Source organism: Syngnathus scovelli, chromosome 7 (genome assembly GCF_024217435.2).
Source record: "Syngnathus scovelli strain Florida chromosome 7, RoL_Ssco_1.2, whole genome shotgun sequence".
Classification (NCBI taxonomy): domain Eukaryota; kingdom Metazoa; phylum Chordata; class Actinopteri; order Syngnathiformes; family Syngnathidae; genus Syngnathus; species Syngnathus scovelli.
The window spans coordinates 1,153,821-1,214,768 of NC_090853.1; the positions used below are offsets into that span (position 1 = coordinate 1,153,821).

At 44.1% G+C, this 60,948-nt stretch overlaps 6 protein-coding genes across 11 annotated transcripts; 2 read left to right on the forward strand and 4 right to left on the reverse strand.

Annotated features, from left to right (window-relative positions):
• Positions 1 to 1,376: 1,376 nt before the first annotated feature.
• prkd2 (protein kinase D2) lies at positions 1,377 to 17,925 on the reverse strand. Of its 2 annotated transcripts, XM_049726992.2 has the most exons (19): positions 17,067 to 17,925; positions 8,046 to 8,184; positions 7,834 to 7,965; positions 7,554 to 7,750; positions 7,297 to 7,480; positions 7,124 to 7,195; positions 6,972 to 6,989; positions 6,704 to 6,863; positions 6,522 to 6,633; positions 6,180 to 6,257; positions 5,790 to 6,102; positions 5,657 to 5,709; positions 5,464 to 5,536; positions 5,243 to 5,349; positions 4,892 to 5,053; positions 4,677 to 4,775; positions 3,279 to 3,546; positions 3,116 to 3,201; positions 1,377 to 2,764 (listed from the first exon to the last, which is right to left on the reverse strand). In XM_049726992.2, the coding sequence occupies exons 1-19, from the start codon at positions 17,385 to 17,387 to the stop codon at positions 2,540 to 2,542; spliced, it is 2,799 nt and encodes a 932-aa protein (XP_049582949.1). In that variant the 5' UTR covers positions 17,388 to 17,925; the 3' UTR covers positions 1,377 to 2,539. The 2 variants fall into 2 exon arrangements, with proteins under 2 accessions (XP_049582949.1, XP_049582951.1); XM_049726994.2 differs by lacking the exon at positions 6,972 to 6,989 and having other exon boundaries at positions 17,067 to 17,924.
• Positions 17,926 to 18,490: 565 nt separating this feature from the next.
• On the reverse strand, positions 18,491 to 31,070 carry strn4 (striatin, calmodulin binding protein 4). Of its 2 annotated transcripts, XM_068651252.1 has the most exons (19): positions 30,585 to 31,070; positions 26,504 to 26,607; positions 26,240 to 26,316; positions 26,034 to 26,112; positions 25,381 to 25,566; positions 25,138 to 25,315; positions 24,795 to 24,951; positions 24,193 to 24,288; positions 23,826 to 23,944; positions 23,552 to 23,727; positions 23,427 to 23,474; positions 23,208 to 23,329; positions 22,973 to 23,140; positions 22,747 to 22,887; positions 22,577 to 22,675; positions 22,403 to 22,489; positions 21,805 to 21,994; positions 21,622 to 21,644; positions 18,491 to 21,543 (listed from the first exon to the last, which is right to left on the reverse strand). In XM_068651252.1, exons 1-17 carry the CDS (start codon positions 30,900 to 30,902, stop codon positions 21,825 to 21,827), a joined length of 2,325 nt encoding a protein of 774 aa, XP_068507353.1. In that variant the 5' UTR covers positions 30,903 to 31,070; the 3' UTR covers positions 18,491 to 21,543; positions 21,622 to 21,644; positions 21,805 to 21,824. The 2 variants fall into 2 exon arrangements, with proteins under 2 accessions (XP_068507353.1, XP_049582952.1); XM_049726995.1 differs by lacking the exon at positions 21,622 to 21,644.
• Positions 31,071 to 31,404: 334 nt separating this feature from the next.
• fkrp (fukutin related protein) lies at positions 31,405 to 35,776 on the forward strand. Its single transcript, XM_049726078.2, has 2 exons — positions 31,405 to 32,008; positions 32,380 to 35,776. The coding sequence occupies exon 2, from the start codon at positions 32,479 to 32,481 to the stop codon at positions 34,066 to 34,068; it is 1,590 nt and encodes a 529-aa protein (XP_049582035.1). The 5' UTR covers positions 31,405 to 32,008; positions 32,380 to 32,478; the 3' UTR covers positions 34,069 to 35,776.
• Positions 34,831 to 39,694, reverse strand: slc1a5 (solute carrier family 1 member 5). Its single transcript, XM_049726080.2, has 8 exons — positions 39,180 to 39,694; positions 37,331 to 37,373; positions 37,188 to 37,247; positions 36,945 to 37,111; positions 36,620 to 36,853; positions 36,102 to 36,296; positions 35,887 to 36,021; positions 34,831 to 35,738 (listed from the first exon to the last, which is right to left on the reverse strand). The coding sequence occupies exons 1-8, from the start codon at positions 39,692 to 39,694 to the stop codon at positions 35,516 to 35,518; spliced, it is 1,572 nt and encodes a 523-aa protein (XP_049582037.1). The 3' UTR covers positions 34,831 to 35,515.
• A 7,315-nt stretch (positions 39,695 to 47,009) lies between these two features.
• On the reverse strand, positions 47,010 to 55,956 carry egln2 (egl-9 family hypoxia-inducible factor 2). Of its 4 annotated transcripts, none has more exons than XM_049726083.1 (6): positions 55,807 to 55,956; positions 51,881 to 53,220; positions 49,554 to 49,673; positions 49,002 to 49,138; positions 48,651 to 48,718; positions 47,010 to 48,557 (listed from the first exon to the last, which is right to left on the reverse strand). In XM_049726083.1, the coding sequence occupies exons 2-6, from the start codon at positions 52,985 to 52,987 to the stop codon at positions 48,505 to 48,507; spliced, it is 1,485 nt and encodes a 494-aa protein (XP_049582040.1). In that variant the 5' UTR covers positions 52,988 to 53,220; positions 55,807 to 55,956; the 3' UTR covers positions 47,010 to 48,504. The 4 variants fall into 4 exon arrangements, with proteins under 4 accessions (XP_049582040.1, XP_049582038.1, XP_049582039.1 ...); XM_049726081.2 differs by lacking the exon at positions 55,807 to 55,956 and adding an exon at positions 53,635 to 53,977; XM_049726082.2 differs by lacking the exon at positions 55,807 to 55,956 and adding an exon at positions 53,552 to 53,977.
• tmem160 (transmembrane protein 160) lies at positions 55,264 to 57,742 on the forward strand. The gene is made up of 4 exons (XM_049726085.2): positions 55,264 to 56,158; positions 56,230 to 56,254; positions 56,600 to 56,692; positions 56,880 to 57,742. Exons 1-4 carry the CDS (start codon positions 55,322 to 55,324, stop codon positions 57,212 to 57,214), a joined length of 1,290 nt encoding a protein of 429 aa, XP_049582042.2. The 5' UTR covers positions 55,264 to 55,321; the 3' UTR covers positions 57,215 to 57,742.
• Positions 57,743 to 60,948: the final 3,206 nt, after the last annotated feature.

Here is a 60,948-nt window from a genome sequence, read left to right on the forward strand (position 1 = left end):
GTGAATGTACTTAGGCTGATTCATAAAGTGTCGGGTGAAATCAACTAGTGCGGCAGAATGAGTTTCATGATTTTAAGAAGTGCAGCAAGCAGACACAAAAGCAGATTTGTCATTGGGGTCTACAGATGGGAAAAATCTGGGGAAACCTTGCCGTAACGCAGACATGAGTCACTTCCTCAAAACGTCTACTTACGCAAACTGGTGGGAGAGAACCGAATGGCAATTCATTATTGGTTACTGAAATCAGCCTGAGACGTTTTTATTTGACTCATGCTTGAAGACAATGCTTTTTTTTTTTTTTTTTTTTTTTAAATGTCCATAAAAATGCAGAGGTCTAAACATTTAAAGACAGACTCATACTTATATTACTGACTACTGATTATAGGTAAGATAATGTCATAATTTTTTATACCGCTTGTCCCCACGGGGGTTGCTGATAATGTACGTAAACATAAAATGCAAAATGTTTCTATAATTGTCATCGGTTGTATCTTATTAGCGTCAATTCTCATCTTGTGATTCAAGATTCGCATCTGAATCAAGTAGCGTTCTTATGCTGATGACAAAAAAAAACAAAAGGTAGCAGCACATAGAAGAGACTTAAACAACGAGCCATTGGGCAATTTACGCTTAGCGACCCAGAAGTGCTCTTATTGCTCAAGAGCAGGCTTGAGTGTGTTTATCGCAATATGGAAAACAATCCTTGTCCGCCGCCTTTGCCTAGGAGACATCTGTAGAATTGTCCTTGGGCGGCTTTTGTATGCGCATCTATGCATGTCTCGGAAATTAGCATATGATATTACAAAGTGTACCATTTTTAAAGAGAGGATTAAAAACCGCTCTTCTCGGGAACAAGCATATTGCTTTTACATATCTGTAATTAGTTTCATTGAGTGTGAATTTTGAAATGACAAGAAGATGTTGAAATGTTTACAACTGCTGTGATTAGGTGTTAGCTTAGGAGTTAGCTGGCTACGATGATTTATTGTTTTAACGACGTTTGCTTTTTAAATGTTGAATTTAACCTTTTTGTACAGCAGCTGGGGTTGTTTTTAAATCGCCCAAAAATAATGTTTGGTTTGAAATGTTTTTTTTTTTTTTTTTTTTTTGCTATTGGTGAGATTTTTGCACTCAGACATGCTAACAACTGGTTTCTTTATGCACAAGTTGATAATGAAACGTTGTCAGCGGATGTCTGCTGGTTGAAAAGAAGTGAGCAAGTAATTTGTCAAAACACAATCCCGTTGAGGTAACTGTGAAGGTACGGCAAATACTTTTGCATTGGCACTTGCTTGTGGTAGTGTTTGTTTATTTGTCATCTAACGTTGCATTTATTTATATGAAAGTGAATTTAAAAAAAGGACAAAACAAAGAGAGAATATTCTCTTGGTTTGTATTGTGCTACAAAGTCTAGCATCATCACCATCATCATCATCATCGTCCACTTTTTGTCGAAAAAATGGACACGACACTAACTTCAGGGTACACATGCTAGCTAGCGGTGGGCTATTACAATAAAAACAACATTGAATCTACAATATTGTACTATGTGAAAACATGCAACCTATTGACATGGCAGAAAATAGATCATCTAGTTACATTCACACCACAAAAGATAGGTCCTTAAAACAAAAAAGGCGTTCTTGTGAATGCGGGGAGAAAAGAGAAGTAGAAGCGCTGCCCCTGTTTCCTGGCAGAAACTTTTAGAATTTCTAAAGTTTATGATTGTGGTTTGTATTAATTACAGGAAGATGCGCTGTCGCCTAATCAATACTTCCAGTTGTCCAGGACCATTACGGGCATTCATTTTATGGGAATGACCACAAAGCTTGAGTCAGGTGAAAGCACCACATGAAAACAAGGAATTGCTATTTTTTGATCATTAGGTGTGTTTCAAATGATTATTTTACATGACCAATCCAAATGTTTGCTTTCATGGGTTATGAAGCAAACAAGTGGGAGGATATTGTATTTTTTACATCTTCTATGAGTCAATGTCACCTTTGAGACGGCTTCATTAGATTTGGCATTAAACCTTCATGATTCACTCTTGTTTTAAATAGAAGCCAAACTGCAAGAAATGCACGCCGCTCAAGATTCCCGCACTTTCCGGCAAGCAGACAATGTACATGCAAACAGCAGAATTTGTGAGCTTGCTGACATTTTTGGGCTAATGTTAGCATTAAATGAGAACACGGTGGACCGTAACGTAAGCTACGGGCGTACTGCAGGTCAATTTCGATTTTGTTTGCTCGTGTCATTTATCTGTTTTTTTGTCAACAGAATAATTCAGATTTTTCCAAATGTGACCCCTGCCACTTTCATCTATGTGGATCTAAATCAGATATACAGTACGTTTCATTTATTTTGCTGGTTATCTGCAAAGACCGGCAAAACTTTTCAACATTTCCAACAGCAATTAAAAGAGATCATTTGAATGCCGACTTGAGAAATCGAAGCGCTGTCATACAGCTGATAATGGTGACGACTGTGTAAACACTGTTAGGAGAACAACTTCACCCCAACGCTTGGTGGACCTTCAGAGGATGCTGACTCGCTCGGTGAGGCCTTGCACATCCGTGTCGTCCCTGCCCTCGTCGTCGTCCGAGGCGTGCGCGGGAGGCGGGGCCACGAGGTGAGCGGGGTACGTCAACGTGTACTGGTGGGCGAACGATTGCCAGCGGCTATCGTCGCTCTCGTGGGTGATGTAACGCTCGCCTAGCTTGGTCTCCAGCTCTCGCAGGTCTAACCATGTCTGATAGTCCTGAGAGGGAAGAGAAAATAGAGTTTGGGTGGAATTCGATCAAAGTTCAAAAGGGCTTTTAGTACGTCATTAAGCAAGAAGCGTGTGTGGGTGTGTCAGTGAGAACTTAAATGACCCAAAACCATTTTTTTTCCCTCACTGATGATCACTTGATGTTCATCCAAGTCATTATCACATTTTTTAGTGCTTAAAATGCGTTTATACATGGATGGTTTTGCAATAATAATTCCTCAAAGTGAGCAGGGGGAGACGCTAGCTCACTTGCAACCCTAATGATGTTAGAAAATGGATGGATAGGTGATGCATGGAAAAATAAATCTCATTGATACACAGAGGGAAAGAGAGAAGCACCTGTAAGTAAGCATGGCTGAGACTCTTGTCCACACTGTAGCGCTTCCTCATCTTAACTTGTAGCAAGTTGTTGATCAAGTCGATGGCTGCCAATCAAAGAGATCATATAAATAAAGCTCACACAACAACAACAACCCAAGAGAAAAACTTCCACTCCCTCTACCGTCGCAGGAGATCTGTTTCCAAGGGTTGGAAGGGTACATGAAGGCAGCATTGTGGATCTGGTCATTGATATCTTCATCCTCGTTAAAAGGGAACGTCCCGCTGAGGCTGACGTACATGATGACGCCGACGGACCACATGTCCAGCGAGCGGTTGTAGCCCTGGTTCAGCAGGACCTCCGGGGCCAGGTAGGCCGGCGTGCCGACCACCGAGCGACGGAACGACTTCTCCCCGATGATTCGGGCAAAGCCAAAATCACACAGTTTTACCTGAGAGGGGAAATAAGACCAGTAACTGTTGATTAAATAATAACAATGGCTGGGCATATTTTTTAATACTATTGAATATCACGGTAAAAATGCCTTTTGTGAAGTTGTTTTTTACCTAGTCGAAAAATTATGAGGAGCTATCCTGCCTGAGGCTGCGGCTTTTTTTTTTTTTTCAGACAGCAGCATACTAAAATAACGATCGATTCACAGTCAATAAACACTGGCATTTCTTGTCTATTTTTAAAAGCATCTAAAGGGCATTCACGTGATTCTTTTGTAATGTTTCTCTCTGATGCGTCGTGTCCTTCATTGTGTTGCTAGAATGATGAAGGCAAATTTGCATTTACACAATGTTCACCAACCATTATCCATCCAGCCAAGGCAGATATGAGGAAACTCTCCCAGCATGCCAGCGAATAAAATGTCACAAAAGGTGCTATATATAAACTAAAATAATCATTCCTCCCCAATTTTCTGACTCATGTGATTCATGTCGAACAGAAAGCTCTGAACAAGAAATGGCAAGAGGTGGCTCGACGCAGAGGTTAAGTGTACCTTCTGCCACCTAGTGGAAGTGCATTTAATTGCTCTGCCTCCACTAAATGTCCATCCATCCATCCATTTTCTGAACCGCTTAGTCCCCACGGGGGTCGCGGGCGTGCTGGAGCCTATCCCAGCCGTCATCGGGCAGTAGGCGGGGGACACCCTGAACTGGTTGCCAGCCAATCGCAGGGCACACAGAGACAGACAACCAATCTCACTCACACTCACACCTAGGGACAATTTGGAGTCTTCAATCGGCCTACTAAGCATGTTTTTGGAATGTGGGAGGAAACCGGAGTGCCCGGAGAAAACCCACGCGGGCCCGGGGAGAACATGCAAACTCCACACAGGGAGGGCCGGAGGTGGAATCGAACCCGCACCCTCCTAACTGTGAGGCGGACGTGCTACCCAGTGCGCCACCGAGCCGCCCCCACTAAATGTCATTTGTGTGAAAACGTTCAGTCAAATGAAGTGAAATTTAATGCTGTAACTTTTAAGTAACATGTCCAAAGAAAATACATTTGCGGTACAAAAAAAGAAGAGGAACTCATTTTGTTTGAAAAATGGTAATTGTTTTGTTTTCCTACCTGGGGAAAAGGATCAGCAGAAGCAAGCAGCACATTCTCGGGTTTGAGATCGCAGTGGACGATGTTCTTAAAGTGCAGGTGTCGCAAGGCTGCCAGGATCTGCGCAAACACAGACTGGTCTTTAAAGTGTCCCGCAAAAATGCCATGATGTCTGACGCAACACGCACACAAACATCTAAAATGACATTAAGCACCAGAGCGGGGCGCATGCACACCTGAGTGATGAGAAATTTGGTGAGCCTCTCAGGCAGTCGGCCTTTCTCGCTGGAGAGGATCATCTCGAGCATGTCGCCGTGGAGCTTCTCCATGACAACAAACACCTTCTCCGGCGTCTCAAACATGCACTCCAGATTTACGATGCCCAAGTGGCGCAAACTCTGAAAGTGAGTTTTCAATGTTGTTGTTAGTGATTTAGAAGGTACTGGGGAAACACATTCCAGCAAATGGGGAGAATTGAAATCTTGGCAACTTTTTGAATGGAGAGGAGTCATCTTTGCTGCCCCCTTCTGGTCATAAATGATATGAAGTCAAACCAGTTTCACCTTACATATATGGAAAACGTTTACCTGCAGGATAGCCACCTCGTTCCTCAGCTGGCTCTCCTGCTTAGTCGGGAAGCGGAGCTTATCGATAACCTTGACGGCCACATCCCTCCCGGTCATCCGGTGCTTTCCTGATGGGAGAAATTTGACAGTTAGAAGTGTGCCCACTGGAAAATAGGAGGTGTATTTGGTTCATTATTCAATCCAATCCTCTTGGGACTTGAGTTTCATGTGAAAGGTCATACCTCCATACACAACTCCAAATTGCCCTGACCCCAGAACTTCATCTGCAAATATCTGGTACACTGTACCAATGTCCTGCAGGAAGGTGCATTCAACTCATTAACAAATATATGATGTTATTTATTCATACTATATATAGATTCTCATTTACTTTTTTCAAGGATAATGTGTGTGTGGCCAAAAAAGATGACCTACCACATTTTCTTGGATTTGACTGTTAGACACAGAAATGCTGACGGAGGCTTGTCCTAAGGAGATTATTTTCCATCCATTATTATGATTATTATTATTATTAAATCTCTTATTGGCCAGCGGAGATGTGACTTACTGTGTGTGGTGTGTCCCTCGGCCGGCGGGGCATCCTGGAAGATGACGGGCATAAGGGCCTGACGGATGGCGCTCTCCCACGCCTTGGCCACCTCCCGGCCGATGCCGCTGTTGGGCGCCACTTGGCTGGGGGATGGGGGGGACTGGGGGAGGGCGTGCTGGGGGGACAGGGGTGTAAGGGTGTTGGGGTCCTCCCCCACAAAGTAGCACATGGTGCCCGTGATGATCTCGAAGCAGTGCGGGTTTGTACCGGAGGGTACCAAGGTGAAGTTACCGGCAGGTCGTACTTCCAGGATTTCCGATAGAGGGATCTCCTACAAGGAAGATGGATGAAAGAAAGCTTTGGTGGCTTACTAGAAATGAGAAACTCCATGCAGCAATCTGGACTTACCTTGTAGTATTTGTTTGAGGTGTTGTTCTGGAAAAGGATGATACACTTACAGTCCAGACGCCAGTAGTGTCTCTTTCTCTGTTGGGGTAGCGCACCAAGAGGATATGTAAGGGAAGGTTTGAGAGCTGACGTCCAAGAGGAATAGAAGAAGAATGACCAGGTGATAGGAAGGCTAAGAGATGGAGAAATTAAGAGAGACATGAAGAAAACAAACAAAAAGGACAAAGACAGCAGAGCAAGTGTTAGTGGTGCAGCAAGAAAGGAAAATCAACAGAACAAGCAAGACGGAAAAGCTACAAGAAAGGAAAAAAGGAAACCAGATAAGTGTCATGATTTACGTACCAGTGTGTCCTTATTGCTGTAGTGAACCATCCATCCCTCCTTGATAGCTGTGCTGGATCGACGGGTTGTTTGCCGCACGGACTGGACCACCCTCATGAGCGGAATGTAAACACTAAAGAGAAGCACAGAATGCAGGTGTTAATCAAAATATAAGATTCGTGTGACGTCGTTGATTTGAGTACCTCTGGTCTGCACTGACTCCGTCCTGGTTGCTCTCTGGAGAAAAGGAGCCCGGGATGCTGCAGGCCTCGTCCGAGTCGTCCATGGATGACTTGTCCGAGGCGTCGTAATCGCTGGTGTAGTCCATGGGCACCTCGGGGTCAGCACTGGGACTCAACATATCTAGGAGAAGATGTCAACGGAGTTGAGTGTAACATGTTATGAAGATGTTTTTCTTTTTTTTTTCCCTGGTGCCTGCCAACCGTCCAGCATGCATACATGCAGACTTACCGTTGTTACCTCTGTTTTCTGAGAAGATAAAGAGATTAGTGGAAATGAGTTCACATTTGTTATTATTCTTGTTATGAATTTGTACAAGCATGCAAATGAGCTCGTATTAATAGCAGGGTTAGCATTTTGTCGCTGCAGAGATGTCCACCTACCTCCGATGGTTTCGCCCAGACAGTCGTTAGGGACTTTGTACGCGCAGCGTTTATGGCAGTTGAACTTGCAGTCTGAGGACAATACGTTCAAAAAAATAATTGGAGGTTTCGAGGCAGAGATTTTGTTTCCTCTTTTTTTATTATTTGATCAATTGTTTTATGTCTTTGCTCACCTTTGCACTGCAAGCCCTGCCTGAAAAGGCCTCGAAGGAGCCTCTTGCAGTACTGGCACACCGTGGGACGGGTGTACGAGTGGACGGCGAACGTGTGCGGCACTTTCACCTTGCTCATTAGGATTTTGTCCAAATGTACGGGACGGCCCGTGTAAAAGCGCCGGGACTCACTCGGCGTCCGGGGCTGTGATGGATAGAAAGAAAGAAAGCCATTCAGTGGATGTAACAGACTATTTGGAAGCGGCGTTAAATCGTACCATTTGCGTGTGTGAGCGGACCAGTCCAGAATCCTCGGTGCAGGTAGATGTGGTCCCGAGGCTGTGAACGGACTCGCTGGTGGAGAGCCGCAGGGACTGGCTACTGTTCACGGAGGTAGTGGACAGGCGTCTTTTCCGAGCTCTGCAGTTGTTTGGAATGTTGAATGCGCAGCGCTTGTGGTAATTCAGCCCACAGCCTGCAGGGGGCGCCAAGAAACAGTAAAGAAACATTAGTGCAAATGAGCGTGATGATTTGAGATCCTATGACATCATTTCTCACCATCACACTTGAGCCCTTGTCGGACCAGCCCGAATAACATCTCTCCGCAGTGATCGCAAAAGGCCGGGGCACGATAGGAATGGACGTTCAGAGCGTGGGGTCGAATCTGGAAATCTTCCGATGTGGCTGCCGCTAAAAGGAAAAAGATCCATTCAGAGATCAAATGGAAATCCTAAACAGATGACGGTTGGTGTTTTTTTTAGATGACTTACCAGATAGCACCACCTCCACCAAATCTCCCTCCTGAATGTCACCTGCAGTTTTAACCAGCTGCAGGATGTTGTTGGTTGATGTGTCGTGCTTAAACAGCAAAATCTTATCGTAAATACCGTAGAAGCCACACTCTGGGAACTGTAACATACACAAAGAGAACATCACAAATTGAGCTAAGAGGAGAAAACAAAACAAGTCTCCGTGTTCTATGTACACTGTGCGTGCGCTCAGAACCAACGGCTCATAAACATTACGTAAATATTTTCATCTGGTTTTGGTGTATAAACACAACTACAGTATAATATTAGTATTCCTTATAACAGTCCCAACAATATCACATCCAAGATGATGCTTATAGGCCAAGAAAAGGAATGTTGTTGTTTTTCCTGTTTGGAGTCAAGGTTCACTATATGGTCAAAAGTTAGCAATGTACAGGAAACATAAGCTGGTCTACGCCTTAGGAGGATATGATACACACACCTCCTTTTCACTTATGTACACAGTGTGCGTTAACACAGCACCACTCACAAACAACGCACACATCGACACACACAGTGACGACCTTAGTTTGCAAAATAGCAACACGTCTGATATACAGGCCCGTCTTGTAGCTAGCTAGTTGTACGAGTGCCAAGCTACACAAAAAGGAGGCCACCACACCCCAGTAACGGCTACTGCTTTTAACCACACAGTCGCTCCCAAAAACATACAATCATACACAGGTAACACAAAGATATCTAGAATGGCAACTTTCTTGAGGGTTAGCAAACTTAAGCTAACATTTGACAGAATTTCAACTATACAGCTAAATCGGCACCGTGCGGTTCCAGAAAATGTCTGCCGCACGTTTGAAGGTTTGTTTATCAGCTGCGGTGAAAGTGGCCCAGATAGTGCTGACGAAAATATTGCACCCATTGAAGTTTTCAACCCACCTACATCAAACATTTCGAATCAGATATATGTACCGCGTGTGGTTAGCGTGTTTGCCCGGGGTTCAAATCTTGCCATGTGGCGTTTGCATGTTGCTTTCGGATTCATACCTCTTGAAATCCAGTTTACGCCAAATCGTGTATATTAGAGCAGTAAAATAGTCAGCATTATAAAATAGACAAGTCAAGACTGACATACACAAACATAGTTTGTCTGTATCTGGCATATAATGTGTAAGACAGCCTAATAAAAATACTTTCCCCACCCCAATCAGTCTCCAAAGGACAGACACCAAAACAGCAAATGATGTCAAAACTACACACATCAGGCAGGATTGACGCAACTAAAATGTGTAATTACAATCACCCACAGACATCCCACTTTCCTTGCAGCTTACAAGCGCCGCCACAATTTGAGCTACAGCTCCCTCCATTTTTTTTTTTTTTAAACTGCCAGAGAAAGCAATGGTCCCATGCAGGCCATCCAAAATCTACAATACGCTAACCACAATGGCAGCAATCACGTCTTTGGCGTTTGTCTACGGAGAATATTATAGAGTAGCCTGTGAGAAAATGACGGCTTTCTTTTCTTTTTCCGACAGCTACCAGCTGGAGATGGGAACGGAGTCATCATTGGAGAAAAGGGGATGTTGTTTGGATTGCAATTTTATGAGCAGCCCATGTTCGTGTGTACATTGTGAGGTGAGAGGTTAGCGAGACAGCAAACAGGCTGAATAATCCTTGCATGTACACGACATGGTGTCATGTCCCGGAGACTGGGCTGTGTCTCCAGACTGGATTTGGGTTACCAGGGATCAGGTTTCCTCACTATACCTGCAGTTCTTTGGGCCAACAAAGCTATTATGCCTGAAATGAATTATAAACAAGACCTTCTTTGCCTCCACCCTCCCCGTCCGTCCATGTTTCCCCTTCATCAACATCCACCCCCGCTTTTCTTTGTATCCTTTCAAGCGATCTCTAATCTTCTTTTCAACTCATCCAGCGAGCTGTGCATATTTAGGCGCTGAAAACTAATAAGGGCAAGAAAGGTGAGAGACGTCGAAAGTGGAAAAAGATGCTAACAAAGATGCCGACTCGCCAGGCACTTCCTTTCTTGTAATCTAATGACCTGACTGACCCACGTATATTTTCCAACAGGGCTAAACTTTGCTTTTAATTTTCTTGCTCCTCCATCCTTCCGCAAAGTACTGTGGGAATAAAAAATGCAGTCCTATAAAATAACATGGCAGGTGTAAGGACTGTTGCCGAGTGTCGCTGCCGATAACGTCATCAACGGGCAAACAACTTAATCATGTCAGCCATTATTAAAAACACACAAAAGCACACGCAAACACAAAACAAGCAATATAGCTCTGTGTGTACAATGCACACACTAAACAGCTTTTCATATCGGACGATGTCACGGAAGCAACGTTTTAGTGATGTCATGGAGTGCGGCTCTTGAGAGTCAAAGGGGAATTACAAATTGTATTTTCTGTCTGTCACATGTAGCGATCTAATGCCGCTTTGACAGCGACCCTTCACCTCAAACGCTTGGTCATATGATGCGGGTCACAAGTGCAGTGTGGAAGTGAGTCATTCAATATCTATTAAGGGGAAAAGACAATCCGGAAGATGGTGAACGTGTGAAAAGATTGGTTGTTATGATGCACTGTGAACAAGAAGAACAACAAAAGCAACAGTCAAGAATACAATGACTTGTGAGGAAGCCGTGGGTTTCTGCTTTTCATCTTCCCCATCATTGCCCCCTCCCGTGGCCCAGTCTTTAGATGGTTCCTATACCGGCGGCGAGGAACAATGGTAAAAACGTAAAGCGCCATCTTTGTTGTTGTCGTTGGCTCATTAGCACAGACAACAACCGTGAGCTAACATTTTGCAGGAGATCACAGCCGAGCGAGCGAGCGAGCGAGGGGGAAAAGGTGAGATGTTGCAAGGCGACAACGAGGAAGGATCACTATTTGGACACGGCGGTCGGTGTATCCCAGAGACGCTGCAATCTGTTGGCTGAAGCTGGACAAGACAAACTTTTGAAGCCCTACAAGGTGTTGCGTTTCGGTGACAACAGCAACGGAAAACTGATCCAAGTCATTTTATAAGCAAGAGGAAACACACTGCATCCCTTCAAATGGCACACGTTGTTTAAACATCCATGTGGGGGTGTGGAGCCAATCATATCTGCTTACACAGTGTGTGTGTGTTTGTGTGTGTGGTCAGGATCATTGCTGGTTCCTTAATTGTCGGGCTAAAGTTCCCCTTTGTTAACGTGTCAGGCGGGGGGGGGGGGGACTGGATAGAAGAGCCCCACCTTTATGAAAGTCATCAGAAGCGTAATGAGCCGTTACCCTAGCAACCTGCACGTGAAGACGTCAAAGACCTGCCCTCATTAGATCCTCGCAGCAACCCGGTGCGACGCAGGAATGTTTTGTTTTTTTTCTCTTTCGAGCAATGGAAGAAACCCAGCTTGCTATTTTTAGACCCAGTGAGGTCACAGGATGACGATGATATGAAGCAGTCAACGTAAATGCTCGTCATTCCTCTAATGGCGCTCCTCCCGCCGCCCTCCATTGAAGTATTTACAGTTGTGCCTGCGTGATTTATTGTCTGTTCAAAACATAAACTCACAGACAAAGCTGGCATGTTTATGGCGTAAAATCTCGTGACATCAGCTCCCCGTTGGGCTTGGCACAACTAAAACAACAAGCATAAAAATTGTGTACACGCAAAGGGCCGGTGAATAAATCCACTTTTGTGATGTCACCCAAGTAAATCGGGATCACCGCCGTATAGTCGAGTTGGATGTGCTATAAAAGTAGAGCTTGGGGATAAATGCTACAATCGCGTGTTTGTTGAATGTGTAGTTTAAAAAAAAAAAAAAAAATCTTGTGTGCAGAGCTGTGTTCCATCCCGAAGTTGACTCAAAAGCATGGCCCTCATTAGAATTGGTATGCACGCACTCTTTTTTTCCACTCCGAGATGCCAGAGGGACCAAAACAGCAAATGGCCTGAGATGTCCTGCGAGTTACAGAGACATGCATTTGTTCTTTTGCTCAGCCAAGCAGAGATAACATCTCAAGCCTTGAAAACTCCAGTGTGATGCCCACATAGTTGCCATCTTAATGGCGCTTCAAAATGTTTTGCTGCTTATCTCAGAGTCTTAAATTGTGCTGATTATTAGATGAGACTATTCGGAAATGTTGGCGGTCATATGGTATCTGACAATCTCTGTGGTCATCATTCGGGCTGGAACATATTTAAAATGTCACGCGTGTCTGAGTATTTTGAATTGGCGGGGGAAAAAAAGACTTGTGGAATATTCCATAAAAAATCTAAAAACATATTGAAATCTAAAAAATCTACACACCCAAAAAGTCATCATAGATATAAAGCCATTTTTGGAGATTCAAACCGGTGCTAAAGAGAGCAGATGTAAGTTTTTGGAATGGCAAAAAAAAAATGACATGACTTATGTTGTATGTTCTACTTTCTCTTCAAGTGTCATATTAGTCACACCCAAATTCTGGCACACCTTCAAATGTAGCTTGAAGGTAATTTTCATGGTCACATTAAGGCTAGGTTGCGATGCTAGTGACGCTTCATGGCTACAATATACAGTCATGGAAAAAAACACAAACAACGAACAGGGTGCGTGGAAACGCACTCATGCAAAGCCTTTCATTCGGCTCGAAGCGTGAAGGAAGGAAGGATGGGAAAGGTAACACGAGGGGAGTGGCTAAGCAGGATAGAAAAAGTGGAGGATAAAGAAGATACGCAAGTCAAGCCATTGCAACTGAACATTTCAAGACAAGCAAAATCAAATCAATCATAAATCATTTTTGCTCTATCTTAAATTATGAACAGTTGAAGAGAAAGATGGCAAGATAATGTAATTAGGGCATAAATAATTTACCAGTGTAATTTCCAAAGTCTTTCCACGGGGCAAGCAGTCGTTTTTAGCATTGTGCGTGAGTGACAGTGTGACAATGCAGTCATTGTCATCAAATCAGCCGTTGCACGCGACAGTCGGAAGACGAAAATAAATGCCAGGATGGAAAGTTGGAAACAAGCCACGGATGACATCGTTGAAGATAACATGACCTGGTTATGATTTCAACACAAAGATGTATGGAAATAGTCATGTGGCTGTTGCTCCAAAGTTATCAGCCATATGTAAACAAATTGAAGCTGTTTGTACACACACACAAACACACACTAAGCTGCATGCTGCAGGCCGCAACCGACACACATCGTTCAAGGGTGAGTCATCCCAACGTCTTTCATCCACGCTCCATCTCCTCTATTTAAAAGTTTTTGTTTCTTTTCCTGTGGGGTGGCTTTGGATCCTAATTGGGAAAGAAATCAAGAGTGGCAAACTTTGTGGGCCCCAGTCATATGACTAACGACTGTTTACATGAGTCACCGTGGCTTCTAAAAAGAAAGAAAAATGAAAAAACAGCGTCTCTAGTGGACAACTTGAAACTCTTGACTCTTTAAATCTGATTTACTTTTGAATGATTTATTCATCAATGGCCATCATATGAATGATAATGACTACATTTTAGGTTCTGTTTGTCTTCAAGCCACGCAACAACAAAGCTCTCCTTGTGTTCTCCAAAATGTTTTTTTCGATTTTTGATTCCCTGCCCAGTTGGTCACAATTCTACAGTTCATAGCAAATTGGAAAAAGCAACCCAAGCCCAAAACCCCCCTCCCCTTTTTTTTTTTTTTATTCAGAGCAGACTTTGGAATGCAAACCAGTCTGTGAAGGTGCATGAATGACAAAATTCTGTCAGCTTTCGTCTCATTTTGTCTTTCTTTTTACTTTCGTCAAATACAGTGTTTATCAAAGGAGGAAATAAATTATTGTACCGTACACCAAACAGAAAGTCAATAAGGAAGCAATTGTTAACACCTGACAATGAAGGAAAACTTTTTAATTAAATGGGCGGAGAAACTTTTGATCATTTAGTTCCTGCTGATGTAGGAGGGAGCAAAAGGGTGGAAATAAGAAAATATACAATGCTGGGTGTGTACATATGTTCCAGACAGAAAGAAGAAATTGTGGGTGTGGCGCCAAACTGGTTAGCACCAAACTCAAAACGGTGCCATGTCGACTCGCCAGGCAGCCCTCAAAGGAAAAGTTCCGGATCCGAATGAGGGAAAATCTCCTCATCTGACCTTCTCCACTACTCTTGCTCATCCTTTCTTGTAGTCTCCAGGCAGCGGGGTGTGCTTTGAATAATCAAATATGCCTCCACTGCAGGACACCGCAAATGCCAAGGGAACAACGGGCAACGGTCAGAGGTGCAAACTTGTTTCGCTAACATGCAAATCAAGTGGAATAACCGCACACCACACACACACGCACACACACAGACATCGGGTACGGGACTGAACGCACAAGTTAGTTTGTCACGCTGTTCCGTGACCTCACCGAGTGTTTTTGTGGTTTACACGTGTAAGAGAGTGTGAGGTAAACAAGGAGGCCAAGCAGCTTCTCTTGGGAGGAGGATGAAACACACAAACGCCTCTCAGAACGGAGGTGGAAACAATGGCCAGGGCAGGGGCTCTTAGTCACAGCTGTGTGTGTCCGTCCTCAAACCGCCAGCGCTGATTAAACTTGACGTTGTCCAACGTAGGACTAAATAAATTTTTCCACAATCACGATGCTCTTTAACATTGGCAGTTTTGCTCAAATGAAAACTACTTCGACTGGTTGAGAAGGCGAACCCGGACGAGCACAGCATCCGAGTTGCGTTCAAGATGACCTCCAGAAAGAGTTTGCGAAAGAGTTGGAGGAAAAGGGCGTTCGACAAGAAGGAGGATGCATAGACGCAGAGAAGAAAAGTGACCAGGCACAACAACGAGGAGGAGGGAATAGTGGACAAGGAGAGGAAGTGTGTGATCTGAAGAGGAGGAAGAGCGGGGGTGGTAGGAAGTATTTCCCTTCAAGAGGCACAGCAATGAGTTGGATTGAAGAAGATGACGAAAGATGATTTCCAAAATTGAAACTATGTCAGGATCAAAGTGTGTTTCATTTTTAAAAACTCGTCAAACGGCCTTTGCTAGCCTAAACGATGCTTTTCTTAGCGGCTAGCTGCAGGCCTACAAACGCTAACACAATGCACATTGGGATTCCAAGCCCTCGTCAAAGTTATGGCGGTGACGGGAAAGTGGGTATTCACTCTTTGGGGGTCATGTGTGGGAAAGTGAAGGTTAGCCTTGGAAACCCACGTGCGCCATGAAGGGAAAAACGTGCCAATGGAAGGAGGGAGCCTGTGAATAAACAGAGCCGGTGACTCACGCTTTCTGGGATGGGGAGAGATGACCGTGGGCGATGCTGGGGGAGCAGGGGTGCACACTGCACCGCACTAAAAACACACCAATGTAGGCATTCATGCGTGACCATAGACACTCGGGCACCCGAGCTCATGCGCCGCCTCGCCTCGCCCGGGACAAACCGCCTATTGTCCACATCCCGCACCTAAATTCTCCTCTCCTAGCAGAACTGGGGTTTTGTATTTAGGGGATTTTAGCATTTCTTGCCGAGTGTGGGTATGTGGCTCATGAGGATAAACAGCCTGAGGGTCTTTTTTTTTTTTCTAATCGTTCTCACTCCAAAATAATCTCCGTGCGCCACACTCAGCAGCACGGTCATTTACTTTGACTGGCTAAGCGGGTGTTCAAGCAGAAGCTAAACGCAGTTTGGACGATGGTATCGCTAACATCTGTTTGCTATTATCGTTCCCCCATAGTATTTGGGAAATAATAAATACCAGGAGTAGCCTTGCATCTATGATTTACCTGAGGGCATAAGAGAAAACCTCGAGGGAAAAACTACAAACACAAGGAGTGAGCCTAATATTGATAAAAAAAAAATAATAATAATCTTCTTGTAGATTTTTCTCCACAAAATACTCATGAGAACATTGCTAAATTACACAGGGAGCCAACAAAGACATGAAATAGAGATTATCCCCCACCCTCGCAGATTTGCAATGAAGAAATTTTCACAAAGCTGAGCTTTGCAAATGCATCAATATAATCGCTGAGCGGCCTAATTGGCTGTTTCAAAGTTCATGTTCCAAACATCTCATCTTAAGAAGACTTCAGCACTGGTATGCCATTATTTTCTTTTTCTCACAACACTGCATGGCCCTGAATAGTGAAAATAAACGATTGCTGGTGAATATCAAGAGCGTATTTCCCAAAATGCTTCGTACTTCCCGCAGCAATCTCATGTGTCCGCAGATTGATTTTCACTTTTTAATAAAACGCCGATCTGGGAACCGTGTGCTTTCCAGATGAGACACATTATCTTATTTGATATTTGGAGAACCAACCAAGGTTCAATAGAAGGATCACACTTGTCAATCAATTCAGCATCATCTGCAAAATGGATTACAATACTGTTTGAAATAAACACCACATATTAGAAAATGGCCAAATAACTATCAAAATCCATCCCTAAAAAAAATTTTTTTTTTAAAAACCCCTCCCAAATCAGGTCACCTGTTTCTCAAGGCACCATGACAGTTTGGATATGAAAACTAATATCTTTTGAGACGACAGTCTTGGTAATTCTCTGGCACAACTCGTGAAGGAAATATGAAAAGGTTAAGACATTAAAATTCCACAGTAACATGGCTAGAAAGTTGCAAATGGGTTGCGACGCTTGTTCTTGGCACGCCATAAAAGCGTTCCGTACTCGCCCTTGTGTGGCAGACAAACACAACAAAGCCTAGCTAAACTAGCTTTAATTGCTTAATAACAGCAAAATTGTCTAACTTTCCCAGAGACTGGTGCCAATTTCCTTGCTCGAGTGTGACGAAACAACATCGGCAAACAAATAGACAGACAAAACGCCACAAAGGTGTGCGTAAATCGCTGGTGTCGGGCTTCAATGTCACCATTTGTTGAAATCAATATTCGTCCATTAATCTAGATCGATCAATCCCCCACGTGTACGAATTATTGATCAGCCCATTTGTTGAAAATGGCTCGCTAACTTTGCTGATGCAATAAACAAACTTGCAAGGTGACGGTGTTGTGTGCATGTGCGTGTTTGTTTACCTTGGTGTCAACAATGGAACAGGCAATTTGTTTCACGAAGGGCAAGTCTGCACTTTGCGGCATCAGCACCGACTCTCGCGTCAGGCCAATCTGGATGCTGAAGGACACCCCTGAAGGAGTCGGGGTCACCGAAGCCATCGCGGCACCCCCCGATGCACCCAGCCCGTGGGTCAAGTCCATCACGTTGAAGCCACCCTGGGGGGACAAGCTGGCCACGGGGACGGGGGTCACTGCAGTCGAACCGTGCAGAGAGGAGGCCCCCGGCGGAAAGAAGATCGGGCCCAGGGGTCCTGAGGGTATGCAGGAGCTGGCGTTCGCCATCCTCGAAATCTGTGTGATGAAGCTCTCAACACTCTCGGGGGGAAATCACGCTTATTCACTGGCTCACCAGCGCAGGAACACGGAGCATAGTCCCAGCCTCCCTGTGGAATTAAGGAAGGGATCCCTCTCTGCAGCAAGTGTTTTCTGCCCTCCCTTCACGGTGTCTTCTCTACTTTACACAAGCGTGAGAAACACACACACCCTCAACTCGAGGAGGGAAAAGGAGCCTGCTCTTCCTCCTCCTTTTTCTTCTTTCCTGGCACTTTTCCTCCTTGTGCTCTGCTGATGAAAAGTCCACAATTGAATGTGAAACCAAATCAAGAGAAAGTGAGAGAACGGCTCCGAAAAGTTTCTTCGGAGTTACAAAATGGCCTCCCTCGCACAGGAAACGATGAGAATAAACTCGAGCGACAGACTGCGCTCAGTACACGAGTGAGTTTTGGGCTTCACTCATTTTGAGAAAAAGAAAAAAGAGCTGAGTGAGAGCGTAAGTGAGCGAAGGCTCCTCACTCGCCTCCAAACAGGAAGTGTAATGATTGACACGCTCTCCGGCCAATAGGCTCTTAGCAGGGCGGGGCTATCTTGACTCCTCGCTCCTCCTCCTTTTCCTTTTCCTTCCTGTTCCTGGCTTGCCTTGGACAGATCCTCTTTCATAGCCTTGGGGGGGAACTCCACGCTGGAAAAACACAGTTACCTCCTCTTTTTGCTTACATCCATCCCTCCGTGGAAATGCATTTCCTCTCTTGAAGTTGTTTTCCTTCGTTCTCTTTGGCACACTAGCCAGCAACTTTCTCAAGACACACCTCTGGCTAAGCAGCATAACAGCACCACACCTACTGATCTTACACTTGTTTCTATGGTACACTCAAAGGTTTAGGGAGGGGACAAAACATGTACAACTGACAAAAAGCTAAATAAATATACGTGCAAACTACTCACATTAACTTTGGATTGACATATTACAAAACTATTTAACTGTCTGACTCTTTGCCTGTGGGAGTAGAGCAATACCAGTTTAAGATTTGACTTCCTTTAATCATTGCAAACATCACGTATCATTATTTTAATATTGCAAACAAGGCAACAGACGACAAGACGCCTAGTTACTGTACAAAATCATTTTTTTATCCTTTAATGACATACAAGCGACTCATGAAACAAACCAAAAAAAGAGGAGAGTAATTTGATACAAGCTAGAATGCAGTTCAAAAATAGATAATAAAACAAAATTGATAAAAGCAGGTCTCTTATCCCTTGTAGTTAGAGGAAATAGATGGAATACAGCTTAATATGATGTACAAAGTATCACACAGTGATAAATTGCTAATTAAAAAAATAAAAACAATACTTTACCTTGGCCTCTGACTGGTAACACTTTTTGTTTTTTGCATTATGTCCTTTTTTTTTCTCTACAAGTTGTACATTGTCATTATCAATCACAAGCATGTCTTATGGCCTGTAAGGATTCATTTATGATATTACAATATTGTTTCAGCTCGTGTCGCATTCGGAATCAAAAGAGATGCAAGAAAACAGAGATGGGACTGGCAACCGTTTTCAGCCTCACTGATTTGTCAGAACTTAGTGAGCTGGCTTTGGCCTAACGTTTTGTTTACTCGATAGCCTTGTTTTAAAAACAAAAAAAGATTTCACTCGGACCTGCACTTTTAATAGAAACACTAATACGCATGGCAGGCTAGTAGTTTGCGTTGCTTTTATGCGAGGTTAAAACATTTCTTCCTTTTTCTGAAAATACGTTCATGCTGGAATCCAATGGAAAAGGCGTTTTTTTTTTTGTAAAAAGTAAAAACGCTTCATATAAAGGTCCGCTTTTCTTTGGGGACCTGCTACGACAGTTGATGCAGTCGCTTTTTTGTTTTTTTCCCAGTTTGTCAAGGTTCGCAAGGATAACCAAGTGGGGGGGGGATTAACCCTGTTTGTGGAAAACTAATGCTGGACTCCCCCTGATGATTAGAAAAATTCAACTGATCTTAAAGGTACCCTGTTATCTTAAGAGTTGCAAGTCGGACCCATTTTATAACAATTTATTATCAGTCTTTACTAGGATGGGCATAACAATATTGTCAGTCATTAACCTTAAACAAATTTGGACAAATGGATTATTAATACAAAGAGTTAAAAACATTCAGATTCATCTAGCCCAATAAAAAGGGAGTATTTCATTTCCCCACAATGGAACCATATTCATGAAAATGCCCATCACTACAAGGTAATAAACCAAAAGTTTTTTTTTTAAATCATAAATATATCACCTATAGAAAAGGATTCTCCATGACTGGATAGGCTTTCCCCTGACAGATAACAAAAGAGAGCATTGGACACTTTTTGATGGAACGTTACTAAGATAAACTGACGTTCTCACATATCACCTCATGAATTTGCTTCATATGTGCGATGACCCAGTCAAAATAACGCTTTTTAACCCCTGAAGCCGTTCCTCTACGTTGACACGCTACCACTGCTAGCATGGTGAGCTAACGTGCTACAATGCGGGATGACGTCCTGCTTTTTTTAAATCTAAATGCAGAACAACAACTGACACATTCCGAAATAAACAAAACAATGCGAGGAAGCTGAGGCTCTCTCTTACATACACACATTGCACAGAGAAGGAATTTAGAAAAGTCAACATTGCGTGAAATGAATGACAAGTCGATGAAATGATTCAACAGTGACGTCAACACTGCAAGTCTTAACTCTCGCGCGCAGAAAAAGTCCCTGAACTAACGCAGGCTTTCATAGCACCATGATTTCACTCGTGCGCGCACACACGCATGCGCACACGCTCCTCTGTACAGTAAAAAGTAGCAAATAAAACAATTTGCTGTGAACGCACAGTCAAGCCTCACGCCGCATTTCCTCTATCGAATAACTCACGCTACTGATTTACAAGAGCATCAGCGCACTTTAAGGGGAACTAAACCCGAATGTTTTTAAAGCATGAATACATTGTATACACCAGCGCTAGTCTGTAATTATTTGAATTATTCATCATCGTGACAACACCACATTGGGCCCAACCGTTGCCAACCATTGACGGAAAGTGACGTCAAAGCCAATTGAGCATTGAATCGTGTTGGCTGAGGGCGTTGAATTTCCCAGGTCGGTGTGTTATTTTGAAGCATCAGTAACCATTTTAAAGTTTGGAAAATCACTTGAGAAAACAAATGAATAAACCGTAATGATAAAGTGCTGTACAAGTCCGTCACCTCGAGTTTTTTTTTTTTTTTTTAAAGACATACACAAAAGAAAATATGCTGATGCGGAGAATTTCCCCGACAAGTATTTTTAGCTCGTTGTTACTATCTTTGAACGGTCCGTCTATTGAATGAAGCCGAGGAATCCGCCGGAACTCGGCAATATTTTTGAAATGACTCATACGCAGCACCTGATATCAAAGATATAAACATTAAAAATGCAACAAAAACTTTTTGCTATCTTGGGTTTAGTTCCACTTTAAATGTAGAGGGGATAAACATTCCATACGACACTTAAACAGTGAAAGCGGGTCTTGGCCAAGTTGAAATTAAAGCTATTAGTTGAAACACTGGCATGTTGAACATTCTCGGACCTTAGGGGAAAAAAATAACAGCGCACATACTCCTCATTGAGTCTTTGGAATGTGACACACACGCACACACGCGCCGATTCCACGATTTGATAATGCACACCAACGTCCCCACGAAATTTACGCTTTGCATTTGCGCGGCATGCATGAACGAGTCTACTTGGTGGCTCTCCTTAAAACACGAGCGGTAAGTTATAGAGCACGAGTGCACATGCCACCTTGATATAACCGTGGGTAGACTCGGAATTAAAAAAAAAAAAGACAACAGAAAGAGAAAGCGGAAAAGCGGATTGTAGTGTAGAAAAAAGGATGATCTTATTTGAAGCTGCAGTTAGGTGCTTCTAGAGTTTAAAAAAAAAAAAGCTGTGTGGTTTGTATAACAAGAAGTCACTGAGGCATAAAACTGTGAGGAAGTTGGGGGAGGTGACGTCCTGTGACAAAAACCCAGCCAGTGGGGTGCAGGACAGATTTTGTGTGTGTGTGTGTGTCTGCGTGTGTGTGCGTGTGTATGCGTGAAGGGGAAAGTCAGTCCACTGTCGTCGTCTCTTTCGGCACAGTAGAGGGTGTCTGGAAAGGAAAAAAGAGAAACGTCACATTGAATTCATGTTGCCTTGTTGAAGTGATTCCCAAGTGCGATTTGCATACCACAAGTGGTACGTGGGCTCCCTCTGGTGGCGTGTGAAAGAAATTGTTTTGAACTTTAAAACTTGAGAATCACTTATGTATAGCATCGCTAGTTATTGACTGCTTCTAGAAATTTTGGGCAAGCTCCACATACACGGCATGAATTGTTCAAAGTCTCGCACCCTCCCTACCCGCCTGCCTTACCAGATGGAACCGCGGTGCAATTAGACAAAGATCTTGGCGAGTGCGTCGGCGCCGGCGCTGGCGATGAAGGGCTGCGAGCTATGGAAGGCCACGTCGTGAATGGCCTCGTCGTGCTTCTTCCTGTGGGCCGTGATCTCCTGCACGCACGTCCTGTTGTCGAGCATCCATAGGCGCACGGAGCAGTCGTGGCCTGCGGGTGGGAGAAACCAAATTTAGCAACAAAGAATTAGGAAAGTCAAATTTGGTTTTATGTGTGGAGGTTTGCTTGATCGAGACCAAAAATAACACCAATGTGGGTTAGTATTTTTTAAGACGCCACAGAAAACGCCCCCTAGTGGATGCAAGAAGTGTGATGACTTCAGTGTTGCTGTAAATATTTTTTTTAATACTTGTTTATTACCTCACAGTGGATCTAATATTACTTTTTTTATGCGCAATCGCAAAACATAAAATTTAAAAAAAACACATTTTCCACTTGGACTTTCCACGCATCAACCAAACAAAATATATTAGAAATATACATTACAATATTGCGCAATACGTTGACGTTCTATGAGATGAATTGTATGTGTAAGATAGAAATTTGGTTGCTACTCACTGCCCGAGATGAGGTAAGTGCCTTTTGGATCTGTAGTGAGACATGTAACTGCATCCAAGTGGGCCACCATGGAATGGACCACTTTACCTATGGAGAAAAAAAAGGGGGGTTGAATATTTCCATGCTCTGGTAGTCCACAAAAGACTTGACCAATAAATATAAATGTGTGGGTACCTGTCTTGTTGTCCAAGAAGCGGATGGTGCGGTTCTCGTGTGCAGTGATGGAAAGGGGTTCAGATGGGTGACTGACCACACGGTTAATGAGTTCACTTCCTGCCGAGGGAAATAAACAACCATTTCTCAACATGCACGACAACTTCTCGAGGCGGGAGTCTTGGACGTACCATCCTTGGTGTGCGTCTCTAGCGCCGTGATGCTCTGCTCCGTGTTGAGGTCATAAAGCAGAGTTTCGCCGACGTCAAACGACACAACCACCTGGTTGGGGTCAGAAGCCACGAAGGCCACCGACGTGGGCGTCCCGTGTTCTGTCGAGACGGCGGGAGCGTGCTGTGTTACATATGTAAACAACGGGGGACCCCCCCCCCCCTCCAGTGGCACATATGTCGCTACCTCTTTCCTTATTGATGACAGACAGGCAGGGGGCAGAGTTGAGCGGGTCCCAGATGCGAACGGTGCCGTCGGCTGAGCACGAAGCCAGCCGACGGTGGACTGCCGAGTACGTGAGACCCCACACGCTATCCTCGTGACCGGCCAGCGCGCTGCTCTCGATGCCGGGATCTAATTAAGGTGGCCGTTTGTATCATAACAGCTCACGACAAGCCAATAGCTCAGCTGACTGACTGACCGTAGTTATCGTAAGGATCCACATTGAGGTCCGGCATCTTCCAACACCGTACGCTTCCATCCAGGCCTCCGCTGTAGCAGGATTCTCCATCTTCTCCCATAGTCAGTGACAAAACGGCACCACTGGATAAAGAGCGCAACGTGTTAGTTAGCTTTTCATCTATCCAGGCAAAATAACAAGTGTCTCATGTCGTTCTTTCTTGGCCATGTTTGGACTCACCTGTGCGCTCGAAATGTGTAGATGGGCTCAACATCTAAAGCAGCGTTTCTGTGGAAGAAAGCACTTTGCTTAACCTTAAGAGGTCACATTTACACTACACACAAAATGACCTACTAGATACCTACTTTTTGGAATGCATGGCCTTATTGAGGTTCCATAGTTTGAGGGTTCCGTCTTCCGAGGCGGTGAGCAGCACCGCCTGGCTGGGATGAAACGTCAACGCGCGGATGGCGTCAAAGTGGCTGCGCAGGGTGAAACGGGGGTTCCACGTCTTCTTGAACTCCTCCCTGTTATCCTGCATCTGTGACGCACACATAGGGTTACATCATCAAAGCGGGAATCAGCTCAGCGCTTCTGAACCGTATCCGGTGTGGCCGAGGGAGCAAATGTGTTAATTACATCCATGGAGAGATCGTTGTCATTGGCGACGGTGAGATCAGCCAGTTCACCCAAGTTCATGTCTCCGCCTCCGACTGCGTCCATTATGAAGACATCAGAGGAGAAACCCAGGGCGCCACCTGCAGGTTTGGAGTGTGAGTGCATGCCAATATCACAGAAACATAACAGCAAAATACTGAAAGTCATTCTTGTCTAAATCGGGATCCTGTTACTTTCCAACCAGCTGGCATACTGGGAGAATTTATTAATAGATGGAGGAGAAACTCGACCCCTCCATCTTATTTGGGGATCAAAACGACAAGCATGCATGTGGGAAAACAGAGAAGCGATTCGATTTTTTTGACTGAGGGGGGGGGGGGAGTCTTACCTTCGCCAGAGCGAGCTTGTCCCGATACAGAAGGGGGCGGGGCAGGCATTGCGGGGTAGTCCGGCATCATGCCTTGTAACTTGTTCCTGCGGTTCTCTGAACCCGACGACAGGAGAGACACAACACATCCAGTCATGGGGATGGAATGTGGATGATATTGAAGGCCAAATGTAGATAAAAAGATAAAGATTTAATTCTTTTTTTTTTTAAAAAAAGAAAAGCAGATTTATGTGTGGGAGACAACTTGGACATGTACAGGCTGCATGCATGATACTCGCTCATGATGAAATGACCCCAAGGAGAGAGAAGGAGGGAGAGAGAGAGAGAGACAGAGAGAGAGAGAGAGAGAGAGAGAGAGAGACAGAGACAGAGACAGAGACAGAGACAGATGACAGTAACACAGTGCTAGAAGTCAGACAGAGACAAAGAGACAGGCAGTTGGGAAAAGAGGTTGGTTTTATTGACAAGAAGAGATGCTGAAACATAATGAGAAGTAACTCATAAAAAAGGTGAGTGTGTGTGAGGAAGTGGGGAAAGACAGATACAACGGTGGCAGGGGAAGGGGGGGTGGGGTTGGAAGGGATGCTATGGCAGCTTCGTACCTAACTCCCGTCCGTCCCCTGAGATCCTGGCCTCGCCCGCCCCCTCCCCGTCCTCCCCGGATCCCAGAAAGTCAAATTCGCTCAGGGCGTCTTCCGAGTCGTCCTCGTCCTCCTCGTCCTCCGGGTCCAGGTCTGTGGTCATGGGCTCGGAAACCATCTGAAGGGAAACAATAAAAAAAATTGAGAAAAACATGACATATTATGTTCAAACATTTAAAAAAAAACAAGAGTTTCAATGATAAAATTGACTGTAATACGTAAAAAGTGTTGCAATTCGGTTAATTGTGCGGCACCGTTTCCATCTTCGGCCACTAGTAGGCAGCATAGTACTGCACCGTCCCACCTTTACTCGAGACTTTCTGCTCTTGCGAGGGCCATCGATGCAGTCTGTCGCCATGCCTTGGAAGTCGTCGTCCTCGTCGCTGTCGTCTTCATCGTCGTCTTCGCATCCGTGCAGGAAGGGGATCTTATCGAGCACCGATCCGCCGAGACGTTCCTTTGAGCTTTCTTTGCCTGCGTTCCTATAAATGGATTAAGTCAGCCTCTCCAAATAACAGCGACCAAAACCAGATATTCTCCCTCTTACCTCTTGATTTGCTCTTCTATCTGTCTGACCAACAAAGATTCTCCAGCTGCCCGCGGCTCCGGCTCCGGGGAGGATTCGGGCGGCGGAGGCCCGTTGGCCTCGGGGCTGCTTCGCCCGAGCAGGGAGCGCACTCGCTTTGAACGCATGTCTAGTATGGTGTCCGAGTAGCCCACTTCCTCGAGATATCTATGTCGACAGGAAACAGATACACATCAGCACCTCCGCGTGAAATTGACAAGAAAATGACGAGCGAATAAATCATAGCGCATCACGACCCAATTTTCAAATATGATACAATAAGCTTCTGTCTTTTGGTGCGATATATGACATTATTATTCTAGGATGTCATCTTTGAAGTTGAAATAGTTAAAAGATTTGTTTTAGTGTTGACAGGCAGGCTTTGAAAAAATTTCCCAGCCAAGGTGGTGCTACGGTAAACCTTTTAACTCTTGTTTTTATTTAGCGTGACTACATTTAAAGAGTGCAACTCTAATAAAATGGCTGAAACAATCTTTAAAGAAAAATCTATTTTAATAGAATACTCATGAAGCGGCTTTGCCATGAACGTTAGTTAGGACACCACAAGCCAGTCAGTCATGTGGTAACTTCTGACACTAAAATTGACTATTCTTTATGAAACTTATGAGACTTACTTGCGTAATAGCTGACGTCCTTCCTTCCATGACATTTGATTGGCTGGCTCAGAATCGGACTCAGCTGGGCCATTGGGAACTATGGAGAGCAAATAAATGAAGTACTAAGAACTTGTTTGAAGTCACAGTAAAAGCATTTTAGTGACAACAGAGGATAAGATAAGATCACTTTAAATTGAGCACAAGAGATAAGGACGTCAACCTACTGGGTTCTGCTTCCATCTCTGGTTTCTTGTCACCAGGACTCAGGTCATTTCCTGTCTTGAGCTTTTGGTGTTTTGCCCTGAACACATGCGCAAGACCACAAGGGGGCCCCGTTACAAGAGAATCACAATTGGCGCAAGACCACAAGGGGGCCCCGTTACAAGAAAATCACAATTGGTGGCAAGCTTCACCCTCGAAAACTCCTCCAACTCATTCAACTGGGACAAAATGAAATATTTGGACTTCCCGAGCAATTGGAGTCTTACCTTTCTTGTTTGAGGGCATATTCCAACATTTTAATCCGTCTCACAAGGTACTGTTTTGTGTTCTCTTGTCCTTTCCGCTCACCTTGCAGGAATGCTACCTGAGCCTGAAAGCACACATGGACATGTTGATTATTAGCGACATGCTAATATGATCCAATACATTACTTTTTTTAATTTCTTTTATTTGACTTGCAAGCAATGACTTGAGTGTGTGTGTCTAACTTAATTTTATTAACCTAATGACATTTCCTAAAACCAGTTCATTTCGTTGTGAACATTATTAATTATTAAATTTGTGAAGGCATTCTGTTTTACTGTATGGAAACTCAATAGAATGTAAGGGTACATCTAAATAATATATGGTCCCCGTGTCTATTTATAGCTCGCTATAGGAACAGAGTGCAACTGCTCGAAGAAAAAAAAAAAAAAGGAATAAATAACAAGCACTGCGTCAATTTTATTTGATAAGTGAGAAGACTGAACACAAAAAGATGACGAGGTTGGCAAACAAGACTTATGAGAAGTCGTGGGAGCAAATGTTAAGTAGAGGGTTGCGGACGACAGTTTTTATTTTTAAACTCGTTCTAACCGAGCTCTCAGTGCGCAGCTGCACGAGAAGGGGGAAAAACAAGAAAACACTGGCCAGATTCAAATGGCCCTGCACGGTTAAGACACATTATGCGCTTGCTTCCTTTCTCTTTTTCCGTCAGTTTCCTTCCTTCCTCGCGGAGCAGATAAAATACTTACCTTGAGGAAAGAAGTTGTCAAGCAAAAATAGAAAAGCCTGATGGAATAGTTACAGTATTTTTTTGAATATGAACACGATTAAAAATGCAAAATTTGGTTTCAGATTGAATCCATGATTTGGAGACACCGAGATAATTGGTCATGGTGGAAGTCTGCACTCCACAGAGAGCAATCGAAGTTCATCACTAATCAAGGAAGACGCATCCGCCTCCGACAGATTGAGGAGCCGCAAAAAAAGCAAGTACGAGCAAGTAAGCAATGCACAATAGTGCCACGCTTGGAATAAACACATACTCTGCCCCCACATGTATCTGGAAGAAGTAGAACAATCTAAAAACATGGTCTCAAGAGAGAGCCACTTGGTCTACTTGAGAGGGCAGTCAGTCACACACACACACACACACACAAACAGTCTTGTAACAACCTTCGGAGGCCTGCCGGATAATCTACCAAGGCAACCTCGCTGATGCGGCTGCCGAGTAATCCCGATTAACGCGATGTGATTTTACATGCTTATCGCAGACTTTTGGAGAGAATTGTCCGAGCCAGCTCGGACGCATTGGCAACGTGATGGAACGCAAAACAACGCAGTTTGTTTTAGGCCCAGACGTGTCTTTGGGGGATTATCTAAGAACCTAGAGTACATTATTAATTGCTGTGGTTGATGTTAGCGGGTTGGCAACGTGGGCCTTTCCAAGTGTAACTGATTTGATGGAATAACGTGTTGCTTTTATATTGAAATAAGTTAGTAAATCAAAATGACTGATAGTGATATGCTAAACTATAAGCAAGTCTTAAATTATAATTCAATTGAATTATTATTATGGAATGGCGATGAGAAGACATCATCCTGTTCTTTTCTCCTATGCCCAGATTTCAGCTCAGATTGGGACGAGCCTGATCTTGTTAATGTGTAAGATCCGTGCCAGCTCACTATTGCGTGTTCACTCACAGCAAGAAGAAAAGAAGCGCTGTGGGATTTTTTTTTTCTTTTTTGCCGAACCAGCAGCGAGGTAGGACGGGACATATTTGCACTGAGAGTCATGTAATACAACGCTCACCTTGAGCCTCTGGTCATTTTCTTTGTGTCATGAGGATAAACAAACAAAAGATCTCAAGTACAAAGAAGCAATGATGCAAGCAAAAGCCGTCCTGCCACCTGATCTCTCCTTCCTGTGAGTGGGATTTCATCCCCCCCCAAAATACAGTGTGCTAGATAGTAAGTAATAAGACGGGAATCATCCACAGTACTAATAGAGACGGATGTACATAAACACAATAGTGTAGGAGGAAGACATGCTCCACAATGGTGCAGTACATATGGATATTGTAAAGTGTGTCATGGCTGAGAGCACAATCCTATTAATTACTGATGATCCCGTGAGCCGAGCTAAACAGGAAGTGACATCTTATGGGCCTCCAGAAATTTATCCTACTTGCATTAAAGTAAGGCATCTCACATGAGAACAGCAGCTGTTCCCATCTATTAACTTTAGTGTCACATACAAAAATCAAGATTTTAAATCAGGGACAATTTTGCAAACACTACGGAAGGTCAAAGCTGTCACGCCAAACCAAATTTCCAAAGTGTGAGGCAGACTTGCCTCACCCATTACGGACTTTGGTCTGTTTTATTGCCGCTGTAAGGATTCGGCATGGACCGACCAAGACCTAAGCACAATCTCCGGACCTATTGCTGTGGAGGATCCTGGATTGCCTGACCAAGCCAGAAGAACAAGGCCACTGGCACCTGTCTCCTGCGGGACCTCCCACCTGGTCCAGTGCGAGGGGGGGGGTCGTCATTCCTGCCTTGACAGTGAAGACACGCAACCACAGGTGGCCTTCCACATGAAAAAAAAAAAAATGCCACATGTTTTTTCTTGTCAAGGCTACAAGAACTTCCCACGAGTAGTCACGCAGCCGTGAAATGATAGATGACGCCGACGTACGACAGGAAGCGAGGAGTCTTCATTTACAAGTGCAGCTGACATGTGGACCAATACATGTGAGTAAGCGCGCAAGGCCAAGAGGCCACGCTAACCGGCATGTTGAGCGTTCCAAAGCCAGACGCGTGTGGCCGCCAGGTGATTAAATGGAGGTCAGGTCATCTCTGTCTGTGCTCACGGAAGATGGTGCTAAAGGAATAAGTTGTAAAACACGCCATTAAAAGTTCCCACGGCAATGGTCCGGTTCAGAGCGCCGCCGTTGATTTCTCACCACGGCGTCCATAAGAGCATCGAGTGCAGCTTTATTGTTCATCCATATTTTATCAGGCTTCTATTTATACCCAGCAAGATAGGATTGGATGGAGGGCAGGGAAGCAGGGTGAGTAAAAGTGTTGAGTAACAATGTCTTGTCACAAGTTCCGGTTATATTTATAAGCGGCATCAGGATAAGACAAGGAAAGTGGACTCGTTCAAACATTTGACATTTTCTATGTGCTTTGTAAAAATCTCTGCCTCGCACACATCTGTGTTATACCTGGGAGTTATCGGGGTACTTAATTTTTCCAAACTTGGAAAGTCATGTAAAAGCCAAGCTGGTCTTTTGATTGTTTTTGCTGTCTTCTTCTAAGAGGATAGTGACACTTTCACCCCTGACCTGTGAAGCTTAGCAGTGATGTCACTGACGCTTGTCTTTAGGTGTTTCTTTGCAGCTCTCGCAATGTTTCTGTCATCAACTGTCGTCCGTCTATATCCTTGGCCCACCTGCTCAATGCATACGGATAGTTTATTTCTATTGATGAGTTTTCTCTCAGCTTCAAAATGGTTTGCTTTTCTCTCTCTCTGTTTGCTTAACAGCAAATGCAATTTTCACACACCAAATCTTCAAGCCATCAATCTAAAAAGCAACAACTGAGCAACATCCGCATCAGTCACTTGTTCCAATACTTTTGCTCACTTGAAAAGTTGGTAGTAAATAAAAGGTGCCCTCTCCTGAGTTGTTTAACACGTTAAATGAAAATACCATCAAAATAAAAAAATTGAATAATCGCTGGTCATTTGCAAGGTTGAGTGATCGCGCATTCAGACTGTTCATCTCAATATTTATACGTATGTTTTACAAGTAGACAACCTGATTCTATGAGTTTTATGAAAAAAACACTTTACATCACGTCAAGAGATCCTTTATCCAGAGTTTATGGTGTAAATAACTGTGGCATAGCAGCTCACTTTAACGTTAGCCATTTAGCATGTTGTCATCTGATTGACCACTGAGGGTGTTGCACTGTATTGTTTCCCAAGACCGCGTCAAAAGGTAGAAATAATACAATCGTATGGTTCAAAACATGTCAACATTCCGAATGTACGGGGTAAACATTAAAAACATTTACCCGAAGTTCGTCTCTCTCCGCCTCCCAGCGGTATTTCTCGGCCTGGAAGCGTCCCCATTCGTACTGGATAAAGTGCAGGATCCCGGGAAGAGTCATTCCCGAATCGCCCTCCTGCTGTGATTCGCGGAGGTGTGACGATCCGGGCATGGCCCCGACCGCCGCGGCCGCCGCCGCCGCTGCTGCTGCCATTCCTCCAGTAGCGGCTACTGGTACTGACTGGCCCGGTGCTGCTTTGGGCCCGTTTGGGTTGCGCCCCGCTCCGCCGCTGCCGCCTCCGAAGTTCGGGTTCGGTACTCCACCGGATCTGTCCGCCTCCATTTTAACCGTTCAACCCTTCGCCAGGTTAAGAACGCGGAAACGGGCAAACTGTACGGACAATAATAATGATAAAGCGCCAGTGCCCTCCTTGTTAACCCAGCCGCACTTCGTTGAAGGCTACGCTCCTTTCTTCCCTTTCTCACAAGCACAGAGCAAAATTACTATGCCGTCGATACAATACTACACATCCGCTGTTTAACTTTCACAATAAAACATATTTGAATCACTTATTCGTCACACAAGTGTTATTGTAGGTCTGAGTGCACCGAATTTGCCACAATACAACACCTTCTGGCTTTGTTCAACTTCAGACGAAGTTTAATTATTGGATTATTATGGTATAAAATGTAGATATTTTAATAATACTCTTATTTTGATAATCCGTAATATGTTTCCTCCTCCTTGTATTTGCTACTGGAAATACCCAACTGTAAATGTCAAATAAAGAGCCATGTTTTCTGTAATAAACATCGAATGCGTCGCCAGGGGAGATCGTTTCCTGCCATTTTGTGAGCAGGGAATGTTTTGTGGCTAATGAAGTTAGCACTAATAAGATATTTTTCCTGGTTTTATGGCGATGCACTTTTACTAATCCAGTGTCAACTTTCAATGTATTTAGGATAGAAAAAAGTCGCCCTAGCACGATTAGCTCACCTTACCGTAAATGCTAATTTGAGTGGTGTATTCGATTTCGGTCTGAACTTTTATTTTGAATTACACAAACCGGAAGCAATTACGTTGTCAGCGTGTAGCGGTACTGACGCTCGAAAGCTAACCCGTTAGCTAAAGGCTATTGAACAGCTGTCCAGTCTGTTCCCCGTTCACCTATGTAGCCTTACGCACTGATGTTACTACGTTTAGCTATGCACCGAGATGTTATAAACGTTTAGCTATGCACTGTGCAGTATATATTAGTCTAAAATGTAATTTAAGTGGCATACTCGTTCCTGCCAGGTAAGCTCAAAAGAGCGAAGTTGCCAGAGGTGGGAGCCAGCCGGAGGACCAAATCAGTGCTCATGTGAAGCTTATTGAAAGTCACGATGAAACGCCTATCGGCGTTCTGCAAATTATTGCAAAGAAGAAATAATGACCTCGTTCAACTGTTGGTGAGTAACTTGTGATTGTGAAAAAAAATTATAATAATTTCATCAAACTCAGGTGCTGCATTGGGTGGAATTATTATTATATGAAAATTAGCAGCAGTACTGAATATATAACATATCTTCTGGCAAGTGAAGTGAATTTATAACCATATATTATTATAATAATAAAGCAAAAATGATGCTGTCGAGCAGAAACTTCAAATCTCCAAAACCATGACTTTCCAATGAACCAAAATCAAGTCATGTTTGTTGAGCTATTGAGGATAAGCGGTCTGCAAGATGAATGAAAAAAAATTCTGGCTCCATCGAAGCTGCAACAGCTATGAGACCAGGAACAGAAAAAAAAGAATACATGCGTTTCCTCTGTGTTACAGCTTGGACTAAACATCCGGTCCTCTGACACCAATGGGGACCTCAAGGTTTGAGTTCTTCATTCAAACAATACCGGAGACTTACTTAGTCCTCTCGTAGCCATGCGGATCACTTTATGCCAAGGCGTGTTAACCGGGGCCATCATCCTCAACCTCCTCATCCTTTACTACGTGTCTCGGGCTCAGCAGCAAATGATGGAGAAGAGGAAGGAACACGGCAGGGCCACCAGGAGGGCTGCCTTACCTGGCTCTGCTCTGGAGGGATTCATTGGGCCTGGAGGTGAGCCCAGAATGGCAGGCGTGTCAAATAATAATAATCGTAGCCCACGCGTGACTGTGCTTCTCCGCGAGTTTGAAAACTTTGAGAATTACGTCGGGGATGTGGCCAATTCCTTCCTGAGACAAAGACCCGAGCTCCCCTTTCTGGTTGTGGCCGACACACCACCGTACCCGCCTCTGGATCTTCCAGATGGCTCTCGCCTCCTGCTGCTTTCACCGAGCCCGGACCAGCCACCGCAAGCGCACAGGCCCGAGTTTCACGTCCAGACGGAGTTTGCGCTTCTCGTACCGGACGGTGTGGAATTGGAGCCGTCTCGAGCTATCGATAGGCTGATTAAGGAGCTGGAAGGCGAGGGTGGCGGTCCGGTAAGGCTGGTGGCTTCACCCGTTTTGGCTCGATCCGCTGTACAGTGTCTCCATCTGAGGGTGAACCTCCGCGAGTGGACCGCTACTTACTCAACCGCTGCGTCCGGGAGTAGCGGCAGCGTATGCACGGCCTTGCACGGCGACGCCGTGGTGCTCATCCGCACGGAGGATCTATTTAATCTTTCGGTGCCGCTCGGCCGGCCCTTGTTCTCCTCGCTCTTCATCCAGACCACGCTGAGGGGCTGGAAGGTGAAGCTATTAGAGAGCCCTTGTTTCTCAGCCAACCACCGACCCCTCTTCAGCTCGGCTCACAACCAGTGGAAGGCGGACACTCGCTTGAAGGAGGCCACGGGGAAGCTGATGAGGAGCTTCGGTTTGAAGCGTCTCCTGCTGCCAGAGGGGAAGGAGCAGTGGCACGGCTGCAGCAAGGAGACGGCCCGCTGCTTCGGGACGGTGCAGGATGACACGCCGGACTACCTCTATCTGGATCGCTGGACGCCTCCGTGTTGTTTGCGTGCACTTAGAGAAACCACCAAATACGTCATTAACATCCTGGAGAGCTCCGGGGTGCGCTACTGGCTGGAAGGCGGCACTCTGTTAGGCGCCGCCCGTCACCAGGACATCATCCCGTGGGATTACGACGTCGATTTGGGAATCTACCTGGAGGACGTGCCCAACTGCGATCACTTGAAGAATCTGGACTCGGGCTCACTGGTGGACGCCAATGGCTACGTGTGGGAACGCGCGGTGGAGGGCGACTTCTACAGGGTGCAGTACAGTGAGGCCAACCACCTGCACGTGGACCTGTGGCCCTTCTACCCCCGCAACGGCGTCATGACCAAAGACACGTGGACGGAGCACAAGCAGGACATGGAGTTTCCTGAACATTTCCTGCAGCCGCTCGTGCCCATGCCCTTTGCTGGCATCAACGCCTACGGTCCGAATAACCATCGCGCCTTCTTGGAGCTCAAGTTCGGAGAAGGGGTTGTCGAGAACCCTCAGTACCCCAACCCTGCCAAGAAAAGATTAGACCGGGCCAAATTATGAGGACACCTCAAATTTGGACTTTGAGTGACTCTGTGTTCATCTAATTTAATGCTGAATGTTGTGAACAAACTCTGGACACTCTGATCTGTAATGTTTACAGATCAAAAAAGTGGCTTACAATACAATGTGTTCTTTATGTGTATGTTGTGCAATAGTGTAAAATAACTGCACATTTTCACTGTTGATTTGATGACTGTACATTTATGTAACGGTAAATATGTTTTGCCCTTTGTGGATTCATCTTGCCCCCATTGTCTTGGTTTATAACTTTGCATTGATTTTGTTGCACACTTGAAAGTATGTTATAATATTGTTGTTTACATGGGATGAATTGAAACGTCTGTTGTTGTTGTTGTTGTTGTGACTTTGGAGAGCTTATAAGGAGCATAAGCACACTACTAAAGTTGTTGTGAGAACACTTGTCTTGAATAAATCTTCTTGCTCTACTGTAGAACAATAGTTCAACTTGCTCTTGAACACTAGGTGGCGCAATCTCTCTATAATGGTGCCTTTTCCTCCTGATATCAAAAGTACTATACTGTATAACAGTTGGTATATTTTGTCACTGGGCAAGTAGCACATGTCATGCTATGGGGAGAGCGTCCTAATTCCTGTCCATGCAGCACACTGTATATGTATATCTGATCCCATTCCTATCATTGCCCAATGTATAAACAGCAGTGCTTGGATACATTTAACGCAGTGGTGAATTTAGCTAGTATCTCAAAACTCAGACACAACAACCCTGTAAAAACACCACCATTAAATCATAAAAACGAATTTATTGCTTCAAACTGAGATGACTTAATTGCCCCCACCCCTTCTCCTTGTGCAGACATATCAAAATATAAAACACAATTTGACAGAATTGCATATGTAGTATGTAGCCAGCAACCAAAGTCATTCATCCCAGCCTTGTACCAGCATAAAGATAAAATTGGGGTGGGGGTTACTGAAACAGGCTAAGAAATTCAAAACAAACCCTCCTAAGGAAGGTATTCCCAATATGAGGAACATAGAAAGTCTGTATTATAGACCATGTAACCCATGCAGCACCAACATTGTAAATAAAACATTTGGAATAGTTTCCAAAACCAACAGAGAGGGCTGAGGTTGATAGTAGAATTTGGCAAAAAAAAAAAAAAAATCAGTTTCCCAATAGTCATTAACTTTTTTTCTAGCGTCAATTAAATATTTGCACAGGGTCAGTGATGTGACAGTAAAGACCATTAGGTGTAAATTGCAACAAAAGTAGCTGCTATAAATTACTTTTTGGGACATAGCTCATAAAAAAATCATTGATCTTCTACATTCACGTAACCCCATGGAGCATACTTGGGGGAGATGGATTGTCCAAATGTCACCATATTCCATTTTTCAAATGTTGTACCGAAGCCGTAATGTCTTGGAGTTTCCACAGTAGTGTTTCACGACGTCCACGCCACGGCTACATGACAAAGTCACTATCCCGGTGTGGATTTTTGTTGTCCCTGTGTTCCATACCTTTCATCTCAATGAGCGGCGAGTGCTCAGGGGCAGGAGGCGTGATGGGGTTGGCCTCGCTTGCCTGCGCTGCTTCCTCTCGTTTGGCCGTGCGGTCTACGAAAAACTGCAGGAGTCCTGCTCCAAACGCGTCGCCCTCCACGTTCAGTACTGTGCATGTGCGGTCACTAAAAAACAATAATAAATCCAAATAATGAAATCATCATTTATATTGTCTCCAATAGCATTTTTGGAGTCCGCTAGATGTCGACGAGTGGAAAATGTGCAAAAGAAGTACAAGTAGTGACGCTGGTGCTATCGGTGTTGTGTACTCACACGAGCCAATCAACAGCCAGGATCAGGGAGATATCATTGGTGGGCAAACTGACTGCCTCCAGGATGATAGCGAGAGTCAACACCCCGCCAGCGGGTATTCCTGCTGCACCGACACTAGACGCTGTGGCAGTCACGCTAGTCGGACAGCAGAAGAACAAAGACGTCAGTAATGCAAAGACAATTCAAACAAACTGCAAATGTGGTGAGATACCTACAGGATGGTAATGACTTGGATGAAGTTGAGGGAATAGTTGTTGAGCTGAGCAATGAAAACAGCAGCCACGCACTGAAAGCAAGCGGCTCCGTCCATGTTGACAGTGGCGCCGATGGGGAGGATGAAGCGGCTGATTTGTTTGGAAATGCCGTTATTTTCTTCCACGCATTTCATCATCAGTGGGAGCGTGGCAGAGCTACCGAGGAAATTACACCCAGGTGGTGAGATTAACATGAAGTCATTGCTGATGTAAACAAAAAAAAATCCCTGGTCTGGTTTACTGGTTCAGTTTTCAACCCGTTTCCTATCAGGAGTGGCGTTCCACAAGGTTCTATCCTAGCACCCCATCTGTTCATTAGCTCATTTTGATTCAGCAATATTTGACATATTGGATTTGACTTGAGGTCAAAGGCAGACTACTGTATGAATTTATTGAATTTGAAGAACAACACTACCAGGTACTTCTCTAATATGTTAACCATTACACAAGACACATCACTGCTTGAATGAGTTCATTACCTGGAGGCTGTTCCAAAGGCTGTGGCCAGAGCTGTAAAAATTCCCCACAAGAAGGTGTACGGGTTCTTCCTTGTGATGGCAAAGTAGATGGCAGGCAGCACTAACAAGCCGTGGATAGCGTGCCCAACAATGCAGCACGCAATGTACTTTCCCAGGCTGGCAAAGAGCGTGCCGACGTCCTCCATCTCAACAATCTTGCCAGCAACGAGGAACATGATACCAAAAGGTGCATACCTGAGGAGATAGGAGGAAATTGACAATGGTAATTTTTTTAATAGCACAGCTTTTATCCAAGCTAATAGAGCCATGCTAAGCCTCAGCTTACCACATGATCCACGAGACCAGCACCATGGTAGCTTCATTGAAGGAGTTGAAGAACTTAATCAAGATTTCGCCTTCCTCCCCCAACTTCCTCAAAGCCACACCGAACACGATGGCAAACACCACCAGACCCAAAATATTCATCCCATCCTGGTCAGTTCCAAAGGGAACCTACACATCACATATATATGACGGTCAGGACACAGTCAAAGAACCAACCTCAAAGCAGTTTATTGGGCGCAATCACCTTCTCCACCGTTATGTTACGGGTTCCATTTGCGCTAACCAACTTGTAGCTTGTTGCGTACTGCAAAAGAGAGACAGTTTGCTTTGTCAGCTTGAGAAACATTTCCCATGTTGATTAAAATTTTATACGAATGCGGCACTTACCGACTGGAAGGCAGCAGACACCAAGTTGGAGGGAAAGATGTTTCTGTTGCAAAAAAAAAAAGAAAAAAGAATCAACAACATGGCATTCCTGAGTATCACGCGATCTAAATGAACACCAGATGAATTCCTGTTTGTGATTTATTCAAAAGGACAGCACAAGTGATTCAATTTGGCTTGGCAGAGTCGCGTCAAGTCGAGCATTTCCCCATTATACAACTTTTCCCCGTTATACAACTTAATAGTAAAGAACTAAATCAGCTTTGAATAAAAACATGAGCGCATTGAATCAAACCGAATTGAATCATTCCAATAAAACGTACCCTCTTTAAATCATATCGCAGCACACGTATTGAGTCGTCTTTACTGGAGCGACGTGAGCATATTCAAATTGAAGACAACCACCATGTGGACAGTACAGAAATGTTAATGATAGATTCGGAATGTTTTGACCGCAGTATATCGAACATGTGCAGGTGTCCCAGGAGGTTTAGTAGCTTGTGAGCAACCAGACTGCACATATTGCCTCCGGGGAGAATACAAAAGCTCCAGTTAATTAATTACCCGTTGCTAGGTAGAATAACGGCTAGTGTTTTGACGGTTTAATCCATTTTAGAGAGGGAAAACCAAACTAAAGTAGATGGAACGGTCAACAGGGATGTGTCGCCGCTGTGAAATAAAAATGTTAGTTGACCCCCAGGCACCTTTTACACATGGTTACCATGCTGCCACATGAGGTCTTTTGTCAAGAGACAGCAGGACACCAACTGAGAGGGCTCGTTATAATAAGAGACACACGGCGGCTTTGACATGCTGTGACATTATCATAATGGCTCAGTGTGTACTTTATGCGCTGCCTGATTGCATTCCCTGGCTGAGGTGTAACAATGTCTTCATTTGCATCACAAATAACTCAACTATTGTTATTCTCAGCGAGTATCAAGTGTTATGCAAGAGAGTAACGTCAATCATCTGAGGATGGAAACATTTTCTTTGCAATTTGCTCTATGCAGCCCGACTAGTCGGTAAAACGGTATTCTGAATATTGCATTTTTTGGAATATGAATCAAAAGGCAGAACGCTTTTCGCCATCTCAAGGGCTGGTGTCGACTGAAAATGACATCACAGTTACTCAGTGATGTCATTTCCAATCAAGTATTAAAATGGCTGCCCCTAAAATGGATTAAAAAAAATTTGACTTTTGCCACTTCAGTCATATTTCGCATACACAATATTTCTACATATGTTATTAGATTGTAAATCAAATTTAGGACTTGACTTCCACTTCAAGCTTTGTGTTTCACACTGTCAGCAATAGTTCTACTTTTTATACCTGTATGACATTTAGAAATGTTCATTCAACCATTGCTTGTATAGCAAATACGGCTAATTAATGTTTTATGATAAATGAATTCACGTCACATTAGATTTCCAATGGGAAAGACTGTGACAACATGAATGATGTCACATCCTTCGCATTCATAAATGCGGTAAATGAGCAACTTCCTGCTTTTACTAAACGGGGCGGTTCCTATACTAAACGGGGCGGTCCCTATATGTAATATATCACCACGTGCTTCAAAACTAATTATGAGTTTTGTCAATTAATTAAAAGAACAAAATAAGTGGAAAATGTGCCTAAGAACTGCTGAGTGTGATAGGCCAGGGGACCCCAGGAGGTTAATTTAGCCTGGAGCAACGTGAGCTGACGCAACTACATATGTTCATTGCAGCAGGAGCGTCGTTCTATGTATATTCAACGGTGCCATGTGTTTCACGTGGACGAGCCCCGAAGAACCCCAACTTGGTCATGGAAACAACAGGGGGGCCCCCGTCCGAGGGTTTCACTCACCTGATCAAATCTAAAAAAGAGTCGATGACTTCTTTGGGTTCAGGCACGTTGTCATCCATGCCGGCCACTTTGGGTTTGGTCAAAGTCACGGAGCCCGGCTGAATGATGAAAGCCATCACCACCCCGATGGCCGAGGCGATCAAAGTGGTCACCAGGAAGAAGAGCATCGCCCAGCCGCCCAGCTTGCCCAGGGCTTTGGGGTCGATGCTGGCCGCCCCGGAAACCAGACTGCATACTACCAAAGGGATGATGATCATCTTGAGCAGCCGGATGAGCAGCTCGCCGGGGAAGCCGATGTAGATGACTTGGGTACGGGAGAGCTCCGCGTTACGCACGCCGAGCCCGATGAAGACGCCGATGATTACGCCCGCCACGGTCATAATCACCAGGAGGTTGGCCATGACTATCCGCTTCACACGCTGGGAGAGAGGCTCAGCCTCGCCGCGGGACGTGCCGTTGCGAAGTGGGTCCTCACCGCCGTTGTGCGTTTTGACGTCTTCCAACTTGTCGTCCATAGTTGTACCGTGTTAAAGTTGCCCTGGGAAAAAGTTCGAACTTTAAAATGAGACTGCGAGTTGTGAGGTAGATACGACCGACCGACCGACCGACCGGCACGGCAAAGCAGCTTCTGTCTCTCCCTTCGTCTTTCAAGCAGAGACACAGTGGAGATATAGTGCGAGTACGTAGCCGAAACGTGTGACGTCAACGCGCAGCGCAGGGATTCCTTCTAAAGCAGGGCCAGCCGGCCCGCGCGGACAGAGAAAATCCATTGAAATGCATAGGAGGGAGGGAATAATTGTTTAAAAATAAAAAAAAAAACCTTGATAAACGGGGACTAAAAAAAGTACAGCATGTACAGAAAGAAATACATTAGTCTTTGTGGGATTTTGATGAAATTCCAACAGATATTGCATCATACAAGTTAAATACAACTGAACTGTATTTGGACAGTGATTATTTCAAGTACCATTCTATTTTAGAATAAAATAGAGGAAACATGTCAGTTTACCACATTTTAAAAAATGAACTACTTTTTGTTCTTTAAAGATTGTGTACCTGTGAGTGTTTGTCATCATCCCCGCTTACAATTGTATTCAAAAGGGCTCTTAGCAGTTTATTGTTTGTCAGTGCCACTCAATTATTCCCTGTTATCCCCTCCCAGGAAGAAGGAAATAGTTCACACCCAACAAACCTGAGGTCACATGCCCCCCCCCTAACATCGCACTGCTCCCTCTCAGGGGGGCTTAGCGCACTGTTTTCAAAGCACTGGCTTCAACAAAGAATTCTATGACTATCGTGCTAAAATCAAAGGGTAATGGAATGTGGACTCATAATATTAACGTCTGTAGTATAAGCAATAATGGGGGGGGGGGGGGGCATTACTGAGAAGTGTGTTTTTCTAGCTGCAGCGTGACAAAAGTCACAAGATGCACCAATTCTGTTTAGTAAAGGCCAGTGGTGTCACTTCCAGGGTGATTAAACGCTGTCCTCAAATAGACTTTTCCATTTTGTCATCATGACAATGAGTACTTTCACAAAAAAACATAACTAGGGGTGTGAAGAAACAGCTTGAAGCCTTTTTTTTTTTATACCATGCGCGTATCTTAAATGATCACTCACGAGTCAAAGCAAAAAAATAAATAACAGCTCGTGTTTTTGAAAACACATAGATCGGGTCACTTGGATACAAAGGACTACCGTACAAGCAATTAAAAAGTCGACAGCAGCATAGAGAACCGCAACAAATTTGACTAGCACATTATTTACATGATGAGCCCGGCCGGTGTTTTGCTTCTGTTTTAGCAGGTGTCAACGTGGGAGTTTGTTGATAGAAAAAAAAATGCTAGGCTGCTCCGTCTCTCTGCACTTATCTTGCTTCAAACTGGTTCTTTGTTCACTTGAATAATGTGAATGATCGCTGTGACGGTTCAAAATGAAAAACAACAAACGTGGCAGCACATTATTAATATAAATGTGACCGTGTCATTTGTTATTCATATTATTAAACGGCCGGTGTTTACAAAAGCTGACAGGTTGGTCGTGAAACCAGCAAAAGTAGGACATGCCTAGAAAAAAAACATGGGAGGACCAAAAATTCTGCTGTCTCAGGTGTCACGAGCAGAGACAAACAAGGGAGCGCTCTAAGGTGGAGACAGAAAGAAAACGGATCTATCCTAATTTTCATGTAACTCAATTCCTGTTATTTGGTCTTGATAAGCAGCGCAGTCAATGCAGGCCCTTCATGACTGCCTGATATCTATGCTGTCCAGCAACCACATTGAAGTTGGGAAAAAAAACAAAAATTCATGTTCTAAAGACTGCTTATTACCGGGGAAAGAATGTGCTCAGTCATGATAAAAACATCAGTCAAAGTTGGTAGAAGTTTTTTTTTTTTTTATAATTAGCCAATGGCCATCGTTTGATATTTAAAAAAAAGTAATATCAGCGTATATGGATGAGCGTAAGAGTCTTATGTTTGTAAAATATGGCCAATTCATAATTCAAAAAGCCATGCCGGTCACATAACGAACATGAAAATAACTGACAAAACCGGAATTACAAGCCAGAAACGTCTTGAGAGGATGCCTTTTTAATGTTTTGTCAAGTCATGTCTGCTCTCTGTTTATACATGCAAAAATAAAATACAAAAAAAAAACGTGCAATCTGAAGATTTAGTATTCTGGAAGAAAATGTGCTATCTAGGAATGTTTTACTTTCCCGATCAGAATGTATATGCTTCCGCTATGAGAAAATATTTTTTTTCTTTTAAAGTAGATCATGTTGAGGAACCAAAAAAAGTTACTGTATTTCAATAATTATATCCATTTTTAATTAGTTATCCCATTAATCTATAATGTATTCTACCAAATATCGGAAAAATTCATACCGGTCGGGCCCTAACGTTAAGTGTCGATAAGCAAACACCGTACAAGGAATTTAAAGTACACCATGTGTTTGCCATCTGTTTTTTTTTTCACAGCTCTCCTCTTAGTTTGTTTTGCTCAAGGACCCTTGGTGAGTGTTCTCTGCTTATTAGTAACATATTTTTAATGCGCCTGCCAAGTTTAACTCTGTTTCTTGTTAATTCTGGTGGAAAACAAACACAACGGCATTTAAGACGTTCTCTATTGAATGTCAAATCGGTCCTTTGTAGAGGAATATGACCTTGCGTTCAATTCATCTGGTGACAATGGCATACGTGCACACACACACACACACACACACAGTGTGTTTGTATAGCAATACAGTTAGAGGTCACTACTGTCTGTTGAGTCAGGGCTGGTCAAAACACACCTTGTCACATGACACCGGATCCTAGCAACCGTCCGTCTGAGCCTATATTAGGTATTGTGTACCATTAAAATCTACTGTTGTTACTTTGCAGTCGCAGAAAGCGCTCAGTGATGTGGCTGGAATAATGATTATGGCGGAGGTCAATCAATAAAGGACAGCACACTGGCTGATTTGCCCTTTAAACACAAGCTAATATTAGCATATATCTTGTATTTATCCCTGTGATTCATTCCAATGTGTCTTAACGTCCTTCCTCTTCTGTGGGATTTAGAATCAATTTGGGGGAATTTATTTTACATTTATTTTGTTGACATAACTAAGTCATTGTGTGGTTCTGGAGTTATTCATTTTTAATATTAGCCGTAACCCCTTTATGAGCCTAGCGTTTGAAATAGACCATTTTATTCAGAATGATCCTGTCGAGTTTCCCAAAACGTAGCAAAAGAAGTTTAGTGGGACAGCGGAGGGCAGAAAGAGAGGGCAAATACAGAAGAGTTTCTTTCCTGCAGGCCACATGGAGCCAGTGGAAAACCGCAGAGTGCTGATTTGCTGAGAAAACACACACCCTTCTTGCCACGCCCCATTTTCCAGTTGGGGCTTCTTGCTCTGCAGTTATACGAGCTGCCTAGACTGGCTCCCTTTTACGCTCTGATTCGCTCGCACTCACTGACTGGTCCTCTGTGTGTGTGGGAGAGAACATGTAGAACAAAATAAGCACTGAGGTAACAAAGTAATAATACTTTGTTGCTGTTCTTAGGCAAAATGTTCAAATATCTTTCTGAAGACATTTTGCTTTTACTCCCTCCATAGCATCTGGACTTTGAACTCTTTATTCGTGCAAATATATCTAATCTAATATACAAGTAAGGTGTGTTACGTTTTACAACATTACCCCAAACAATGAGAATGTTGCGTTTTCCTAGCACAAAAGTTTCCTTTCCATTTTAATCCAATGATATATTTCTAGAGTTTTCTTAAATAAAAAATAAAAAAAAAGTAAACAGTCAAGACTTTCATGTGGTTGGAGGCATGTTAGCCAAAGAATGTTTTAATGATTTTGGATGTGAAACATGCAAGTTCTTGCTACATACCTTAACACAGGGGCCTATAGAGAGTAACGGGAAAACCTCGTATGACATAGGAGCAGTCTTGCACACACACACACCAATGTGCTCAAAATTGACTTAGGTGTTCTCAATTCCATGCACAAATCCTAACTAACAAATAGGCTTCACTGAAAATTAAATTGCCACAAGAGAATTAAAAATGAGCCACTCTTAAAGAGATCACATGCTGCAGTATTCATGATGGTGTATAATAAGCACGTGCTACGGCGTGCATTGTCACGGGGCATCACAAGCGAGACCCTTTTGATCACCTCGAGTGTGCCTCACATCACATGCTGCCTTTCCTTTCACACGACCTTACCTCAGCAAAGAGCAGTTTAATTCAATTTTATTTTTGATCAAACAAGCAACCTTTTTTTTTTTTTTCCTTCCCACACTGAATCCATAATGTAAAATCTCTTCATTTTCCCAGACATGCTTCATTTCATCTGACAATTTCCGTCCTCATCATTCGACTTTGGCGATATTGCTAACCATCCTTCCAGGTTGGGAAGCACTATTAAGGGATTACTATTGCATAAAATCGGTTCCAAAAGCTATTTAGTAGTAGTCTCGTCTCGCAATATTGAAATGGGCTACGGATTCCACCTTCTCCCCCTCCCCCTGCTTCATTTCCTCGCACTGTGGATTCATGGACGCCTAATCCCCTTTAGAAATAATTCATGCCAACCATTTGTTGCAATAGCGGAGATGGATTGCAGCGCCGCCATGTTGATGTCCTGCTGACACACTTGACCGATGTAATGTGATGTAATGTGACCAGCTGCCGTGACGGTGCTGGCCACTGAGAAGAACAACAAATGGAAAATAACTCCACTACTAGCGTGCTACTACTTCTGCATGATCCTCTTCATCTGAACCAAATCCTATCTGCCCTAATCCTCCTCTTCGTCCTCTTCTTCCGCTCCAGGCGAGGCTTTGACTCTGTAGACTGCCACTTAATTCCAACATTAGCTCTGATTTAGTTGTATTTTTAAAAAGAGATTCCTGTGAGAAACAATGGCAGACAGAGTAGAGCGGTCAGATTATCTCAACCTGTTGGATGTGCTCGTGGGATAGATGTTCAGACACAAGTCCCGTGAGAACTATCATCGTGAGCAGCTCCCCTGGAATGTTTCGACATACGTTGATCTGTAAAGCTTGCCTAGCCGAGCATCCTTAATGGAGGCGGCGAACCGAGAAGCAGACGTGATGCATTTTGGTTTTATTAGCCCGTTACTTAGCTCTCATTTAGACTAATTCAAAACACTGAATAGAACAGATAAAAGAGAAATAGCCACAAATGTAGGATGATGTACTTAACTTTAAAAGTAATTTTGTAAATGAGCTGATATTGTTAGCGTACGTAGCTATCACAGAATTATTGGAGTTAGAGGGATTTTTTTTTCAAACCTAGTGAGGCGTTAAAAAAGTTGAGGAAATATGTACATTGTGAAACGCTTTGAAGCAATTTCCAGGAATTTCCTGTCTTTGCACATGAATACAAATAAAGATTTCTTTCGTTTTTTAAATACTCCTTGTCAAATTGCCTCGTGGTGTCTGAAGAACCTGCTGCAAATTTGAGTTACCTTACTGAGTTTCCCTTAAACATTTAGTTGATGAGTTCATTTAGGAACTACTTAGTCATGCGGAACTTTACACTGCTCTCGGAAATATTTTTTGTATGATTCTCAGTAACACCAGTGCCGTGCGGTGAGGTTCATGACTGGGGAGGCACTGACGTCACCCCCCGGGTAAAATTTGTCCGGCACCTAACCGTGTCACAAAAAGGTTAGGGAACGCTGCTCTAGTGTGGCTTAGGGTGTTTTCACACCTGGACCCTTTTAAAAGAACCAAAGTCAGGCCTCTTTAAGTGGACCAAAAAGTGGACCAAGAGGAGACAAACTCAGTTCTTTTTGTGTTCACATTGGGAGTGTATTTCAAAGAGGACCGAGTTCTCTTTTTTGCGCCTGCAGTCACGTGACCAATCTACGGCAAGCCAAGGAGGTTACAATACAGTAGAAAAAGGCGAAGTGAACCCAGTGCGCTTTGTGTTCACAATGCACAGATTAGGTGAACCGTACCGTAAAAGGCGAAGTGAACCCAGTGCGCTTTGTGTTCACAATGCACAGATTAGGTGAACCGTACCGTTGACTTTTTAGCGAACCGTACTGAGACCAGGAGGTGGTCTCAGTACGGTTCGTTTTAAAGGGTTCTGAGTACGGTTGGCGTGTTCACATATGCACAAAAAATGCTGAATCATCAATCCGAGTTGGTTCAGAGGGCTGAAAGGGACCAAGTGTGAAAACACCCTTATTCATTATTTAATTTGAACTATTGTTATTAAAATCTCATATTGCTTATATCTTCACACATCAAAACACTCAATAAAGCACATGGAATCAAAAACTTGTTTTCGATCGTACCTACCACTCTGTTTGCTGTAAAGTCCCGTTGTCCGAATCACCAACATTTTAACTCCGGAGTTGCTCTTCCTTTACTGACGACCTCCTACTTCGACCGAAAAGCCATCGTTTAAAATCGTTTGTAATCCTCCATTGTAAAACGAGATGTAAAAACGGAGACAACAAAACAAAACGAATATAAAACGAAATAAATGGACGACTGCTCCTCAGCTGTTCTCTGTAAATTTTAATTGGAGATCTCTTCTTCTACATGTAGGCGCATAAAGCATCCCGGGCTCACTAGCACCCCCTGCCATAAGGCTGGAGAACCTTTTTTTCATAGCTTCCGTAAGGTCTCTTTTCAAAGGGCGCACCCCGAGCCAACAGACTTATTTGCACTTGGATTTAGAGATTTGCTCTACTTGACGTAAAGAGTAACAAGTTAGAGGGAACGCATCTTTGCAATACACCAAAAATACCACTTTGAGGAATTATTTTAGTCTAATCTACATTGTTTTACATTTTAGATTCCTAGCTCGGTCCAATTTTTAAGGTTGCAGTTTTAAAGGCGTGTAACCTGTACAGGCAGTGACTCGTTTGTCATCGTGTTTTTTCTGACCCCTGGTGGCACTGCATATGCCATTGTTTGTCAACTGTTATGGAGCAAATGAGCCACTAGGGTGTGCTAGAGGAAAGGCCTATAAATGCTTCGTTACTTCTATGATTTAGCTTACACATTGTTGTCACATAGTGATAGTTAACATAGAGAACCGGCTAACTAAAATACAACTTTTATTTAAGATATTATAAAATGTCTGTGAATGGAAAAAAAAAGTCAGGGATTACTAGTATAAAGGCAAACAGGAGACATCTCTGAATTCACTTTTAAATGCCAGCAGTAAGCCAAACTCGTTTACAAAGGGCAGTGTGTTCCTCCAAAATGAAGTAAGCGTCATTACTATTCTGATTGTCATTTTGTGACAATGTCTTTGTGTTTTCTAAAAAAAATGACAAGAGCCACAAAATGGAGGCATTATTAGTACGCATTTAATCTGTATTTCTTATTTTCACAGAATTTTTTTGATTGTTGTCAAGCATTAAAAACAAAAAACAGGCATTATTGCATTTTCATCAACTACAACAGCCAGTTAAGGTTGAGTCTTTTTTTTTTCTTCACAAACACTCATTCAATTGACTCAATAAAGTGCTTTGTTGTTGTAAAGTAACCTTTTTAACCAGGCTAACAAACAATTGTGACCTTCGTCAAGACAGTAGATCTATCATGTGCGCAAATACCCATTGAAAAAGTCACACAACACACACACACAGACACGATTTGCATGTGTGCTCAGCTCCATGCTTACTATTGTTATTATATAAGAAAATAAGAGTCATGCTAATCCTAATTAGCATATGAACTCACCAGCACATGCACATTGTACTGCGATCCAATAAAAGTAATCAAACCAAAGTGATCATCGGGAATACATGCTCGTTGTTGGTCATTTTGGTGACCTTATTTGGTTATTGACTGTGGATCGCACGCATTTTCAAATTATTTTCAGAATGCAGTGCAGTTCTACGTTACATTAATATTAACTACAGAAAACTTTTCATTGGGGATTATTTGTTTTCTGAAATAAGCTTTTAATGAGTATTATGTAAGAAGAATATTGCTGGACTAGGAACTTTTTTTGTCAAAATGTAAACACTAATGGAAACTCAAGAAATATATAGTTTTGTTTTTTTTATTCTAACTATAGTTGTATTATCTTTCAGGATCTGATTCACACCTACATTTTGTTCTTTTCCTGTTGTGTTAGAGCCAGCACGTACGCGGACTCGCACGTACGCACACACACACACACACACACACATGCACACACGCGCACACATACACACATTAACATGAAACCCTGTTTGAGACTATGAAGCGGCGTCACTTCTGAATGTTGAGTGAAACTTTTTCCTCATGTTGGAACTCTAAGACTGCCATCAAATAGAATCGAGAGAAAACAAAAGGCCACCTTGGAGCCCGATGACGTTTCCATTTTGTGAGGATGGTGAGTACTGTGTGGACAAGTACCATCTTCTCCTCACTGTCAAGTCGTCAAAGTTCTCCATCGTGGCCATTTCACATGCAAGCGAGAAGTCACCGCAGGCGACAAAAGGTTCCGTTGATGAGTGGACGCTCCTTGTGTCTCTTTGATTAGCGTCAGAATGTTCTAGTTTGAATTGGGCGGGGAAAGGGATTCCTCACATTACTGACAAAGTAAAAAAAAAAAAACAGTTTCTTCCAGTTAATCGTCCTCTTTGAGGATTCCGTGAGATGTCCAAAGAACAGGAAGGTTTCATTTTCCACAGGAGGGGAGGGGGAGAGCACGGGCTGACCTTTATAAGAGCAGCACGGATCGTTCTGCACGAGCCAGTGACGGTTTAACTCCCTTAACTCCTTTTATAGTCTCCATTAAGAACCCAGACGGCGCTTTCATGCTCCCTCTCCGGTGATTAGCGGGGGATTCATGTCCTGCTGTTCTGACTGACAGGCACTTGAACACCTTTCTGTCCCGTTGCTATGGACGCAGAGGAAGAGGACGTTTGTCACAATTTAACACGAGTGACTTAAGAGCCCATTAACAAGGGGAAGGTTGTTTTTTTTAGCTCACCTAGCTTGTATTTCTCTTTGGCTTCCGCTCGCTCCTTTGCATCAAAGTACCAAACTGTGATGGCGTAGCTGAAAGACAAACAAGATTTGGATTATGAGTTGACTCCTGTGGGGCTGCTTTGTTTATTCCTGTCTCTCGTGTGTGTGTGTGCGTGAGTGTGTGTGTGTGTCTGGCCAACACGAGCCCTGCAATTGAACCTTCCTCCCCATCGGCATGGCCCCCTCCCTTCAGGAAACACATACTTCCTCCCTTTGACCCCACCTCGCCCCCCAGCACTGAGAGTAGGAGCGATGACGTTCAGTGACGTGAATGAAATGATCCGTCGTAAAGATTTCCCAAGTCGTAACTCACCGAGTGGCGTAGGCGGGTTTGACTTCGTGCGGGTTGCGGCGGTCGGACCAGAAGATGAGCAGACGGTCAAACGAGGGTTCGATGTTTGCCACCACTTTTTTGCCTTCGGGGAAGATCTGCAGCAACCCTCCTTGTGTCTGTCATTATATATATATCAAAATAAAAATAAACTTTTTGTGTGTTCATTCGCTTTCCATTACAATGTCCTTTATCTTCATTTGTTGAAAATAGTTCCCAAAAGATGAGTTTAGTCGATTTGTACAAAGCGCTCATTTCATTTTTATGATGACATGTTATTTCAGCCAACACTTTTTGCTCGTAATCACGGGTTCATGATTATGCAAGATGGGTTGATACTTTACTGATTATTCTTTATCTGCATTGTTAGCGATGGCAACCGATCCAAACAGGGTGCATTCTTTAATTCTGTACCTTACCACTCCAGCTACAACATTTTTTTTTTTTTCCATTTTAAGTGCTTTGCCGCCATTTTGTGGCATCTATAGCCTATTCCGAAACTCTCTTTTGTGGCTGTTTTCTTCATTGTCATACCTTCACATCCCAGTTCTTGTTGAGATAGTAGATGCACGTGATGCAGCGGCCGTCGCCGTTCGGGTTATCCACGTGACGGACATATCCCGCACCTTTACCCGGATAACAGGCAACCATGGCCTACGACAACAAGAAAAAAAAGTGATGATTACATTTGTTTGTTCAGCACAATTACATATTATGAAAGGTTTCCTCAGTGCCAAAAGCATCGAACTGTGTGAAAGTTCAGCAACTGGTCAAGGCTATTATGGCCACATGGAAATCCACAATGGAAACAATGGCCTCACGCTGGTATTTCCCCCACTTGACGCCCGTGCGTCCGAACCGGCGAAGCAGAGCTGCGTAACTCTTCAATGCGCATTCCGAAATAGCCTTAAAGTGTGCCGTGAAGTGAAAACTCCAACTGTGGCGTGATATCATGTTTCTAAGATTTCTAAACATCTCGGCTGACTCGGCGCTTTCACAACTATTGTTTTATTGAGAGATGCTGAATGATGATAAGTAGGAAATATGCTTTTTTTTAATAACTGTCAAATGGCGTCATCACGTGAAACCGCGCTCTTGCGTCATTCGCAACTAACAGGTTCCGCGCAGTTGCGATATCGATTGGACTCAGTTCGCTTAACACCGGGCGGCTACAACAAGAGTTGACACCCTGAGGAAATCAAAACAAAGATTTCCAGCACAACCGCCACCTGTCAGCGGTTGTCAGTGAGGCGGGACCTGAGGGCATCCCACTCATGTTTCTCATTCCCAGAGAAGTAACTTTCAATTTGTGCCGCTAGTTAACTGCCTATGACCTTCATTTGGATTGATCCATCATCCATTTCGATTGCGCTTGTCCTAATTGGTGTTGAGCTGGAGCTTAGCTGACTTCAGGTCACATACCGCTTGCCCGGATCTGATCCAAAGTCTTGATAAAGTAAGGCGTAAAAAGTACAGATATCTCTTTTCAAAAATATAACACAGCTACATGGATTTCATTGTCACACATGCACTCAAGTGACCCAGAGGAGCCCGAGCACACAGACGCTTCCGCAAACAAACGTCACGCCGCGATTCTATCTCCGGTCCTCGGCTCACGTCACATCTCTGCCGAGAACGGTGCCCGCGGTAAATTAAGGTCTAATTAGCATGGAGCGACCGACGGGTGCCCTTGCGGATTCGTGCCTAGCGTGTGCCGGCCACATGCCCGACCGATCCCATCGGGTGGCGGCCGGTTTGGCAGATGATGCAGTTCTGCGCAAGAACAAAAGAGAGGACATTTGCCCAATTGTGTGAGTGTTTCAAAATAATAAACTCGTTAGAGGATGCATCGGTACTCGGACAGCAACATAAAAGGACGGAGCTTAAATCCAAACAAAACGACAGTCGGCATCTGTAGCTGCGAGTTGTGTAACAGCTGTTCCTCCTGCAATGGTGGCACCACTGAGCAGCAAAAAAAAAAAAAGAAAAAAAAAGGGCATTTGAGGACGAGCTGCTGCAACAGACGCTTTCGTCAGCGCCACAGATTTTGCTGCATGGCTCCCAAACTAAAAATACCGCAAAACTGCTTTCACGTGATGGTGACCAAAACAACACACAGATGGACCTTGGTCCTGGTTTTCAAAATGGATTCTAATGGTTGTCAAGGACCACAGTGACGTGTTTTAGCGCAGCCCGCCCTGATTCTCCCCCTCGCTTCTTTTACTGAATTTCTATTGCGACAATGTCTTATGCAGTCTTTCACAATGACCTTGTGGAAACTTGGCAATCTACCAAAGTTAATAATACACTCAATGAGGTCATGTATAAAAAACACCTAACCTTGGGTAAGCGGTTGGAAAAAAAAAAAAAAAAAACTGGATGGATGGTAAACGGACCATGACACAGTTCAAATCCAAAGGCATTAAGAAAATGTTACGTTGTCAGAAATGTTAGCATAATCTACACTTAAGACATTCACTGTCATTCAAATCCTTTGACGTCTTTAGCCGGCATTGGTAGTGAATGAGTTAAGTAACAACCTTGAGGGGAAATGTTCCAATGGAACAGTCCAAACATGCCAAAACTACAAAAGCAGTCTCAAAGGGAATGAAATGGACTCATATTAAAGTTGGCGTGCTTGAACCTAAGAAAGGATAGCGTTGCCTTCAAAGCCACAGATAGCTGGGCCGATTTCCAGGCGATAGAGCTTCACGTGCATTTTTCTTCCTCTGGGTGCCAGCATGATGTGGGCACTGGTTGGGGCAAGCCGAAAAGTTAGCTGAAGGCTGAGGTGGGACGAAAAAGATCTCTAAAATCTGAACTTCAAATATGTTTATGGGGAAGTAAAGATCATCTCTCACCTTTGTGCGTCCGTTGATGACACAGTCGCCCAGCTGTCCGTTGGCCGCGCTATGCATGATGGCCTCGTCGATGAACGACATCAGACTTCCGATGTGCTTACACTCGGGTTCGTGTCCTTCCACCCAGGCGATCTGGTCACCTCGGATGCTTCGAGAGGGAATGCCCCTCTGGCTCACCAGCTGGCCGCCTTTGAATTTTCCCTTCTGATTTAAGACTTCGACCTCTTCCAACACTCGGTTGCCCAAGACCGGGCCGAGAAAATTGTCCTTGACGCAAACGCCGTAGTACTTCATGCAGGGAACGATGTACTGAAGAGCGACACGCTCGGCTGACGAGACGGACACGTCTGACGGTGTTGGGATTCCGACGGTCTCCACGGGGGAGGTCTGACTGCAGTCGTACGGGGGGCCGAGGGTGGCCGGCTGGTATATGTTGTGCTGGCTAATTTGAGCCGGGGGGGCTGTCTGGGGGGTGACACACTGGCTGCTACCCAGCTGGTCACCATGGCAACCCTTGCTGCCATCAGACGTCAGTCTGCCACCTGAAGAGTTGTGAACAATACTTCCGTCGGCCAATCTCCTTCGCTTCAAGTCAGACTCCACTGAGGTAAAAACGGCGTCCACGGGATCTCCGCCTCTTTTCTTTTGTTGTCGAGCTCTTAGGTCATTATTGATCCTCCTTTTCAGTGCAGGGTCCGCATTCTCTAACAGACATGCTCTGCTGGCGAGGGGGCCCCCCGAGGGCCCCTTCATCCGTGCCGGGTTTGGCGTGTGGGCCAAAGCGCCCTCGGGGCTTCCTTCCACGGATAGAGAGGCAACGCCACCGTTGTAGAGCGGCACGCCGGTTCTGCATTGTTTGCTCGGGGTTGTGAGTCCACGCGGGTCGCTTTGGGAGGCGAGACCCGCCAGAAACTCGTCGGCGGTCGGACCCCCTCCCAGCACACGCCGCAGGTCGTTCATGCCCATGTCGCTCGGGCGTGCGTGCACAATTTCAGCGAGCGTAAGAGCGAGCTTCTGGACGCCGATCCTCCTTTCCTGAGACGCGGAAAGCGATGTGCAAGAGGCAGAGGTTGGCTTTAAGAGCTCCGTGCCTCCCAAAGTCTCCATTTCACGTCTTCATGCGCTGAATGTGCACGTAGCCCACGTCCGCCCTTCATCTTTTAGCTGAGCGGCTGGGTCGTCTCGTCTGACAGAGAGGAGCTCTGATGCAACCACTTTCATGTCCGAGTCTTGTTTTCCCTGCTTTGGCGACAAGCGTCATCTGTTTCTCTGAACAGGAGAACTAGGCTGCAGAGATGCTCGCATTATTCTCGGAAACATTTTGAGGCTGTCTTGTGTATCTGTGAAGAGTAAAATGAGACACGTTAGGTCTATTAATAGCACAGCATAGGTCATTTATCATTGAGCAGGCAATAAAAGCACAGTTTATAGGTGAAGTTACTGTTTTTATTTGCGAGCTTTCTTTCTATAATCTAGGCACATTATTGTCACTACACAACTAGTCACAAAACAAGCTTATTTTAAGTCTTTTCCACTTAAGTGGTTTATATTGTCACTCAATAAAAATTTAAAAAAACAGACACTAGTCAGCCTTTAAACAACATTTCGTTTAAATATGTTAACATATGGCTGAATAAGTTTTAGTCATCAGATGATTCCTGCAATAAATACCTGAATAGCTTGAGTCCAATACAAGAATATTTGCGAGTTTAAAATCCAAATGTATCGGATAATCCGGATGTGCTAGCACTTACTTCCAGCCACGGCAATGCAAATCTAGTGATGAGCGTACGTGACGAGCTGCGTGTACGCATGTTATTTCCGGAATTGTCTACGCCAGTCAGCGGCGCTCAACTCAGCTCAGCTCAGCTCAACTCAGCGTCCTCGTTCGTTCGTTCGTTCGTTCCTTCCTTCCTCCCTCCACACGTACGTTCAAATCGTGCAAGCCAAGTGATGAAAGGAAACGAGTCCACCCGACCAAGGCAGGGAGAGAGATGCGAAATACCCGGCCGGCCGGGATGGATCGACTGTACGTGTTTCCCCGTGAGTGGACCCGAGGTAGTCTTCTCATCTTCCCTCCCCCAACTGCCCCTTAACTACCGTGTCCACTCCCTCTTGTCACCACGCGCTTGGGCCATGTGAGGACCAGTCCCCCCCCCTCCTCGCTACTATGGCACGTACCGCCCACCGCGAATAGTATCAATAAATTCACTTTACTTAAACCAGCCATCGTGTCATAAAAACGATACAAAATTCAATATAAAAGCACGCCACAATATGTAAGACAAAAATGAGTTAAATCAATAACCACCAACTAGTTTGGATTTATTTCCCTGCCTCATATAGGCATAAGAATGATTTTAGATTGCTTACGTGTATGCAAAATGAGCATCGAGGGCAAATGAGGTCAAATCCGGGAGGATTATTGCTTCACCCGTTGGGATTAGGGACACATTGACATAGTACTGCCATGCGACCTGAGCATCAGCCAGCACGTAGATTCCGATAAGAGTATGTTCTGGTCATCAATCGTTTGAAATTGGCATGGATTACAAGGATATATAAATTGCTCGTTTGCAGAATACTTTCTTTTATGGAATAAAGTTACATAGCAGTATGGATGTTATGTAAATTACTATTAGGCCAGGACGCAGGTGGCCGATATGGGAGAGACATCTGAGCTGTAATGGTGGCAAAACTAAGCAGCATCATAAAAAGAAGGAAAAAACAAGTTTGAAACACCTGCATTATTAAATAATCCCACTGAGCTTTTACATCCTGTGACCCATTGTGCCCTTACACTGCATGCTTTGACAGAATTCATGGCTTGGAGAATATGAGCCTTTAACCAAAGTAGTTGCAGCCCTAGTTTGTCGCTGTTGTTAAATTTGCTTCACTTCCTTGTTGGATTTTTTTTTTCTTCCTGTTATTGAGTCTTTGCCATGCAAGCTCAGCGCTCCCTACGCAGCTGGCTCGAGCATCCAGAGTAGTGCAGCTCTGCACGTATTCATCTCCTCCTCCTCCTCCTCTTTGTCTCTATCTCCCCCACTACTCTTCACACCACCAGAATGAAGCTGAGAGGACAGCAGAGAGTCAAAGGAAGGTGGAAGGCCAAGGGGTTGCTGACTTTTTTGTTTTTGGGGCAGGGTCTCCTAGTGGTCTACAAAATAAATTTGTATGCACAGCATTAGGAATGCTTGCACCATCTCCAGCATAATCACAAAATATGTTTTATAATGGAGTGTTACTCCAACACTAATTTCATTGACAGCTGGCAAAAAAAAAACAAAAACGGAAGTATATTGAATTTCATGACAGTGCAAGCCGAGTTTAGTTTGCTGTGATGGGCCGAATTCAGGTCAAATTTCATGTACATGACAAAAAAACTATCTTCAATGATCTTTATCAAGGTAAGGCAATTGAGAACAAGGAACATTTGCAATGCTAACCTGGCAAACAAGGCAAATCACCGTGGGTCTTAAAATTGTTGAGCAAACACATTTATATTCCAAGGCTGAGGAATCCCCTGTTCCCAATTGTGAACATGTGTTGTGTGTACAAACACCTGCTGTTCCATTGTGTGAGGGAACAGCAAGCAGAAAAACAGCTGTAAATCACATCAAAGCTTTGGCCTTTGGAAAGAACGTACGCACATCGAGCTCCTCCTCACACAGTGAACAATCAGATATGAGTTGTTTCAAAGTCCCAAAGGTCTCTCTAAAAAAGACAAAAGACCCTCAGGAAGTGAAGACATGCGAGGACACAAAGTACCTCACACAATCTCTATCAAAAATGGATAGAAAAAGTGTAGACACCCCAGTTCTGTCTTTTTGGCTCCACCCTGTGTTTTATTCCGCGACCTGCAACTTTAGTCTTTGTTGGCTTCTCTTTTCGACCCTAGAGGGCGCTGCGCAGATTCTACTCACACAATTTGCTGCCTCCTCCCGATTGGTCGTCGACTCCGTCAGAGTTCAAAGTTCGACACGGGGTCGTGTTGATACTTTTGTTTTCGCCCCAATCGAAAGCGCGTTCGAATTTGGCGGTTCTCCGACGAGCGATGTGATGGCCTTCCTGCGGTTGTTCATGCGGCGTCAGTTGCCCATGGTCGCCTCACATTTGTCCCGTGTCGTGGCAAGGCTGCCGAGACCACCCGACGGCGGGTGGCAGGGCACCACGCGGCGGCAACTCACGGAGAAGGGGCCGTGGGGGAAGAACCGGGCACCGGAGCTACCGACGCAGCAGTACCAGCTGACAGAACTCGACAAGGCGGACGCTTTGGTAAGCGACCTGTCTTTACAGCTTCCATATTTAATTTGTTGTTAGTTGAAATGTGCTTTTTTCCCCGGCAGATGCTGAGGAAGTCTCACGAAACGGGTAATGTAGCAAAATACACACGCGTGACACTAAAAGCTGTGCAGAACTTGCAAACATTTAAAGAAATCAAAGTGGCGGAGAATCTGTACTGGTATAAATCCTACTTCCGTGTTCTGAAGGGGGCGGTCAATTCTCCTAAAGGATTAAATGAGAAAAATACTCGGAAAAAGTTGGGGATAGCCATCTTTCGGGTGATATTTCAGGATGAACACAAAATACACTACAGTTGAACCTTAGTTACCTTCATTTTATAACTTTAGTTTGTGTGTGTTAGTTTGTTCCCCTTATCATTGGCAGTTGTAAGATAAAATTGCAAGAATTTTTTTAAATTGAATTGTTTTACAGGTTTCCTCTCCTGGTTCCGAAATGGTCTGCTTGCAACCGGAATCGGCGTCATCGCCTTTGTGCAGAGCGAAGTGGGACGAGAGGCAGCATATGGTAAATGAGCAAAGCAATTATCGTCAATGCTTCACAAGAATCTTACTTTTGTTCAATTCTAATATTACAAAAACTACACTTAAATGTTTATATACGTAATATTTCTAAATGTTCCAGTTCTCAATGATTCATACATCCATAACACATTTGTCCTTAATCATTTGATGCTGTTTTTGTTTTCCTGCAGCCTTCTTCATCCTGGGCGGCGCCTGCATCTCCTTTGGCGGTGCCTCCTACGTGGGCAGCCTCCTGACCCTGCGCAGGCTGATGCTGCTGTCCGTGCCCGCCCTGCTGATCCAAGGGGCGGTGGTGGGCAGCGTGATTCTCTTCTGGCTGTGCGCCGTATCCCTCTACATCGGCCGGTTGGAGGTGGAGATCATCCACGAGGACGACGACGAGGAGGAGGGTGAAGAGTGCCAGGAGTGCCGCGATAAGCGAGAGCACAGAAGCTACAGAGGCTCGAGCCGCGACAGGAGGCACCGCAACACCGATGATGGGGACGGCAAGGGCCCTGACAAGTAGACGGCTGTGCGATTGTGTGTATCTTCGCGTTTGAATGCGGACTCACTACAAGCCAACCTAAAAGTGGGCGTTAAAAGGGCCAAAGCCAACAATGGACTTCAATAACATGGTACCTTTTTTTTTTATACACCATTTATCCCACGCAACATTATCTCCACTCTCAGGCCACAACATTAGGTACACTGTGCAGTCATACCTAATAGTGTGCTGTTAGTGCAAATCTGTTTACTAGACTGTTTGCATGCTTCAGCTTGGGCTTTAAAAAAAAAAAAAAAATTGTAAATGTGATTCAGTAAGGGCTTAGAGCAACTTTTTTTTTTACAGTGGTTGTAAGCATTTTATTTTCAAACAATCTTAGCACTTTGTTCAGCTCCTGAGCGGCAACTCTTAATATAGGCTTGAATCACAGTTGGCAAAGTATTACACCTCAATTGGAGGTTGTATGTGGCGTCTCGGGTTTATTTGTATTTATTGTTTACTGACTGGTGTACACGTTAGACGGTGAAATAAAACGTGACACGAGCCAAAGTGATTGTTTCTTGTTTTGTTTTCACGATTCAAGCGAGGTTCACTTTTAAAGTGGAACGACCGGGTGGGATTACAATTCCAACATGACAAGTGACATTTGTCTTTTCATCTTGCAGCTTCATGTCAAGGAAATAAAAACTACAAATGAACAACATCAAGTTTGATCCCCCAGGCAGACCCCCCCCCCTCGCCTTTCACATACTGTAAAAATGAGAGAAGACACACTTTCAGATCCAATGTATGAGAAGCAGCATGTATGCCGTCCATGTGTAATTTTTATAATGAGGCTAGGCCATCATCTGCATGCATGAATATATCAAGTGCCTTGTGCTATCGGCGTGGGGGGAGGATGGCTAAAGGCAGAGGGGGTGCAAGGGTCTGGTTTGTGATAACGCACCCACTCGGCGAGGGCGAATGTCCGTGATATTGCTCCGCTGTCTAAATTCACCTTCCTCTGTCAACTCCAATCGTGGGCGTGTTTCAAACTAAGGTTTAAAAAGCAGGATTTCAAACTAGGCTTAGAAGAAACTAAACTCAGCTTGAAAGAAGGGTTTTACCCTCTCTGTCCTTTTCGACGTACTGAGTCTCATTCTTCTCCTCATCTTCCTGGTCTTTTTCATTTTCTTCTCTTTCTCCTCTGCGTCTGCATGTGAGCGCACGGGTCTGCTTTGCATGCAGCGGGGTGGCGAGGCCTGGCGCCTGGAAAGGGCAGGGCGCCTACAGGCGAGAGACGCATGCTCACTGACAAACAGCGTCCATCTGCGACCTCCAGCGCACAGGTTCACTTGGAAAAAGACCCTCGAAGTTCAAGTTGCAAATAGCGCTGCCTCGCATGCGTCATCTTGAGAGGAGATTTCTCAAGTGCGCGCAGGTGCTAAATGCCACCAGTATGGATCACAGACCAACTGTGACAGGTGTTTTCTTCCTCTTTGCGTCATATTTTCACTACCCTCCTACAGTTTTATGATTGGGTACATGCTAGATGCATTGTGTAGATGTTTTATCATCCTCTCTTCTTTGGTGCTTTGCCTACCATCTTGTGGTATCTAAACATCATTAAAAACTACAAACATGGAGCCTGAGGACTGTATAAGGGGGTTGGCTCGGAATGTTATGCTCTTTTGGCCCCCGGGTGTCGGTCGGAACACAGGAGGGAGGCGTGGTTCGATTTTGGTTGCTTTACTGAATTATTGGGAAGTAACAGGCACTGTGGCTCATATGGGCGAAAGGGCAAAAGGTTATAGGCACACGTTTGGTCGGAAGGATGTTAGAGCAGGTGTGTGTAATGTACATGGGTGTGTGAATGTGATTGTGTATGTATATGTGTGGTGTGTGTGTGTGTGATTCTTGTGAAAAGTGTGTGTGTGAGTGTGTGGTTCTACAACAGACAGAAATACAGCAAGTCAATGCTCAACTTCTGACGTCACACAACACTAATTGACTGCACACGTCACATAACTGCGTGTAATGGTTCCGCCATACTAAATAAACATAAATGAAGTACTCTAGACAACACACCAAACATAAGTCATCGAGACAAAATACATTTGAGGCGCTGCTTAACGGCTACTCGTACGATGCGAGGCAAACTGAAAGGAGCGCGCCGAAACTATCAATCAAACGGCGCACACACGCGATCAGACAAACGGTACAACAGTAGACAAATTAAATGTTTTACTTACTTCGTGGCAAAGACTCACACAATTACAGCAACACGCTCCGTCGATAGCAGCAACCTTTAGCTTACCGCTACCACAAGCTCCGACGATCGCGATAAGCTGAGGTAACTCACGCGAGACTTAGGGCGCGGTGACGTCACTGTCCAACATTTTGACCTCAACATGGGAACCTTTCTAACAGCCATTTGTTTTTTTCTTTTGCAGCTCTAGTCAACTCAATATTTGCCGAAGTTCAGTTGATAGAGCAAGATTTAAGTAAACCACAAGATTGACACATTTTGTATTTAAAACTGTCTTCAAATTTGCTAGCTCAATGCAAATATTTAAAGGGAATTGCTGTTAGCAGGCTAACGAAAAGCAACAGTGCGCCAATGTAACATACCTTTGAGCTACACTGAAATTTTTAGCGCTAATTGGTAAGGTTTATGTATTTCAATTGCATAAATGAAACAAAGAAGAAAGTCTGGATTTTTTTCCTTTTTAGTTGTCATTACCGTATGTTTTTATTAAGCTATTTACAACATTCTAGGCTCTTCTCTTTCTGTGGCTATAATGTTGTTTGTGTGCACTTCAGCTGTGCAAATGTTGTCTACACTTACTATCCAAAACGGAGCAAAATGAGAAGATAAAGGCAAAAGAGCAGCATGCATACATTGCCACTGCAGTGTACACTCCATCCAGCCATCCAGCCATCCATCCATCGGCTTTAGCACGTACAATGGCATTTTCTCCCCAACAACTGCTCTTGTTTAGTATGCGCTTCCTTTGGTCTTGAGGAGGAATGATCCTCACTCTAATGAACTTGGGCCTGCCACTTGAATGTAAAACAGGATTTAACCCGTCTTCAATGTCAGAGCCCCTCCCTGGGGCTGCTTCAGACATCTCGCACATGCATAGACGTGCACACACTGGCAAGGCACGCCTGCGTATGATCTCTCAGAAGACAAACGTCCGTACATCCATATTGTGTTTTTGTCTTCATTTCTGAACCCATTTAGTCTTTGTTGAATCTATCAATTCCCACCGCGTGGCTTTGTGGCAAAATTGAATACTTCTGTTTCCCTTAAAGAAATATAGCACAGTATGATGCTTCGTGGATTGTTCTGTCTCCTCCAGGGGACACCTTGGAGACAATTCGTATAGAATATTTCCAAGATGGAAGCAGCCTTTCATATTTGGCCCCAAAGGTTGTTTTTTATTTTTTTTTATTTTAAACTTTACTTTTTTTTTTTAATTTGTGAGAGTGTGAAATAAACACACTGTTCAGTTGCTGGGCAGCACAATATATAATTTAGTGTAGTAAGTTTTTTTTTTTTTTTCACAGTCCATGAGCATCACTACCTTGATGTCGTGAAACATCAAAAGTGATTCAGAAAAGGCAGGTAAAATTAGTGCATAAAATTTCTACAAAACAAACTAAATATCATCTTCAAAATGTACAAATTGTGCTACCACTAAATTATTCCGACAGAAGACAAATGTACGTCTAAGTGTGACATAAAACTTGTGACACAAAAGAATTTTTGT

Coding starts and splice junctions, on each gene's coding strand:
- slc1a5 (XM_049726080.2), bottom strand. CDS start 39,694: ATGGACGACAAGTTGGAAGACGTCAAAACGCACAACGGCGGTGAGGAC. Junction 36,297..36,619: donor GCCTTTGGAACAGCCTCCAG/GTAATGAACTCA, acceptor TTTCCTCGGTAG/CTCTGCCACGCTCCCACTGA. Junction 36,022..36,101: donor ATCCAAGTCATTACCATCCT/GTAGGTATCTCA, acceptor CTGTCCGACTAG/CGTGACTGCCACAGCGTCTA.
- egln2 (XM_049726083.1), bottom strand. CDS start 52,987: ATGGAGACTTTGGGAGGCACGGAGCTCTTAAAGCCAACCTCTGCCTCT. Junction 48,719..49,001: donor AAACCCGCCTACGCCACTCG/GTGAGTTACGAC, acceptor TTTGTCTTTCAG/CTACGCCATCACAGTTTGGT. Junction 48,558..48,650: donor CAAAGAGAAATACAAGCTAG/GTGAGCTAAAAA, acceptor CTGCGTCCATAG/CAACGGGACAGAAAGGTGTT.
- prkd2 (XM_049726992.2), bottom strand. CDS start 17,387: ATGGCGAACGCCAGCTCCTGCATACCCTCAGGACCCCTGGGCCCGATC. Junction 6,103..6,179: donor CCTCAAACAAATACTACAAG/GTAAGTCCAGAT, acceptor TCTTCCTTGTAG/GAGATCCCTCTATCGGAAAT. Junction 5,350..5,463: donor ATTTGGAGTTGTGTATGGAG/GTATGACCTTTC, acceptor TTCTCCCATCAG/GAAAGCACCGGATGACCGGG.
- fkrp (XM_049726078.2), top strand. CDS start 32,479: ATGCGGATCACTTTATGCCAAGGCGTGTTAACCGGGGCCATCATCCTC.
- strn4 (XM_049726995.1), bottom strand. CDS start 30,902: ATGGAGGCGGACAGATCCGGTGGAGTACCGAACCCGAACTTCGGAGGC. Junction 23,728..23,825: donor ACAACGATCTCTCCATGGAT/GTAATTAACACA, acceptor TGTGCGTCACAG/ATGCAGGATAACAGGGAGGA. Junction 21,995..22,402: donor CACTTACCTCATCTCGGGCA/GTGAGTAGCAAC, acceptor TCCCACCCGCAG/GCCACGACTGCTCCGTGCGC.
- tmem160 (XM_049726085.2), top strand. CDS start 55,322: ATGCTAACCTGGCAAACAAGGCAAATCACCGTGGGTCTTAAAATTGTT. Junction 56,255..56,599: donor GAGGAAGTCTCACGAAACGG/GTAATGTAGCAA, acceptor ATTGTTTTACAG/GTTTCCTCTCCTGGTTCCGA. Junction 56,693..56,879: donor GGGACGAGAGGCAGCATATG/GTAAATGAGCAA, acceptor GTTTTCCTGCAG/CCTTCTTCATCCTGGGCGGC.